The sequence below is a fragment of the Aquarana catesbeiana genome, linkage group LG12 (genome assembly GCF_042186555.1).
Source record: "Aquarana catesbeiana isolate 2022-GZ linkage group LG12, ASM4218655v1, whole genome shotgun sequence".
Classification (NCBI taxonomy): Eukaryota; Metazoa; Chordata; class Amphibia; order Anura; family Ranidae; genus Aquarana; species Aquarana catesbeiana.
This window is the reverse complement of record NC_133335.1, coordinates 165,262,880-165,314,804: the sequence shown is the minus strand read 5'-3', so window position 1 is coordinate 165,314,804 and position 51,925 is coordinate 165,262,880. Positions and strand designations below refer to the sequence as shown.

General features: G+C 42.8%; 1 protein-coding gene across 2 annotated transcripts; it reads right to left on the bottom strand.

Annotated features, from left to right (window-relative positions):
• Positions 1-4,876: 4,876 nt before the first annotated feature.
• UBALD2 (UBA like domain containing 2) lies at positions 4,877-51,526 on the bottom strand. Of its 2 annotated transcripts, none has more exons than XM_073606166.1 (3): positions 51,237-51,526; positions 42,401-42,463; positions 4,877-6,171 (listed from the first exon to the last, which is right to left on the bottom strand). In XM_073606166.1, the coding sequence occupies exons 1-3, from the start codon at positions 51,354-51,356 to the stop codon at positions 5,854-5,856; spliced, it is 501 nt and encodes a 166-aa protein (XP_073462267.1). In that variant the 5' UTR covers positions 51,357-51,526; the 3' UTR covers positions 4,877-5,853. The 2 variants fall into 2 exon arrangements, with proteins under 2 accessions (XP_073462267.1, XP_073462266.1); XM_073606165.1 differs by lacking the exon at positions 51,237-51,526 and adding an exon at positions 48,263-48,310.
• Between the last annotated feature and the right edge of the window lie 399 nt (positions 51,527-51,925).

The following is a 51,925-nucleotide window of genomic DNA, read 5'->3' as shown; positions in this document are numbered from 1 at the left end:
CTTGGGACCATTTGATATTTCAGTTTTTCTTTAATAAATCTGCAAAAATGTCAACAATTCTGTGGTTTTCTGTCAATATGGGGTGCTGTGTGTACATCAATGAGGGAAAAAAAATGAACTTAAATGATTTTCGAAAATGGCTGCAATATAACAAAGAGTGAAAAATTTAAGGGGGTCTGAATACTTTCCGTCCCCACTGTATATATTATTATTAGTGACAACTTTGTGTAATTTTTTTTTTGTCATTTTTCAATCACTTGTCACAAAAAAAATAAAATATTGAATGGGCTCAACATGCCTCTCAGTAATTTCCTTGGGGTGTCTACTTTCCAAAATGGGGTCATTTGGGGGGGGGGGGATTGTACTGCCCTGCCATTTTAGCAGCTCAAGAAATGAGATAGGCAGTCAAACTAACTGCGTAAATTCCAGAAAGTGTACCCTAGTTTGTAGACGCTATAACTTTTGCGCAAGCCAATAAACGCTTGACATTTTTTTTACCAAAGACATGTGACGGAATACATTTTGGCCTAAATGTATGACTAAAATGTCTTTTTTTTTTTTTTATTAAAAAAAAAAAATTAATAAAAAGTAGAAAATATTTTTTTTTTTCAAAATTTTCGGTCTTTTTGCGTTTATATCGCAAAAAATAAAAATCGCAGAGGCATTCAAATACCATCAAAAGAAAGCTCTATTTGCTGGGAAAAAAAATGATGCAAATTTCATTTGGGTACAACACTGCATGACCGTGCAATTACCAGTTAAAGCAGGTGCAGTGCCAAATTGTAAAAAGTCCTCTGGTCATTGAGCTGCAAAATCCTCCGGGGCTGAAGTGGTTAAGTAAGAGACTGGGGACATGACACGACACAAGAGATGGTCAGAGACTGGGGACATGACACGACACAAGAGATGGGCAGAGACTGGGGACATGACACGACACGACACAAGAGATGTTAAGAAAAATGCAGTTTCTAACCCTTTCTTGCACTAAAGGTGCCAATAATTCATATTAATGATATTAATTAAAAAGTCGAATATACAATTGTATATGAAAATATAAGTATTTTCTAAAAACTGTCATTTTCGATATCGGTTTCGGGCCTAGTGCATCCTTCATTTTCGGCACCAAAATTTCTATTTGGTGCACCCCTACTTTTAAAGCATCGCTTAGGAGAGATTTAAGTACTGTAATTTGGTGCAGTACCACAGGCATACGCAGTTTTAAAGCGTGACATGTTTAATATCCATTTACTCGATGTAACATCTTTTAGGTTTTACCCACCATTTCATTCTCTAGGGCCTTTTCTTAAATAAAAAAAACCCCACACACTCTAAAAGTATTGGGGCACCTGCCTTTAAAAACGCACATGAACTTTAATGGCAACCCATTAAAGTTCCTTTTGTGAGGTCAGGCTATGATGTGAACAAGAAGGCCTGGCTAGCAGTCTTCGCTCTAATTCATCCTAAAGATGTTCTATCAGGTTGAGGTCAGGACTCTGCAGGCTAGTTAAACTGGATGTAAACCCAATGTCATCCTTTCTAAACTACTGCCATAGGGGTTATCTATAAGGATATACATGCCTACTGCATGTATCTTTACCTGTCAAATGTCTCCCCTCTGTCTGTTATGAGAGCCGAAAAACTGCAGATTCTGTGGGCGGGTCTGTTGTCTGGAGCTCGGTGGGTGGAGTCGTGATGTCAGTAGACTCCCCGCCCACATCTACACTCCCCTTGTCAATATTCATTTTCTCCTGTGTATTTCTTACACTGAACTTCTGCTATGATCTCTAACATCCAGTGAAAAGACAGGAAAGTAACCACATGACTTCAGCATGCCAAATCATGGTGAGGTGTGGAACAGCCAATCCTTGCAGAGCCACTGAAGAAAGGTGTGGGGGAGGGAATAAAAAAATCATGCCTGTGTCTTAGGCTGTCACTCACAGCAAGGGGGAGTATTTGACAAAGTTTTTCTCAGTTTGTCAAGATTTCTCTCACTGAACAATAAAAGAGGATTGCTCAGAGATGGATTAACTCTGTGTGGCAAGACTGGGCTCAAATGATAGGAAATCTTATACTCTACAGCAGGGATATGTAATTAGCGGACCTCCAGCTGTTGCAGAACTACAAGTCCCATCATGCCTCTGGGTGTCATGCTTGTGGCTGTCAGAGTCTTGCTATGCCTCATGGGACTTGTAGTTCTGCAACAGCTGGAGGTCCGGTAATTGCATATCCCTGCTCTACAGTATGATTTAAAAAAAAAAAAATTCGGTTTACATCCACTTTAAGTTCCTCCACCCTAAACTCACTTATCCATGTCTTTATGGTCCAAATCATTTAGTGGAGGGGGGATTATGGGGTGGGGTGATTTTTCAGGTGTTTGGCTTAGCCTCTTAGTTCCAGTGAAGGGAACTCTTAAGGCGTCCGCATAACAAAACATATTGGACAATTTCATGCTCCCAACTCTGTGGAAACTGTTTGGGGATGGCCCTCTTCCTGCACCAGTTCACAAAGCAATGTCTATAAAGACATGGATGAGCAAGCTTGGGATGGAGGAACTTGACTGGCCTGCACAGAGTCCTGACCTCAATCCCATAGAACACCTTTGGGATGAAATAAAACAGACTGTGAGCCAGGCCTTCTTGTCCACATTATCGCTTGACCTCACAAACCTTGTGGACAGCCTTCCCAGAAGAGTTGAAGCTGTTATAGCTGCAAAGGGTGGGCCAACTCATTATTGAACCTGGCATGTCATTAAAGTTCATGTGTGTGCAAAGGAAGGCAGGCATCCCAATACTTTTGGTAATTGAGTGTGTATGTGTGGGTTTATTTGTTTAAAGAAAAGGCCCTAAAGAATAAAATGGTGAGTAAAACCTAAAAGGTGACGTTACAGCGAGTAAATCGATATTTGTGTATATAGGTAGGTGTGTATAGATAGATTAGATTGATAGATATATAGAGAGATAGAGATATATAGAGAGGTAGAGATAGAGATATATAGAGAGGTAGAGATAGAGATATATAGAGAGATAGAGATATATAGAGAGATAGAGATATATAGAGAGATAGAGATAGAGATATATATAGAGAGATAGAGAGATATAGAGAGATATAGATATAGATAGAGAGATAGAGATAGAGAATATATATATATATATATATATATATATATATATATATATATATATATATATATATATATGGGTGTGTGTGTGTGTGTTTGGGGGTTCCAAGTAACCCCCAAAATAAACCCTCGTTAAAGTCCTTGTAAAATCATTTAATCCACTCTGTAATGTCCAGTGTGTGTCTTTATGTAACATTGTAGAATATACCTTATTTACAGTGCCGCTGGGCACTCACGTGACCCACCGGAGCTCTTCTTCCCCGCTGTGAGCATTGCTGAGGGAGATGCTGAAATCCCCACCGACGTCAGCAGGGAGGACAAGAGGAGAGCTCCGGCGGATCACATGAGCAGCACTGTAAATAAGGTATTTTCTACAACAATGTTACACACACTGGGCATTATATAATCATTTTACAACTTGGATTACTTGATTTTACAAGGGCTTAATTTTGGGGTAGGGTTTATATTGCAGCACTCCTAGAAAATCAAGATAGGTCTTATTTTTGGGGAAACAGTATGAGTTTAAACAAGGTAGTAAGAGGGCAAAAAAAATATATATAAAAAAAAACAAAAAAAAAAAACAAAAAAAAAACTGAAGAGCCTACTGGCTCAGGTTAGTCTGCTCACAACAGATAAAGCTGCCGTCCAGTGGGTTACCAGGAAAAAACACCACGTGCACACATGGAAGGAGCGCCAGACACAAAAGTGTCCAAATTAATTTATTTTGTGTTAAGACATCCAGCGTGTTTCAGGGGTCAAAGAAACTCCTCCTTCATCAGGGCTGTGACAAAACCTAATAAAATGTAAGCTTCATTGTGACTGATAAATTCATGAGCCTAACAATCCTAAAATATCATGGATCATTATAGAACACCATGATGTTTTACAATTGTTAGGCTCACGATGTTGTCAGTTACAATTATATTTACATTATATTATGTTTTATTGTAGCGCTGATGGGGGAGTTTCTTTGACCCCCGAATCATCTTGGCTGTCTTAACACATTTTGGACTTTTTGGTCTGGCACTCCTTCCACATATGCAGGTCTGCCTTTCTGGTAACTTTCAGGAGTTTGGATACTGGCAAAGCTTTTGAAATCCCCCCCCCCCCTCCGGGCATACCTCTATAACCCTACCCCACTTTGACACCTCGGTTTTTTAGCAAGCAATGCAAAAGTAACAGGTGCAGAGGGACATGTGGCCTGTACAAAAAGTTACAGAATTTACAGGCAAGTCAAGATTCCTTTTATGTTAATCATACAGTACAGGATACAGGCTGGATATTCCTAGAACCTGGGAATACTCAAATCAATAAATTAGAAGGGAAGGCAACAAGGCTAGCAGAACCGTGCCAATTGACCCAACAAAACAGAAAAGGGTTTTTGATTAACTTCTACAATGGGTCCCTTAATGAACGATTAGGAAAAAGTGAAACTTTTTTTTTTTTTTTTTTTATTTAAAAAAGGAAAAAGCACAGCCATTATTCATGATACACGGTGCTTTAGAACCAGGTACATGCCTCTAACTGAATAGAAGGCAGTGAAAACAGAAAAGGCATTTTTAAACTAGAACAATGCTAAAACACTATTTTGACATGACTTTCCCCTATAAATGCTTTTATACAAAAAATGTTGGGGCTAGACTTCTGGTTATGTTCCTGCAGCTAAAAATAGTTAACCCTGTGCCTACTGCATTGTACCAAGATGTTACAGAGGCTGTAATCAGACATTTGAAATATACACCAAAAAAAAAAAGCCAGTTATATCACATGGTTTATTTTTATTGCTCAGGGCAAAGAACATAACTCTTATTCCCAACTGGGAGCAAATGTGGAAAATAGAAAACTCTCAAAAATCCATCAGGTGCCATCTTTAGGTGGCATAAAGGTCAATGCTCGCAATCGGAGTGACCTTTTACATGCTGACATGGCTTCATTTACTGCATTATGTGTCCTCTTAAAGAAATCACAAGCGCTTGGGTAACAGTTAACTTTAAAATCCCTGTTTAGAACTCCAACTACAAAAAGGAAACTGGAAGCCATTGTAGTGATCCATTCCTCCTGCACTAGATCTGTAAGAAGACCGTGGAAGAGGGTGGCTATTTCAGTTAGATGAAGCTTGTATTGCCTGGATGCCAGACACAGCTTTTGGTTCTGTGGATGTCAGATCACCCCTGCTGGTCTGTCCATGATTGCCTTTTTTTTTTTTTCTTTCCACTACATTTGTCAGAGCCAGGCTCTCTCCTCTCAAGCCAGTGTTTGAAAGATGGCCATTCCTTCTCTGTTTAGATGATCCAACTCAAGCAGTGTCACTTTCTTCACTTAACGTCCAGCGCAGGTGAACACAATGTGGCTCCAAGGACTGGTTCAACGTATAAACTGTTCTAATACAAACAGAGCGGATAAGAGGGACAACTGCTTAAACCTTTTTTTTCCCCCATCTGTTAAAGTGGTCTACTCAGGCCACAATTCTTCAATGTTTTCCAAGATGCCTCATCCAGCACCTCATATATATTCTTTTCTTTATACAGTATATTTATATATTAAAAGGAGATGGAAAAGGGAGCTCACTTTTTTCATTTCCCCTTCCACTTTCTCACCTTTGGAGAAAACAAAAACCAGAACCTTTTATTTATAAAATAAAACAGGAGGAAAAAAAACAGTTCAAAAACTCAAAAAAGGAAAAAGAGGCACTCATCACTGCCTCTTCTCCAGCTCCAGTGCACTCATAACCAGTCTTATCTTTGTGCATCCATGGCCCTCATGGCTTTCTGTGGGCCCCCTGAAGGCTGGGAGGTAGGGGGCCATGCAGGCTGTGCATGATGATGGTGGTGGTGGAGAAGTGTGGTGGGAGAGGCTGGGGGAAGCCAAACAGGCTGTTGATTTGGTGGAGAGGAGGCCCAGTGTGGGCTGAAGTTGCCTGGAGGGGAGCAGGCATTTGAGGTGGCTGGACTGCTGCTGTTCTGTAAGCTCTCAGAGGTACGTAGCTTTGAAAACATGGCTAAAGCATCAGGGAAGTTGGGCGGAGTGGCTGGTGTGTTACTTGGCGTACACATCTGCAGAGAAAAAAAAAAAAAAAATATATATATATCAAATTATTGTAAAAGAACAAGCAAGCCTGGAATTAGAATAACCAAACAAGTGTAAGTCTTAAGAAACAAATCATTTCAAGTTTTATTCATTGTTCATACATTTTAGAAGGGCGTTTTTTCATGCCGACCTGAGGTACAGAGAAAAAAAGGTCAGTGCGTGCCACAAAATTTGCTGCTTCTGTAAGGGAAGTGGCAAAGGGGAGAAGAAGTACAATTCGGACAAGATTTCTAACGCATTCAATCAAATCACAGATTTGTCCCTGCAACAGCTAAACAGAGGAGGGCTTGTTCACCCCAGATACTTTCCAGTGCATTTTTAAAATGCATTTACAGCAACTGCCACATATTCCAATGACCCTAGTACAAAAAAGTAAAACCTGCTGCATTTTTTTTCTTTTACAAAAGGTTTATTAATAGACAATCCAACATACAAGGACAGCCGTGGTATGGTTACAGCTTGTAAAAAACAAACATGAGGTAAAAAAAAAAAAAAAAACAGACAAATAATAGTAAAAAGTGAGAACATAAACAGTAACATTACACAGGTTGCAAACATAATGACCCAGGTAACTAAGAGTGTAAGGGAGAGTCCAAAAGTAGCCTTTCGAGGCATCATGAAAGTCATAGCATGCCTGCAAAAACAAATGACCAGTTATAGAATCTGGCATATCTGAACGAAGACATGCATGGAAGAGTCTCCCTATTTAGGATAAAACATAAAAAAAACCCCCAAAACACAAAAAAATAACCATCCTAATCAGGACAATACCCGGCAGCTTGATAACTTAATTTAATGCATAAAGCCTATAGAACGTAAAAGAAAGAACGAAAAAAAAAAAAAGGGAACAGATTAAACCTGAAAGTTGGAGGAAGTAAAGAAAGGAGAAAGAAGAGCCCACCTGCTGCATTTTTTCCATCTGGAACATGTCATAACGCATGTGGACACATGGAATGCACATAAGAAACCACCGCCCTACGATTTTTCAAGAGTCAAAAAGCGCATGCAAAAAAGGACTCCAGAATGCTGAAATTGTGGTGTAAACCAGCCAAAGAAACGTTTCCTACAGTGGCACCAGATTGGGTGACTCGCATATCTTTTGGAATCTTAAAACGTATCTAAACTCAAGGATAAAAGCTTTGCAATTAAGAAGTCCTTCAATGTGGTGGCCACATTTCTCTTTTTTCAAAATTTTCATCCTTTAACACCTTTACCCTTGGTGATCCTGCAAGTAACACTTCCTGTCCTACAGCAACAATGTTCACTCATAGTACTCTAATCTATGAAGGAGAAGTGTTGTTACCCTAAGACAGAACTGCAAACATGTCTTCTCCATAACAGAAGGGAGGGATTCTCAGGGATAGTTGGAACAAAGTAACGAATAAAAAAAAACAACACAGGGATTTATCAGCCAAAAAGATTCCTGGCAAGATCAACAGGTACTTTTTGTGCTCATTGAAAAGATATAAACTACTATGTAACATAAGAAAATGCTTATAAAATGGGATATTTCACAGAATAAGCGATATCATTATTAGTTTGCGATAAAGTGAAACTGCTTTTATCATGTAGAGCAAAGCATGAGGTTCACTTAAACTGAATGTTACCCCAACATTTCATATTTCTGATGTGTATGTTCTACCATGTATTTGTGTAGAAAAGTATCCAGTTCTCCTTGTTTCGCTTCGTTTGTGTAGACTACCTGGTGATTCTGCCAGTCCCCTATTTAAAAGTGATCATAGAAGAGCATCCTTCCCAGCATAGTCCGTTTTCTGCCTGTGCTAGGAGCATAGCCTGCCTGTCCTTCAATGGCCAAGACTTGTGCTGACACCCCCTGCACACAGGTCTTCACTGGGAAAAAATAAAAAATACCAGTGTACTTCTCTCTCTTGGCCTCCTGCTGACATGCCTGTCCACCTGCAATCTCCACCCCTAGCTCTACAAGCTTATACAGCGGTTATGTGATTTATATACAGTGCATCTGTAAAGTGTTCACAGTGCTTCACTTATTCCACATGTTGGTATGTTACAGCCCTATTCCAAAATGCATTAAATTCATTATTTTCCACAAAATTCTACAAAAATACCCCATAATGACAAGGTTAAAGAAGTTTGTTTGAAATCTTAACAAATTTATAAAAGGAACCCCCCCCACATGTACATAAGTATTCACAGCCTTTGTGCAATATTTTGTTGAAGCTCAAGCTCTTTCTCTCAAGCTCCATCAGGCTGAATCGGGAGCATTGGTGCACGGCCATTTTCAGATCTCTCCAGAGATGTTAAAGTCTGGGCCACTCAAGGACATTCCCAGAGTTGTCACATAGCCACTCTTTTGTTATCTTTGCTGTGTGCTTAGGGTTGTTGTCCTGTTGAAAGATTAACCTTCTCCCAAGTCTGAGGTCCAGAGCACTCTGGAGCAAGTTTTCATCAAGGATGTCTCTGTACATTGCTGCATTCATCTTTCCCACAATCCTGACTAGTCTCCTAGTTAGTTCCTGCCTTTGAAAAACCATCCCTACAGCATGCTGCTGCCACCGCCATGCTTCACTGTAGGGATGGTATTGGTCAGGTGATGAGCGGTGCCTGGTTTCCTCCAAATATGACGCTTGCCATTCAGGCCAAAGAGTTCAATCTGTTTCATCAAACCAGAGAATTTTGTTTCTAGTGGTTCGAGAGTCCTTCAGGTGTCTTTTGGCAAACTCCAGACGGCTGTCATGTGCCTTTTACTGAGGAGTAGCTTCATTCTGGCCACTCTATCATACTGGCCTGATTGGTGGAGTGCTGCCGAGATGGTTGTTCTTCTGGAAAGTTCTTCTCTCTCCACAGAGAAACGCTGAAGCTCTGTCAGTGTGACCATCAAGTTCTTGGTCTCCTCCCCGACTAAGGCCCTTCTCCCCAGATCACTCAGTTTGGCCAGGCGCCCACTCAAGGAAGAGTCCTGGTGGTTCCAAACTTCTTCCATTTACAGGTGATGGAGGCCCTGTGCTCATTGGAACCCTCAATGCTGCAGAAATGTTTCTGTACCCTTCCCCAGATCTGCGCCTCAAAACAATCCTGTCTCAGAGGTCTACAGACAATTCCTTGGACTTCATGGCTTGGTTTGTGCTCTGACATCACTGTTAACTGTGGGACCTTATATAAACAGGTGTGTGCCTTTCCAAATCATGTCCAATCAAATGAATTGGACTCCAATCAAGTTGTCAAAACATCTCAAGGATGATCAGTGGAAACAGGATGCACCTGAGCTCAAGTTTGAGTGTCATGGCAAAAGGCTGTGAATACTTATGTACATGTGATTTTTTCGTTTATTTTTAATAAATTTGCAAAGATTTCAAACAAACTTTTCACGTTACTATTATGGGGTATTGTTTGTAGAACTTTTTAGGAAAATAATGAATTTAATCCATTTTTGAATAAGGCTGTAACACAACAAAATGTGGAAAAAGTGAAGCACTGTGAATACTTTCCAGATGCATTGTATGTATACACATGTTTTGCCTTGCATTTCTATTTGAAACTGAATGGGTTGTTTTACAAGTGATATATATTGCATATATTCAAAGCTTGGAGCAAAGTAAAGCACTTCCAGGTATGGGGACCATGCAACCCTTTTCCTCTTCTTTCTACCATGTGGAGCTGAGGGCCATGCAGTACAGTGCAATTGCCAGGCATCAACATTGTCACACGATGGCATGAAAAGTCTTCAGCAGTGTGAAAGCACTGACTAGCCTGGCTTGGAGCTTGCAGAGGACTTTTTTTTTTCTTTTAAACTATGGATTTGACGTATGTGGAAAATTATAGATGGGCTAGAACAGGCTTTCTTAGTAGAAAGCTCAGCATGATTTGTGAGATCAGTGTCATGGAAACCTCGTATATTGAGTTTGTATTCCAAAATAAAGATTGGTGCGAATGGGAATTGTGTTGAGTTGCATTAGGTGGCCTGTTCAAAACTAATGGTCTAATGAAGCACATCAATGCCTGAAAATCCTGCTGCATTTTTTCTGCAGCACACCGCAACGCACATCAAACTGAGGTGTGTTTTAACATATGTGCATTTTGGAGCCGTGTTGGGTTGCCATTGAAAATAAATTGTACCACAAATGCACATAACGCCGGGTTACCACTTTAAAATAATTGCATATTACTGTAATGCAAGTGGTGTAAATTGCCCTGACTTTAAATGTTAAAAGTAAACATTACCCTATGGTTACGGTTCTCTTTTTGTCTCCATCTCTGGGAGTATGGATAAGCCATTTGCTCATGAACAAGCTTCTGATGCAAAGAACACATCAGCAGAATGTATTACAAAAAGACAACAGCTGCTCCGAATGTGCAAGCCTCATACCTGTGCACTGGAGAAGTCTGCTTATAGCTGCAGGGATGAGACTGATGCATCTGAAGCTGCTGTGATCATTTTAGAATCATCCACACAGAATTGGTGATGTGACTGGCACATCAGAAACTTTTCCTTGGTGAAATCACGATGCGTGTTGGGCTCCAGGGATCTAGACAGTACTGTGTGCTTAGCGAGGAAGTCCATCTTTGTATAATTTAGACCGTTGTAGGACATAATATTATATGGTTTGTATTTACAGCACGGCAGTAAACTAGCCACCTGAAACCCTGGATTATAGAGTCAGTTTCCTCTTATTTGTGTTTGAAAGTGCAAGCTCCAGGATTGTCAGCGCTTGAAAACTTAGTACAGGTCAGGTGTGCTCTGTGCACATTCACTAACTGTATGTTTGTTCCAGGTCAGGGAGTAACTAGGCAGCACAGCAGGCGTCTCTCATATTTTTGCTCTCCAGCAATTCCTAGGCAGCAGCTGTGAAAACTCAGCTGTAAAGACTGATTATCCAACTACCTTCTAAAGTCGAATTTCCAATATGAGTTTTCAAAGCTGTTATTAGGGTATAAATGGAGAGCTGTTACATGACAGAGGGAGCAATAAAGAACTTCCAAAAGCCTCTGTACAGAGGTAGTGTTAAGATGGGATTGCAGCTGAAACTTTCTGGGCAAACAGCCCATATTTTGGATGATTTCTGCTTTGGAAATCCACAGTATTGTCCAAAGACCCCCATAGGTGGACAGCTGTCAGGAAAGCCATGTTCTTTGCAAAATGACACACAAGTTGCCATGACTTATGAACTGAGGAGACCTTATTCCCTCTTGCCGAGCACTGGGCAGGTGTTTTTTTTTTTTACATTTAGCCCTGCTGCGGGCAAACAGCAGGGTACAATTTTCATGTCAGTTTTCAGTGCAATTGTCAACTATGCTAGAAATGCAGTCAATCCTCTTTTGTTCTGCGCTGATAATTCAGGGCATTATCAGTGCAGACCCACTAAGGATGCCCACTAGAAAACACCAGGGATGCCTTCCCATGACCACCAGGGATGTCAATCAGTGCCCATTAACTGCTTGCCGACAAGCTGTCATTATACTACGGCAGGTCGGAACGATCCCACGAACCGTCGTAGCTATACGTCGTCTCCTTTAAATGGGATTAAACACTGCGTAGGTGCTGATGCTCGTGGCCGACGGTCACGTTGACCACCAGCCACGAGCTATCGCAGGCACGAGAGGCAGAACAGGGACGTGTGTGTGTGTGTGTGTGTGTGTGTGTGTGTGTGTGTGTGTAAATACACAAATCCCTGTTCTGTGAGGAGAGACAGATCGTGAGTTCCTAATAGCTAGGAACCACGATCTGTCATCCCCTCTAGTCAGTCCCCTCCCCCTACACAGTTAGAACACACAGTCAGGGAACACAGTTAACCCCTTGATCGGCCACTAGTTTTAACCCCTTCCCTGCCAGTGACATTTATACAGTAATCCGTGCATTTTTATAGCGCTGATCACTGTATAATTGTCAATCGTGTCAAAAGTGTCTGCCATAATGTCGCAGTCACGATAAAAAAAAAAAAAAAGTGCCATAAATCTATCCCCTATTTTGTAGACGCTATAACTTTTGCGCAAACCAATCAATATACGCTTTTTCACTATTGCGATTTTTTTTTTTTTTTTTTTACCAAAAATATGTAGAAGAATACATATCGCCTAAACTGAGGAAAAAAATTGCTTTTTTTTTTAAAAATTGGGGAAATTATAGCAAGAAGTACAAAATATTGTGTTTTATTCAAAATTGTCGCTTTTTTTTTTTTTATAGCGCAAAAAAATAAAAGCCGCAGAAATGATCAAGTACCACTAGGGTTGTCCCGATACCGATACTAGTATCGGTATCGGCACAGATACCGAGCATTTGCCCAAGTACTTGTACTCGGGCAAATGCTCCCGATGCTTCCCCCGATACCTTGACTGTCAGCGGTGATCGGCGCGCGGGGGAGTTACAAGCTTCCCCCCCGCGGCTTTCAGCTGCTTTAGTGACATACAGCGGTGATCGGTGCTTGTAACTCCCCCACACGCGATCACCGCTGACTGTCACCTCATCCCCCTTAGTCCCCCTCCGTTCCTCTGTCCTGCTCCGTTGCTCTGTCCCCCTCCGTTCCTCTGACCCCCTCCGCTGTCCTCCTTCTTTGCTCTGTCCCCCTCCGTTCCTCTGTCCCCCTCCGCTGTCCTGCTCCGTTGCTTTGTCCCCCTCCATTCCTCTGACCCCCTCCGCTGTCCTCCTGTGCTCTGTCCCCCTCCGCTTTCCCCATCCGTTCCGGCTTTCCGCTGTCCCCCTCTCTCTTCCTCTGTCCCCTCCGTTCTGCTGTCTCTCCGCTGTGTGAATGGACAGAGTCAGCTGACTCTGTCTATTCACATAACTGAAACATTGTAATCACCTGTGATTACGATGTGTCAGTTTATGAATGGAGAGGAGCCGCTGTCTTCTCTCCATTCATTCTCAGTGCAGCTGAGGCTGCAGAGAAAGGGACTGGGGAATCTCTATCCTCGGTCTCTTTCTCTGTCTCAAGGGGGAGATATCAGAGGTCTGTTAAGACCCCTGATATCTCACCAAAGCCCCCCAACAGGGCTGATAAAAAAAAAAAAACACACACACACACACAAAAAAAAGTGGTATCGGGACAACCCTAAGTACCACCAAAAGAAAGCTCTATTTGTGGGAAAAAAAGGATGTCAATTTTGTTTGGGTACAGTGTCCCACGACCATGCAATTGTCAGTTAAAGTGACGCAGTGTCGAATCGCAAAAAATGCTAGTCATTGAGCAGCCAAATCTTCTGGGGCTGAAGTGGTTAATGATGCCAATTAATGCCCATCAGTAATGCCTGCCAGTGCCTCCTCATCAGTACTGCCTATCAGTGCCACCCATCAGTGTGGACTTTCGGTGCCCAGTGTCCCAAATCAGTGCCACCCAGAGTGCCAGTGCTGACCGATCAATAACCAAGAAAATGCCCTGTATTAAAGTACTGTATTTATTGGCGTGTAAATCACCCTGAAAACTGGGTGCAAATAGCGTGTGCGTGTAATACGCCAATACTTTAATTTTAGCTGGGGGGGGGGGGGGGGGGGCGCGCGGGACGAGCACCATCAGATTACATACAGCATACAGAGAAAATCTCTTTGTTACTTGGCGGCCTCTGTAAAAGGAAGTCCCGTCTCCTGGGTCGCCATTGGACCACTGTCCTGTCTATCATAGGAGATTCTCACTGTATGTAATCTGTTGGTGCTCGTCCCTCCCCCCTCCCTGTCCCCTCTAGGCTGCAGATGGGCATTGATCAGGCTGCACTGAAGCAATGGTGAGGCTGCTGCACTGAAGGCAATGGTGAGGCTGCTGCACTGAAGACAATGGTGAGGCTGCAGATGGGCATTGATCAGGCTGCATTGAAGGCAATAGTAAGGCTGCAGATGGGCATTGACCCTTATTTTGCTTCAAAGTTCCTTATTTAAAATTTAAGTTTTTTCCCTGTAAATTCCCTCTTAAAATGAATGTGTGTGTTATATGACTGTGCGTGTTATACACCGATAAATACGGTAATAAAAAAAAAAAAAGAAAAAAAAAAACTACAAAAAGTTGAACTTGACCTTTAAAGCAACATTAGTAAAAAACATTATGTATACAGCAGGTTGGTGTTAAACAACCTACCCTAAGTGTAAAATACTCTAGGTATATCACATTCCAGTAGAGAAAGCAAATCGCACTTTTTTGTGATTGATGCCACGTTATTATTTTAAAGCTTTATTTAATTGATGGATCATGCTAAAGTTCCACAAGCTGCAGGTGTAATCATTTTACATCTGCAGAGGTTTCCTGAAACTAACATTTGTTCCAGTGTTCCTTAGCTGTAAAAAGGTTGGGAAATGCCAATTTAAACATTTCCTTCTCTTTGAAAAGGTCCCCAACTTTTAGATAAAACCACAGAAAAATGCTTATTTGCAGTGATTTTCATTTCCATGCTCACCTCACATTGTGTCCTTGAACTTGCTATTAAATTTGCCTTCTTCGGGAAGAGTGAGTTTCCTAGCACAGTCCTCTCCTTTTCTGGGAGTGTCTAATTACAGTCTATACCACCCTAGCTCTTTAGCCACACCATGTGAGGACTGGTCCTTGGCATCAATGGGAGAACTAGTGCCACATCATTGGTATCAGTGACAGGAACTATGACCCATTGTTGCTGACAGTGGGGGAATAATGCTCCAAGGGCCAGATAAAAGCAAGCAAGGGGCCGCATCTGTTTCCTGGGCTGCAGTTCGCAGACCACTGCTATAGTAGGTCTCTTGAGTGACAGTTTTGGATCTGCTGACATTGCATTTAAGTACATCAGTTCACTCACTTTACCTGCCAGTTAGTGATTGAGGAACTCATTTTCATAATCATTTATGATGCAGGAAATATATTTTCAAACTCAATCATTGGAGTCTTCTTGTTGTCTTAAGCTAAACCTCAGTACTTACAGTGGACCAAGCCTGCTCGAACTCAGTGCCGTCAGCTTTCCTGCTGCACATGGACCACAGGGGTGTTTTTTTTTTTTTTTTTAAAATGAAGAAGGGGTGATGATTGTTCCTGGACCGAACTGCTCAGCTGTGGAATACTACAAGTCCAGGCTGCATGGTGATGCAGAGTCCTGTAAGCAAAATATTGGGCTCACAAGGAAAGGAGCAGAATGACATGAATGTTGTTTTGCCCAAAGAGGATCAGAAGCAATGGACAAATGAGGCACTGAAGCTTGGAGAGGTTAAGGAATTGTAAATTAAAAAAAAAAAAAAAAAAAAAAAAAAAAAAAAGGAAGGAAGAGAAGAATTACACGGTATTATACTAGTCGGATTCAAACTTCTTGGAAGCTTTAGGCCCCTTTCACACTGGGGCGGTGGAGGCGTCGGCGGTACAACAGCGCTATTTTTAGCGCTGCTGTACCGTCGTTCTTGCAGCGGTATTCGGCCGCTAGCGATGCGGTTTTAACCCCCGCTGGCGGCCGAAAAAGGGTTAAAATCCCTCGTGCAGCGCGGCTATAGCCGCGCCATTGCCGCAGTATAGCCGCGCTGTCCCACTGATTTCAATGGGCAGGAGCGGTGAATACACCGCTCCTTCACCGCTCCAAAAAAGCGGTTTGCAGGACTTTTTTCACCGTCCTGCCTGCGCACCGCTTCAGTGTGAAAGCCCTCGGGCTTTCACACTGAACAAACAGCGGAGGCTGTTTAGGGGGGTATGCGGTATTGCAGGCGGTATTTTTAGCGCAATACCGCCTGCAAACCGCCCCAGTGTGAAAGGGGTCTTAATCTGGTTCGTCATAATAGAAGCTAAAAGAAAGCAACACATCACGTGCAACATTTAACACACTTCTGAACAGGTCATAAAGTGCCTGTATTCTACTGCAGTTAGGGTGAATTGAGTGGACTTCTTAACATCAGCAGTGTTTATTGCAGTATTAGCATTTAATTGATGGGTTTTCACTTGTTGACAAACTTTTCTTTAAACCATTTCGCTGCTAGAGCCACCTTTGCATTTTTTGCACATGTTTAAAAAAATAATTTTAGCCCCAACGATGCAAAACCCCCAAACCTTACATTTCTGGAAGCAGACACCCTAGAGAATAAAACGGTGGTAGTTCCAATTTATGTCATGTCAGATATTACCGCAAAGGTCTAGGAAATGCAAAATTTCAGTAAAAACCACACTAAAGTGAATTTTTGGGCAAACAAACGCAATAAATTACCCACGTTTTTGATAAAATATAAAAAGGACAAGGTTGCACCAAGTAAATAGATACCCAACATGCCAAATCTTAAATTTGTGTGTGCCTGTGAAATGGCGACAATCTTCAGTACCCTATATTTGCTATAGGCATCAGTTTAATGTTACAAAGGAGGCGTTTGGTGCTAGAATTATTGCTCTCACTCCAGTGAGCATGGCAATCTATCGCAATTGGCATGTTCATGCTTAGTTGCTGACATGTGCGTTTATGTTCATACGTGCGTATATGTGGAGGTGGGGGAATTTATGTGCTTGGGTGCAACTTACATTTTTTGCAAAAAAAGAAAAGATTTTTAGTGACAGGTTCTCTTTAATGATATGCAGGGTCACATGACAGGCAGGAGTCTGCTTGTCAGTTTCACACACAATCCCGGTGGCTGCAGCCATTGGATTGTGTGCGATAACCCCCGCTGTCAGGTCCATATGACGATGAAGTTAAGGGAGGGGGGGGGGGGGGGTGAAGAAGAGAAAAAAAAAAAAAAAAAAAAAAAAACACCACACGTGCACAAATCTCTTACTTTTTGCTATAATAAATATCCCACATTTTTTTTTTTTTAAACAAATTTTTTTCATCAGTTTAGGGAAGAAAGAAGAAAGGAAGAAGAAGGAAGAAGAAGAAAGTAAGAAAGAAGATCGCAATAAGCGTATGTTGGTTTGCGCAAAAGTTATAGCGTCCACAAAATAGGGGATAGATTTATGGCATTTTTTTTTTTCACTATTAATGGCGGCGATCTGCGACTTTTAAATGGGACTGCGATATTGTGGCAGACAAATTGGACACTTTTGACATATTTTTGGGACCATTGACAATTATACAGCGATCAGTGCAATAAAAATGCACCATTACTGTATAAATGTCACTGGCAGGGAAGGGGTTAACACTAGGGGGCGATCAAGGGGTTAACTGCGTTCCCTATGTGTGTTCTAACTGTAGGGGGGAATGGGACGACGGAGGAGGAGGAAGAGGAAGGAGGAAGGAGGGAAGGTAGGAAGAAGAGAGATCTGTGTTCATACTTTTTTATGAAGCGGGCGATCTGTCACAAGCGATCGCGGGTGCCCGGTGGTCATCTCGCTTGCCCCTAGTGGCCAAAAGGCGAGTCGATGTAAAACTGCGGCGGATGGTCGGCAAGCAGTTAAGTGTAAATGTGAGATCTGAGGTCTATTTTGACCCCAGATCTTACATTAAAAAAGGAGGTCCTGTAATGCTTTTTTTCTACATTTAAAGCGCCTTTTCCCTCCGTGCTTGTGCGCAGAAGCGAACTGATGTTAACTTGTAAACACCAAGTGTAAAAAAAAAAAAAGTCTTGGTCCTTAAGTGGTTAAAAGTGTCACTAAACCCACAACAGTAAAATCTGTCTGTATGCGCAGTATAGCATTATTTAGTTATACTCACTGTGGAACTTTAGGGGGTTAATCCCCTGCATTGTGTAAAAAGGCGGTTTTATCCTGTATGCATAGATCCTCCCCCCTCCCGCAATGTCTACCTTGGAAAGAACAAGCAAGATAGCCAACCTCAACCTGCAAATGCTCAGTTGTGTCTTTTATGCTGGAGAGAACAGTTTCTTGTTCTCAGAGATAGCCAAGTCACATGATATCGACATCACATACGTGGGTATGTATACAGGCTGAAAATCTCCACCTTCCTGAACTCTCAGCACTGAAGAAACTGCAATTTATGATGCAATCGTGGTATACAGATAAAAAAAAAAAAAAAAAAAAAAGGTATATAGTGGCAATATTTTAATGTAAAAAGGAGATTTAAAAGCTGTGGGCACTGTGGGGGGCGGATGAACCATTGTCTCTTTAACCACTTGCTGCTCGCCCACTGTCAAATGACGGCTGGGCGGTGCGGCTCTCACTCTGGGTGGACGCCATATGACGACCTCCCAGAACGACCGCTCTCACGCACCCCTGGGTGCGCGCAAGAGTGGCGGCCACGCCGTGTTGCTAGGACACAGTGCAACCGCGATCTGTGCAAAGAGCCGCGGCTCTTTAACCATGTGATCGGTTGTGTCCGATCACAGCCGGTCACATGTAAAACAGAGATGCCGGTAATCGCCGCCTCCTCACAGGGGACAGCTAGGTATGTAATCAGGGCACTAATCATCAGTGCCCCGATTACAAAGAAGTGCCCACCAGTGCCAGCAATGATTGCCCACCACTACCAGAAATCAGTGGCCATTAGTGATACCAGTCAGTGCTGATCATCACTGCCATCCGTCAATGCCCACCAAAGACTCCTATCCGTGCCCATAAGTGCAGCATATTCGTGCCTCATCAGTGCCCATAAATGTCGCCTCATCAGTGAAATCCTAAGCAGTGTTGTCAGTCCTAAGTTTTTAAGCACATCTGCCACTCCTCATCTCTATAACTCCTCTTCCCTCACATACCAGACACCTGCCGTTTCTCACCCTCTGTAGCCAAGTCAGTACAGCAGTGGCAGTGGTGTCAGCCAACTACAAGAGATTAGGAGACATTTGCATTTTGGGCAGGATCATCAGGTATTCTTAATATAGGAAAATGTACATATACTGGAAGGCTGAGCAGCATGTGTTTTATTTCCCCCACCCACACTTTAAAGTGAAGCTTCCCTATATGGGTGCCCCATGTCCATAAATGTGCATCTGTTAATATATTCAGGGAATTTCATTGATTCAGAACAAAATGCAATTTCCACCACTGAAGGTCTATTAGGTTCAGATTTTCTAGCTATTCTGAGATTGATAACCTTTTCAGATGCCAAGAACGTTATAGGGCCCACTCAGAATGGCTGCCATCATGATGCACCATGACTCAATCTTAGGGGAACTTCCTGGACTAGAATAGGTTCAGCAGGGTTTGAAGTAGAGCTGCGCGATTAAACCTTAAATCACAATCTCGATTCAACCCCCCTCACGATCTTAATCCGTCATTTTCACAATTCATGTAACAAGTGCAAAGCTGTTCTCTGCTCACAGCAAGGCAAGGCAAGCGGCAAAGATTATTACAACATTGCTCAGTGCTGAGAGATATAAATTGTATCAATTGGTTCTTTTAGATCAAAGGGATGAACTTCGGTCTGCAAATGAGGTCAGTCTAACCACTTAAAGACTAAACCATTTTTCGGACACTTGTTGCTTACAAGTTAAAATCAGTATTTTTTGCTAGAAAATTATTTAGAACCCCCAAACATACACACAGATAGATATCAGAGACCCTAGAGATTAAAATGGCGGTTGTTGCAATATTTTATGTCACACTGTATTCTAAGCAATAAAATTGCGATTCTCATTTTAGCCAAAATCATGCAGCTCTAGTTTGAAGCAATCCTGGATTTTTTTTTTTTTTAATATATATAAAGCATATAGCCGGTATTGACAATGGAAAAATGCAGGGATACTTTATTTTAGATATCCTTTCAGAAAGGAAAAAAAATCCTTGATTGCTGTAATGCTCTTCAAGTTTTCCATTGTTAGAACAAAGATTGACAACTTCACACAGTATGGTAGGAAATAAATACTTCCCTACCAGAATACTAGCATAACTTTGTGTCTCTTTCCAGCTGAGCCTGAAAGTTTGATTTGTAAACAAACCCATGTGATTACTAGGACTGTCAGTGTGATCACATGATAATTTAATAGAGTGGCTCCCAATCATAAGTGTTAGTCCAGTCACTACTGCAAGCTTTGTGAGTACAGCACAAGTAAATGTAACCCACTACTGCCTGTTATAATTAGGTTTTTGTGTTTCCTACAAGTGAGAGGGGCTATCTTGGAAGACTTTCAACTACTGGGCAGACAAATAAGCGCTGACGTAACTGCCTGGAATGAGTTCCTCCATGATCTAATGCAGGGGTTCTCAACCGGAGGCTCATGGATGGGTTTCAGGGGATCTGCAAGGGTCAAATAAAAAAAAAAAAAAAAAAAAAAAATTATATATATATAAAACCTTTACCAGCTGGGCTGGGGTGAGGTGAGGTGGTCCCCCCCGTCGACACCCTCTCCTCCTTCCTTGCTCCCTTCTCTTTCTTTTACCCTTTCTACAATACAGAGTGCTCATTTGCATAATTCTTACAGGGGCAAAAGCTCCTACCCAGGACCCTTGTGATGACATTACCGATAGGGTCTGTTACCATTTTCCACTTATCTGTCTGTTCTTCATACAATGTTTACAAGGCTGACAAGCCTTTTTATTTTGCATTGTATTATCTGTTATTGCATGGTTTCAATATTCAGACATGTGAACCCATACATTTCCAATGTTCATACCTGAAGCGCCTTGTTGTATTTGCTAATACTCACTCAGTCACTATGGGATTTGTTTTCTGCATAAAAACCTGGTTGATGCTGCTGTTCACCATCTCCCCTATCAGTCCATATCCCCACTGCATTTGGGGATTTTGCAGAGCAATGTTGGCAGCTAGTGAAAATGCTCAGTTTTCAGTGTGTTTCAATGCTGAACATTTCCTCCTTGTTCACATCTGAAGAGCCAATGTGACTATGAAGTTACTTATGTGGGCTAGGGTGTTTCATTTTTCCAAAGATGTGATTTTCATATGACTTTGCTTAGGCCCCGAGTCTCAGTGATGTAAAAGATATATATACACCAAATTTCAAGAAGATTGGATAATATTTAGGGGTTGCACACATTGATCACTTTTATCAAAGCAAAGTCTGCAGGCTTCACTTGATAAGAAGTCCTATACAACAATGCTGGATGAAGAAAGTCCCGTTCAAGGCTTTCTAGAAGAACAATGAGTGAAAATGGTTAACTACATCCAAAATTTCCTAAAAGATGGAAGTCATCCAAGAGAAGACTACAAAGAGTTATTACAACTCACTCCTGTACCTAGGAGGTTGGTCTAAAAACGACTTCAGTTTCAGGATCCCAGGGGCACTGCATCAAGCAAGGTGGATGGCAAAGGCAATATATGCACTTAAAATTGTCCTCTTCAATAAACAGTTGAATATTCCTCAATGACAATTGGCAGGAATGAAACGGTTGCACATTGTCAGCCTCATATATATGTTTGCTTTTGGCATGAGGCAATTGTAAATCGATGGGCTCCAAAGAATGATTTGGATATGCTACAGCTTTTGAGCATTTACCCAGATGCAGACGTCAAAAAATGTGCTCTCACAACTGCTAAGAGACACCTTTGGTATCTGTCAGAAACAAACTTAGGATTGGCTTTTTTGGACGAACGTATTACTCAGGCTGTTAAGGAAAATATGTCTAAAAATTTAGAAACAAAACCTACAAAGAAAAAAGGAAGTGAAACGATTAGAGGGTAAAAACATGGTTTTTGAAAGAAAAGACCTGAGCCATTTTGTTACTAATAAAACAAAGACGTTCTTTGAATAGTTTGGGATCCACGATGTGACAGAATACTGCAGTGATTCTCTAAGAAGCCACGTGAACGCTCTTAGGGTCGGTTCACACTGGGACGACTTGGGATCCGACTTGTACGCCCTCAAGTCGCCCGAAGTCGCCCCAGAAAGAGATTCACATTTAAGTGAATGGGAGCGTCTTAATATACACTACTGAAGTCGCTCCGACTTCAGAGCGTACTCCCTGTACTACTTTGATCCGACTTTGATCCGACTTCAGCCTATTGACTATCATTGAAGTCGGATCAACGTCTCGCATGATCCGACTTCGGCATGCGACTTGTGCTCAGATGATCTTGAGGGGGAACTCCGCGCCAAATTTTAAACAAAAATCCGGCATGGGTTCCCCCTCCAGGAGCATACCAGGCCCTTGGGTCTGGTATGGACCTTGAGGGGAACCCCCTACGCCGAAAAAACGGCGTGGGGGGTCCCCCCCAATCCATACCAGACCCTTATCCGAGCGCGCAGCCCGGCCGGACAGGAATGGGGGTGGGGGATGAGCGAGCGCCCCCCCCCCCCCCCATCCTGAACCGTACCAGGCCGCATGCCCTCAACATGGGGGGGTTGGTGCCTTGGGGGAGGGGGGCGCGCTGCGGCCCCCCCACCCCAAAGCACCTTGTCCCCATGTTGATTAGGACAAGGGCCTCTTCCCGACAACCCTGGCCGTTGGTTGTCGGGGTCTGCGGGCGGAGGGCTTATCGGAATCCGGGAGCCCCCTTTAATAAGAGGGCCCCCAGATCCCGGCCCCCCACCCTATGTGAATGAGTATGGGGTACATCGAACCCCTACCCATTCACCTAGGGAAAGTGTCAATTTAAAAAAAAACACTACACAGATTTTTAAAGTAATTTATTAGACAGCTCCGGGGGTCTTCTTCCGACTTCGGGGGTCTCTCCGGTTCTTCTCCGCGCTCTCCGGATCTTCTGCCGGGCTCCTCCGCTATTTTCTGCTCTTTTGCCGCTCTTTTGCTATAGCGAAGGAGCCCGGTCTTCAATCTTCTGCCTTCTGCCCTCTTCTCCTGGTGTTGACACGACGCTCTCTGGGGCTGGAATGCGCTCTGAGCGCTCCGCTCTGACTTATATAGGTGGTGACCCCGCTCCCTTATGCCGTCACAGTCCCTGGGCATGCTGGGACTGTGACGTTTTAGGGGGCGTGGTCATCACCCAATGACCACGCCCCCTTATGCAGTCATAGTCCCAGCATGCCCAGGGACTGTGACGGCATAAGGGGGCGGGGTCACCGCCTATATAAGTCAGAGCAGAGCGCACAGAGAGCATTCTAGCCGGAGAGAGCGTCGTGTCAACATCAGAAGAAGAGAAGAGGGCAGAAGACGGAAGACCGGGCTCCTCCGCTTTAGCAAAAGAGCGGCAGAAGAGAGCGGAGGAGCCCGGAGGAAGATCCGGAGAGCGTGGAGAAGAACCGGAGAGACCCCCGAAGTCGGAAGAAGACCCCAGGAGCTGTCTAATAAAATACTTTAAAAATCTATGTAGTGTTTTTTTTTTAAATTGACACTTTTTCCCTAGATGAATGGGTAGGGGTACGATGTACCCCATACTCATTCACATAGGGTGGGGGGCCGGGATCTGGGAGCCCCCTTATTAAAGGGGGCTCCCGGATTCCGATAAGCCCTCCGCCCGCAGACCCCGACAACCAACGGCCAGGGTTGTCGGGAGGAGGCGCTTGTCCTCATCAACATGGGGACAAGGTGCTTTGGGGGGGGGGGGGGGGCCCGCAACGCTCCCCCTCCCCCAAGGCACCAACCCCCCATGTTGAGGGCATGCGGCCTGGTACGGTTCAGGAGGGGGGGGGGGGGCGCTCGCTCGTCCCCACTCCCATTCCTGTCCAGCCGGGCTGCGTGCTCGGATAAGGGTCTGGTATGGATTGGGGGGACCCCCCACGCCGTTTTTTCTGCGTAGGGGGTTCCCCTCAAGGTCCACACCAGACCCAAGGGCCTGGTATGCTCCCGGAGGGGGAACCCATGCCGGTTTTTTATTTAAAATTTGGCGCAGAGTTCCCCCTAAAGATTCATACCAAACACAGTGGCGGGGATCCAAGTCGGATCCCCGTTCATTGAAAGTCGGACACATGTCGCAGGGCAAAGTCGGATCCACAAGTCGCGTTGAAGTTGCGTTGAAGTCGCGTTGAAGTCGTGTTGCCCTTGTGTGAATCGAGCCTTAAGGTTGTCAATGATACAGCAGAAAGAGGAATTGCTCTGATAAAATAAATATAACGAATCGGTCAGGGACAAACAACAAAAACAATTCTTGTTGAGGGTAGTCGAGCATCACAGAAAAGTTGTCACCAAGCGAACAAAACAAGGGATTGCATCTTTCAAAGATTAATATAACATGTTTTGCCTATAATATTACATATTAATCTTAGTGTATAGTTTTAATAGTATTTTAAGTCTGATTTCTAGTTTTCCCAATAAAAGTAATTACCGTATTTATCGGCGTATAACATGCACGGTTTTCCCCTAAAAATCGGGGGGGGGGGGATGGGGGAAAAAAAAAAAAAAAAAATCGCAGGTGCGTGTTATACGCCAATCCCCGCTGACTGTGAGCAGAGGAGGGAGCGCCACCAACATTCATACATAGCCGAGTGTACTCGGCTAGGTTCGGCTAGCTCCGCTCACAGTCATGCCCAGTCCCGCCCTAAGATGGACATAACACAGGGACTGGGTGTGACTGAGCGGAGCTAGCCGAACCTAGCCGAGTACACTCGGCTATGTATGAATGTCTACGGCGCTCCGCTCCGCCCACAGGACTACGAGAGGAGCCAAAAGCAGCCGAGAGACACAGGACCAGCTCTGTGTCTCTCGGCGGCGCCATATTTAAAAACTGCAGTGACACTACAAGGCTGCAGATGACACTACAAGGCTGCATTCATGGGCATTTAAATGTAAGTTTTTTTCCTTAAAATTCCCTCCTAAACTTGGGGTGCGTGTTATACGCCGATAAATACGGTAACATTGAAAAATTGTATTTTTTGCCTACTTTTACAAAACAGAGCAAAGTGTGCAACCTCTAAATATTATCCAATCTTCTTGAAATTTAGCATATATATCTTTTACATCACTCAGACTCGGGGCATAAGCAAAGTCTGCAAAAATTGTAGTTTATTTTTTTCCACTAGAAAATGAAACATCCTAATGTGGGCATATACACACTGGTAAATGACAGCCCCCCTCCCTCCTCCATGCCCACTAACCAACTAAACACAATAGGGGAGGGAGATTACATATTAATGGAGGAATCGCCTCCCTGTTATTCTAGGACACAGGCTGGAGAGGCGTGACACAGCCAGTGACAGTCAGAAATCCACCCACACCATGTTATGCACAGCGGATTGCGGCTCCCGGTATCCAGCCACTTTGAGTGGCTGGGGGTTCATGTGATTGCATGATTACAATGTCAACAAAGCAGTTATGAATGAATTTCATAACAGCTGCAATTCCTATAGCGATTGTCCCACAGCTATCACATGGTACCTGGGCCAAACACATATCATATGATAGCTGTGGAAATGTACAAAAATGCCCCGGGACTTTATAGGCAATGGTCACACCAGACAAAGTAGGAAATGTAGTAAAATACAAATTTATTAATACATAAAATTGTGTACATGATAATACCATGATAAAACACATATAGGCGATACAATACAGAGCTGATATCTAAGGTGATCTCAGAAGTGGATGCAAAACCACAGAGAATTAGATATGGGATCCCAGCTGTATCATAGCTGTGCGTCAATCACAGCAAACAATAGTAATCACAGCTGTTATGAATGTAAACCATTCATGACAGTTTACAACATTGCCGTTACTGTAACAGCAAAGTGCAAAAAAAAAAATAAAAAAAAAAATAACTCATCGCGCAAAATTGCCTAAAACAAGTGGATTCATTAAGTATTAGTAGCCCACTCCCAAAATAATCGTCTTGTACAATGCAGTAAAACCGAATAGCAGATAAGAAAAACACGAGGCTCCCCTCCCCACCGCTGTTACCGGCTAACTGGGACACCGGAAGTGACGTCACAGATTGCTCCAGACGTGTTGCGTCACAGATCACATAACTTCAAGTCACCACGTAAAATTGCATAAAACAAGAGGATTTATTAAGTATTAGTAGCCCACTCACAATTGTAGAAGACGATTATTTTGTGAGTTGGCTACTAATACTTAATAAATCCACTTGTTTTATGCAATTTTGCGCGATGAAAGTTATTTTTCTGCTCTGAGTCACTCCAGAGAACGGCCGGTGTTATTCACTAAGGAATGTTCTTAAGAGACCCAATCCAGCAGCATATCCTTGTCAGGAACATCTAAGATTTGATATCTTGAAGGCACGACTAGACCCAGGGGGGTGCGCGGGCAATTCACCTGTTGGTGGAGGCGATGTCACTTATCGCTGAAAAGTTTTGGGGTTTTTTTGAGAAGCACTACAAGAAGCTATAAAAAACGACAACATTTCCAAGCCCTTAAAAAGGACCTTTTTATTAGATTTTGTTTTACTTCACTTTATTTATATCACTGTTGATATGTCACGTGCATGTACATTGGAATTGTTTATATGATTTATTTAGGAATAAGCGCACCATTCTTCAATCATATAGTCATTGTAGTGCAAGATCCCTTTAAAATTATGCAGCTATTCTGGTTGGTTCAAACACATTTTATCTAGCACACATAGCAGCATTTAGTAATTCACATAATGTCATGGAAGACCTAGTGCTTACCACCCAAAACCACTATACTAAAACATGGTCATATTGGGACATGTTTGTATATTCAGGAGGAGGGGGAAGTACCTCCTGGAGAGCTGCCTTCCATCACCCCGGGTTCATAGAAAGTAGCTTGCTAGCTATGAAGGCACCCAAGCTGAGTCACAGCTCCCTGTGTCCATCCAAACACTGAGCCCCAGTTCGGCCCACCCCCTCTCTCTCCCGATTGACTAGATCCCACTAGATAAGGACCAGTGGAAGGAGGCCCTACATTTGACCATTTGCTCCTTGAATGTGACTCAACGACTGACACAGCTATACACCCTCCTGAGAGTCTACTACACACCTCATAGGCTGCATATTATGGGACTGCTACCCACACCAACATGCACTAGATGCAAGCGGGATCATGGGGACCTGATACATATGCTGTGGCGGTACCCCAAACTACACGTGTACTAGAAGTGGGTGATTGATACCCTGGACACAGTGCTCCGGGTGTCAGTCCCGCTAGACCCCCAAGCACTGTCTGTTGAACCTTTTAGATGAGCTTGACTGGTAACACCACACCAGAGAAGCCCTTACGAGGACCCTCTTTCTGGCGCGTAAACTGATAATGCTACATTGGAAGTCTGAATCCCCTCTCACGGTCAAAGAATGGATTACTGCAGTGGGAAATACAATAAGAATGGAAAAAAGTTATTTACCAGCAGAGGGTGCACCAGAAAATTTGAAAAGCTATGGGGCCCATGGTTGGAGACACCAGGGCTCGCCCCGGAGGATCTGATCGACAGACTTCTGGGATTGAATGTGGGATAATGTAGACTAGGGCTGCAACTAACGATTATTTTCATAATCGATTAGTTGGCCGGTTGTTTTGATTAATAACCTTAAAAAAGTGTGGTGTATAATTTAGTTAATATGTAAAGTTTTTAAAAAAGGCAATTTATTCTTAAATATCTCATGCAGTGGTAAATATAAAGAGCCAACTATAGGGTTAGGGAGCAAAATATCCGCTCTGAGAATAACAAGACAGAAGAGATATACTGAATATACTATTAGAGGAGATCTACTGTATAAACTATTAGAAGAGAGATATACTATTAGGGGGTGAATCTGGTAAATGTCAGACTCCGAGATCAATTTGTTTTATTAAAAAAAAACAAAACAAAACAAAAAACCCCACAATGTCTTCTTACAAAAAAAATAAAATAAAATGTAATTTTAAGCATGTTTGTTCAATTTTCTAATCATTAGTGGGGTCAAATCGACATTCATTTTCAACCACAGGGACTGGAAAATTTGGAAATAGAAAACTTTATACTCGAGTATAAGCCAAATTTTTCAGCACATTTTTTTTGTGCTGAAAGTGCCCCCCTTGGTTTATACTCGAGTCAAGCACTTTTCTGCAGCAGAGAATGACATTTTCTGAACCAAAGTTGGGGCCTCGTATCTCAGGGCCACTTGGTGCTAGGAACCCCAAATTTGGATATGTTGTAGTGCTAGTTCCACTGGGTTTGTACACAAACTTTGGGGTTCCTAGCATCAAGTGGCCCCAAGATACGGGGCTCCGAAGTCGGTTCGAAAAATGTCATTCTCTGCTGCAGAAAAGTGCTTGACATTTGCTTGACATTTTCTGAACCGACTTTGGGGCCCCATATCTCAGAGCCACTTAGTGCTAGGAACTCCAAATTTGGATATGTTCCACTGGGTTTGCACACCAAAGTTGTGGTTACTAGCACTAAGTGGCCCCAAAGTCAGTCAACTGTGTCCATCTGCAGCAATGTCATTTTCGGGAACCTTTGGGTCCAGAGACCCCAAGTTTTGGCTGCAGCTAGGGGGCATCTAGGAACCCTTAACTGCCAAGTTTGAAGTTCGGGGGACCTATGGCTGCAAATGGGCACAGTGAGGCTGCAAATGGGCACAGTGAGGCTACAAATGGGCATTGTTGACCCTCTTTTCCACTTACAGTAGCTGCGCATTTCTCACCCTAGGCTTATACTCGAGTCAATATGTTTTCACAGTTTTTTTGTGGTAAAATTAGGTGCCACGGCTTTTATTCGGATCAGCTTATACTCAAGTATATACGGTATGTGGTTTTCGTTCAGAAATTACATCCATTTTAAAAACAAGTGAAAATTGCAAACATTCTTTCATTCAGCAAATGTAAGATTTTTTTGTCTGAATCTGAAAATTGATCCGTGTGGTCAGCATAAGGCTCGGTACAAACCTATGCAGTTTGTATTGATCTGTTTCTGCAGTGCGTTTTGATTTTTGCGCACGTGATTTTGCTGCAATTTGTGTTTTTGCATTTTTTTTTTGCCCAATTTGTTGTTGGGCAGATAAAAAAAAAAAAAAAACACAAATTGCAGCAAAAACGCATTACATGCTTGTCTGCAGCTTCTCCATTGAAGTATATTGAACCAAAAAAAAAAAAAAAAAACACAAGGAAGAAGTCCCTGACCCATAGGAAACCATGTAAATGAACTTTAGTACATTTCTGCAAAAATCACAGATGTAAACCAGGTCTAAGACGTTTAGTAACATAATGGGGTTAAACAAAAAAAAAAAAAACCACCAAAACTTTATAGTATAAAAAAAAAAAAAAATGATAATTACTACTGTAAGGGGTTCATTTTGTTACTGTAGAACTGTGAAAGTAATAGTATTTACAGTAGCGATTATTTGCTCTTTTTGTACTATAAAGGGCTCATTTTAGTTTTTTTAACCCCATTATGTTACTGGCTGATTAATCGATTATGAAAATAGTAATCGATTCATTTCATAATCGATTAGTTGTTTCAGCTCTAATGTAGACACCTTGATGAATAGCAGATGGAATATGGGTAAGAGGAAAAGTCACTTACACTCCTGTTGCACGGTGAGGTGGGCTACGGATTTAAGCTGTGTTCTATGATGATGGTGGCTGCGATGAATATGTAATGTTCCCAATGGATATTGGACTGTATATATGGTGGATAAGGACTACTGTTAATCTTTGGACTGTATGTACTCAATCTAAAATAAAAATTAGTAGTTTTTTTTTTTTTTAAATCCAAAAAAGACTGATTGACAGCAGTTGGAACCAATGGCGCCACTGCTGTATTTCAGCCAAATGGAGAGAGATGGGGCTCAGTTAAGTATTAGGGGGGCTGCTCTACACAGAAGGTTTTTTATATTCTAATGCATTAAGATTAAATAAAACCTGACTTTACAACCACTTTAAGAAAACAAACCTGCAGAACAGATCTTGTTTGTATCCCGGGGACTGCCTGTACTGTAAACTACTGACAAGATTAGAAAAGTTCTTATTAAATCAATTTCTTGTCTGAGGTTATTTTTACTCCAATGATAGTTTGGGAAAGAATGGATTAATGACTTGTTTTCAGAGACTATGTAGGTGCAAAGGTCATGCAAAACACTGCCTGTAAACACAAGAAAAGCCAATCAAAGGTCACTGATCAGATACAGGAGGAAGCATGATCACAGCTACCCACTTGTACTACACACCCAGGCTGCTCTGTTCTAAGCAAGAAGTGTTGTGTGTGTTTTTTCTTGTAAACCAAAGTGCTTTCAGTTTGTAATATTTGCTGTGGGTCCCTCCCTGCTAAAGGAAATGAACTAAACACCAAATACCAATTCCCCATACAGTGTGACATAGCTTCCTGTTTCTAAGTAAAAGAAAGCACGTGCAGCAGAGCAATGTTTTCCAAACCACTCCAATGTCATGTTTTCCACTACACCTGGTGAACTATGGAAGAATCAGCTTCACTACTAATCTAACCAATACAGTCTTAAATAATACTAATAAAAAAAAAAAATAATAGTAATAATGTTCTGTTGTATATTTGTAATTGTATGTACACAGGGGACAGACCTATTTACATGCAGTACTACACATATGATTGTGCTTTTCTGTTCCTATTCACAATGCAACGCTCAACCAGTGTAAAAACAATTCACTCCCTGTGCGGCAGATCTTTTATTAATTGTTGTTGAAGCAAGGAGGTACAGTGATATTCCTGACACACCGAGCTCCTTGTAGTAGTGACTAACCTACAAATCTTCATATTTAAAAGCTGGGCACATAAATCCAGCGACAAGTTCATTTTATAAATTTTTTTCCCCCTTTGCCAGTCTAGCCTGTGCCATTCATCACATTACTTTTCCTGTGGCCCAGCTGCCCATTTTCTGTTGAGGAGACCAATCAATAATTTGGCTTTCTGTGCGCAAGGCAAACAATATCTCTTGATGCCCCCCCCCCCCTTCCCCCTGTCCCTTCCTTGTAGGTCTAAATCAGGAAGTGCTAATGTAGAGCTGAACAAATAATCGTTAAAAAAAAAAATATTTGCGATCTCGATTCAACCCCCCCCCCCCCCCAATCTTAATCTGGCGATTCAGTGCAGAGCCGTTCTCTACTCACAGCTGACAGCTCAAAGTTCATCACAACATTGCTCATGGCTGAGATAAAAAAAACAATTTATCATTTAGTTCTTTTAGATCAAAGGGATGAATTTCGGTCTGTAATGAGGGCAGTTTAACCACAAAAGAGGAAGTAAACACTGCCTCTTTTTTTTTGGTCACCTGCAAAGTAAAGGCATAATGTGCTAGTATGCATCAGATTATGTGAAACTTACCTGCAAACGAAGCCTTCATCCTCCCCACTGGAGGCCGCATCCATCTTCGCCCATCTTTCTTCAAGGTCTGCGGACTCTGGCTGTGTGACTTGCCAGAGCCACATGACGTCACTTCCTCGCATCAACGCGGGAGCCGCCGGTATTGGCACAGGGCCCTTAAGAAAGGACACGGGCGGCCGCTCCATCAAACCCAAACCGCATGCGCCAATGACGTCATCAGCGTGGTATACAGTAAATATCTCCTAAACAGTGCAAGTTTAGGAGATATTTACAGTACCTATAGTTAAGCCTTATTATAGGCTTACCTATAGATACAAACATTAGAGGGAAGTTTACTTCCTCTTTAAAGACCAAACCTTTATCAGACGTTTGGTGGATCGCAGAGAGCAGTGTGAACTGCCTGCCTGCAAGTCAGATGCGATACAAGAACCTGCACAGGAGTCGCGCTGGTTTTCACATCACACCAGTCTGAACCGGGACGGATTCATTTATGGTAGGCAAAAATACGCAGTGGGCAAGGCAATTAAAAAATAAATACAGCATTAATGATTCATAAAGTACAGTATGACAGCATGAGTCACATTGTGAAACTGCTCTTAAACAAAAAAGCTCTGCAGGCAATTTAAAAAAATAAAAAAAAACTTTGCCTGCAGGGGAAACGAGCAACAAACCCCACACAAGGTTTTCAAAGTTTTTGGAACGATGCTTACAAAAACAGACCTAAAAATTAGAAATAGTCCATAATCCTGTAGTGCTAATGTACAAGGAACAGTCACCTCAATACCCTTATAGGTTTAAATAAAGGAAGCACTATTATAGCCAGTGCGGTCACTTCCGGCGCTTCTAATCAGGTAGAGCTAATGTAGGAAGAATAGTCATCTCAACACCCCTTGTACTTCTAATAAAGCATCACAAATGTAGAACGGTCACATCAATGCCCCATGTTTTTCAGGAGCGCAAATTTAGGAGGAGGTCCAGCCACCTCAAAACCCTTCTTCTAATCAGGTAGCTATATGTTGGTGTACAGTCACCTCAACACCCCTTGTAGTTCTTCCCATCAGACAGTGCAACATAGAAGGAATGGTAACCTTAATGTCCCTTGTAGTTCTAATCCAAAATTGATTGAAGTTCAGCAGGGGAAGGCCGAATTACGATCCATGTGTGGCTTACCTGTTCACTTTGTGTGGGATTGGGCAATCTCTCCCCACCCCCCACAAGCCATCATTTGGTCTACCAGCTGATCGAAAAAGCAAAAACAAGAAGAAAAAAAAAAAAACACAACACACACACCACACGCACACACCAAACACAAATAATCACACCATGCACAAGGAAAGGGAGTGACCTAGAGGAAGCTCCTGCAGAGGCAAAGTTTCACAATGGATTGCTGCACAGATCTGGAAGAAACACAAAAAGCACTCCGAGATTCAAGCAAGAATACACATGACTCTTGTATTTAGATAATATTTGCTCATCCCGGAGTTCAACTTTAAGGTGCATCTAAGAAGAAAAAAGTAAAATATTGTAAAGGCAAGGCTTATAGCACTGCTCTAAGTAGAACTATAGGAAAACTTCGTTTTTGTCTTTTTTCTTAACAGCATGCTGAAAAGTTTTTTTGTGGTATGAACACATAGTGCTGCTTGGAGGATTTTAGTTATTTAATCTGCATGAATTTTTGCTTTAAGACTGGAGTATATACTGCGGCAGCAAGTGTCACTATTATTGGTGTAGCACCCTGTAGCTTAGGCAGGGAGCGTCTCACAAATTTACTTGCCATGAGTAGTTATCCTGGTTGATTGTTAGAGATCTATTGATTTTTTCCCTAAGTTTGGCCTTGTTGCATTTTTCTCTTCTACCACTAGGTGGCCGGGTACTTGATGGTACTGGATATGAGAAGGGCAATCCAAGGTCAGGTTATGGGTATATGGGGTATCCCAGCCAATGGGCAGGGGTTTTCTTGAATCCCTTGGCCTGCTGGGAGCACCTATAAATTTGGGTAGAGTCAGGTGATCTGTGTTCTGTGTCTGGGTGGACGTTTGTCGTACGCCCCGGGCTGCTAGGCCAGAGATTGGGCCTATCCCGGGGCATCTGGTTGCCAGGCTTTGCGAGGGCCTATCCAGAATTAAGAGGGCAGTGCAGGGTTGGGGCTGCGGCTTGCAGTCCAACCAAAAGTGATGGTTCTGTTGGCCGGAGAACCGGTCAGAGGTAGAAGGGAAGCTGTCGCCACAAAAATGGACCAACCACTTTTACCAGGGACCACAGTGAGTAACTGAAGAGAGTACCGGAACCATATTCTCACCGAACGGGCACAGTGGAGAAATCGGAAAACTTCAGGCAGTGATCAGGGACCCAACCAGCGGAGGAGACCCTTGCAGAGCAGCCTTGCGAGTCAAGCCAGGGACCTCGTCGGTTAGCAGGGGTGAAGCTTGAGAAGTATCTGGAGTGCCAAGCTAGGGACCCAGCAAAGAAGCAGGGGTGACGCTTGAGGGAGACACCACCGCCAATCTTAGAGAGCTCAAGGGATTCAGAGTCAGTGAATCAGTGGGTCTAGTGAGAGACCCGGAGCTCAGTGTTGAAGAACTACAAGGAGGCAGTTGTAGTGGAGCTGAAAGGACTGTTACGTTTGAGTTAGGAACTGTTAAAGACTGTTACCATAGGACAGGGATATGCAATTAGTGGACCTCCAGCTGTTGCAGAACTACAAGTCCCATGAGGCATAGCAAGACTCTGACAGCCACAAGCACACCCAGAGGCAGAGGCATGATGGGACTTGTAGTTTTGCAACAGCTGGAGGTCCACTAATTGCATATCCCTGCCATAGGAGGAGACAGTATTCCTGCATGTGCAGAAGTGGCGCCTTGCTGGGGCCTTTCCCTGCACGGCTGTCCTCCTATTAAAGTCTCAGAATCTGCCAATTTAATCTATAACTACTTAAGGGTGTCCTGGCCCTAACCCTCTTTCACCCAAAATTACAAAAAGGACTGTCAAAAGAAATAAAACCTCTTTTACATCCAAGAAGTGGCTGGCGCCCAATGACTTTTACCATCTTTGCACCCACTATGCCTCACAACCCACTACATATGGAAGGATGTCAGCTATCCTTGGTTTGGAGGTCCTCATTAGACTGGACAAGACCGGGGACCTTGTTACATTGGTTATAGTCAATGTTCTTTGTTTAGAGAGTATTATTATTGGTCATAGCGCAGATGTGAGTACTTATTTAATAAGAATTTTTTGCCATCTGTGTCCCACCGAGGAGATTTACCTTCACTTCCTGTCCCACAGCAAAAACAGGAAGTGAGAGGAAATCCCTGCAAATTAAGGTAGTCCCTTGCACCCTCATCACCAGAACTAGTGTCCCCATTAGATTTACCCTCTTTTACTTTCCTGGGGACAACCCAAAACTTAGAATTTTATTTTCACAACACTATGCATATTTAACAGACCTAAAAAGTTAATGGTTAGCATGTACATATTCTTTTTTAAAAGGAGAAGTAGGGCCAAAACTCTTCTCCCACTTCTCTTGGGAATCACAGGAGTACACTTTGTTCTGCTCTCCTGTGTCCTGTATTCAGCTGCACTCAGCTGATCTAGACTCTGTGGAATTCAGACTTTATTGTTGGGATCCACCCAAATGCCTGGATCGGCAGCTGGCTCAGCCTCTCAGTGGGCCCCTACCACAGTGCCACACTACAGTGAGTGCTGGAGGGGCAAAGCAGAGAGACTGTGCCTGAAAGTCACCAGCTTTCTACTCACTAAAGCCTGAGTACTGGGCGATTTTTTTTTTTTTTTTTTTGCAAATTTTGTATGGAGTTTTAAGAGTATATACAGTAAAACCTTGGATTGCAAGCATAATTTTTTCTGGAAACATGCTTGTAATCCAAAGCACTTTTATACCAAAGCAAATTTACCCATAAGAAATAATGGAAACTCAAAGAATTCGTTCCACAACCATTTATTCACAAGTCCTTCATTTTATAGTCCATATCAAAAGATTATAGCAAAAAGAGTATAAAAGAGAAGAGAGGCACCTCTAAGTGTAGCAATATGGTTAACCACTAGCCGACCTGCACAAGCAGATATACTGCAGCAGGTCGGTTCTCCTGCAGGAATCGCCGTACCTGTACGAAGGCTCTCGCAGTTGCAGGCAGGTCAGGCAGACTCTGTCCGCCGGCGACCCATGATCACCTATTACAGAGGCAGGACAAGGAAATTGCCTTTGTAATCAATGTAATGTCACTGGTCCCCAAAAAGTGTCATTTGGGGTCAGATTTGTCCGCTGCAATCTTGGGGGAAAAAACAAAAAAAACAAACAAAAACCCTGCAGATCGCTGCCATTACTAGTAAAAACAATAAAAGGTCTCTAAATCTATCCCATAGTTTGGTTTGTGCAAAAGTTATCGCGTCTACAATCAATATAGGCCTATTGCGTTTTTTTGGGGTTTTTTTTTACCAAAAATATGAAGAATATACAATATCGGCCTAAACTGATGAATACATTTTTTTTTATATCCCAGATGCCTGCATACTTAGATTTGCCCGTTTTAATCAACAACCATGTGACTTGCTAAATGTTGTACCTTCATTAAATGTAACCATATTGCTACACTTAGAGGAGCCTCTGTTCCGTTTTATACTCAGTTATGACATGACACTACGTGTATATCAAGTCAAAATATATTAAAAAATTTTGCTAGTCTTGTATTATTGTAGTACAATTTGGTCTCGGAAGACCAAAACGGGCTTTATGCCTGGCAAAAGGTACGGATATCAGTTTATGGAGAGTAAAATTGGAGTAAAAACTGGAGTAATTAATTGGAGAAAAAAAAAAAAAACAAAAAAAACCCCTTATATACAATTGGGCCCGGAGGTTACCACAGGGGGAATTTTGGTCTTTTTGGATGTAGAAAAGGCCTTTGACTCCATAGACTGGAATTACATGCAGGAGGTTCTATGGCGGTTTGGTCCCACCTTTCGTAAATGAATAACGGTATTATATAGTGCTCCAGTTGCTGCGGTCAAGCTCAACAGGATAGTGTCTGCATTTTTTTTTTTTTTTTAAGATAGCCAGGGGCACTTGTGAGTGCTGTCCACTGTCTCCGGGATTATTTGTGATCACACAGATGGCTGTTACAGCCTGATGATGATGCGGCATCACTGGAGGCCGCTGTCGTAGGATCCTAAGAGGCAATGTAACACTTAGTGTTCCATGGGTGTAGGACCCCTTAATCCCTTCACCGCGTCTATGAGATCTGTTGTCAGGGCATGGGAGGCGACTAGGAAAGCTGAATCTCAAGATGGTGCTGTGGCCTCTTTTATGCCATTGTGCACAATCCTTAGCTGACAGTTTTTTTCTACCCTGAGCCAATTACTTGGACGAGGTATGGGATAAAGACGGTGGGTTCTGTAGTTGGAAATGGGACGCTATTGACATATGATGTACTCAAATGCCAATATCAGCTTCCTAATTCACACTCGTTTCACCATCTCCAGTTTAGGCACACTTTTTTGGATCTTCCAGTCTATGTGTGAGGGTTAGTGATATGGAATCGGGAATTCGGGATCAGGACCTTACTAAAACCCTATCCACTATTTATAAACAACCGTTCATAGACCCCAACAAGGTGTTGTCTTCTTGTCGCGCTGCATGGCAGTCAGACTTCACGCAGATGGACAGTTACAACTAAGACAACGTATGGGGTTCCACTTTTTCTAGGTTGGTGTCGGCAAGGGATCATTTGATTCAATTTAAATTCCGCCAAAGAATCTATTATACCCCTGCTAAACGTGCTAAGATTTTTCCCGCACACTCCTCAAACTGTTGGCGGTGCAATGCACCTGGGGCGGATTTTATTCACATTTTCTGGTATTGAGTTATGCACTGTATCCAGTCGGTTACGACGATTAACATTAGGCCCTCTATAGAAAAATCGGTTTACTAGGTCTGGTTGACCCAATAGCACCCAAAAAGGTGATCCGTACATTACTTACCCTACTCATGTTTTATGCATGTAAAATAATCATTCTGTGATGGAAAAAAAACCTGTGGCCCCTACCATCATGGCCTGGAAGGCGTTAGTTGCGCCTTCACAGCCTGGTTCCCTACTGCGGATGCGCGCTGAGCAATCCCACAGGTCCCTGCCGCCTTCTGAGACCCGTGTGTCTCCCAGAAGACGGCAGAGGGGACGGAGGAGGTGCCGGATATGGCACAGATATCCGCAGGCACCTGCGGATATCTATGCCCGGAAGTGGGAGCAAATACCTGGATTATACAGGTATCTGCTCTCCCCCCCCCCCCCCCCTGAAAAGGTGCAAATATGACCCCGGAGGGGGGTGGGGTGGGGGTGGTTTAGGAGGATTCCGAAAAGCAGAAATTACATTTTTGGGTGGAACTCCGCTTTAAAATACACTGCTAATAGTATTAGCAAAATTTCCATTCGGTGCACCTCTAGCAGACATGATACAGAAGATGATCAGAGTCTGCAGACATGATACAAGAGATCAATGTAGCCTACCTGTGCCCGTCAGATGCAGCCTACCTGTGCCTGTCAGCCTCACCAGTGCCAGTCATACGCAGCCTAACCAGTGCCCAGCAGCCCAACCAGTGCCCATCATATGCAGCCTACCTGTGCCCAGCAGCCTCACCATTGCCCTTCATATGCAGCCCGCCAGTGCTCAGCAACCTCACCAGTGCCCTTTATATGCAGCCTGCCAGTGCTTAGCAGCCTCACGAGTGTCCGTCATATGCAGCCTACCTGTGCCCAGCGACCCAACCAGTGCCAATCATATGCAGCCCACCAGTGCCCGTCATATGCAGCCTAACTAGTGCCAATCATATGCAGCCTGCCTGAGCCCAGCAGCCTAACCAGTGCCAATCATATGCAACCTGCCAGTGCCCAGATCAGCGGCAATCTCCGTGTGTCACTGAGCTGGATATGAATTGCCCAGGTCGCAGTAACAATGTCCCACCTTCTATGATCACGTCACACTAATTCAATGTCCCGGCATTGGATCAGTGTGCCGTCTGTCACAGGTGGCGGGACATTTTTACTACGGCCCGGGCTATTCAGCTCTGTGATGGAGATCGCGGCAAGGAAAGGAGGGAGGGGAGGAGGAGGGAGTGGAGGACTGGGCGGCATTGATGACATTCCCGCAATGGGCGGCACCTGGGGCGGATCACACCCCCTTTCGGGAGCGGCTGTTTTTTTCTTTCGGCCGAATGAAAAAACAGTTTTCGGCCGATAATTTTCGGCGGCTGAAATTTCGGTGCACCTCTACTAAAAACCAAACTTGGTACCCAGAATAGAGGAAAATTAATGTAGAACTAGCCGCTTGTATCAGTCACCGAATTCCAGCTGCCCCATACCTTCTGAAACTTCCTAGGACAGCCCTGATGTAGACAGGTAGCTTTGTAGAATGAGAGCCTTGTTCACCAATCCTCGTCAATTGCTCAGAGTAGAAGCCACTGGACTTTTCCATTGGAGGAGGATTGCTTTTTGGGCATAAAAGACATATGCTTAACATCGTCCTGTGTGCCACTGTGTTCGCTAGACCTTCCATCAAACCCAACAGACATACCTGGATGGTTAATGGAACTGGAAAAGTTGTGACACTAGTGATATATTGTGTAATCTCTTGCCAAAACTGCCAAATGACAGGGCAAAGCCAAAATATATGGAAATAGTCTGCCAGAGAGAAGGATCATCAACACGCAGTCGCGGGGGACCCATATATGTTTGATAGTCTAGCTGGCGTCGTATAGTAGATGCAGTGGAGAAATTTATACTGTATTAATCTATCCCTAGCTGAGAGTAAGTGCTAGAACGGGTAGCTACACGTCTTCCCACTCCTCGCCCTATAATGATAAGCAGTTTTTGATGGCTTAGTTCTCAGTATAGAGGCAGCGGACGACAGACGCAGCATCAGATCGATGCTACATACACCTAGGTCAGCATTAATGTATTTTTGTTTTTTTTTTTAAATCCCAAACTTCTCTTTTAAGGCTACATTCACATGACCGTTTCATGCGTTTATGAAAAGTAGTGCTTTATCCCAAGTCGACAATCTTCAGCTAAATACACATTACTTTTAGCTGCAGCATGTTTAGCGGCTGAAAAATGACACTTACCTTTTTCTTCTTGAAATGTTGGTATCTCACACATCCTCATGTTGGTATTCATGCTTTGCAGATGCGGTTCACAATATTTAGTTAGCTATCAAAAGGTGGACACCAACATTGTGGCAAAGTTGTAAAATTTATGGGGATAGGTTCGGATTTCCTCATATCAGGATAAAATTTCCCCCCCATTTAGATGCTGGGATGTACGGTTCATTCCCTCTCTCTACCGTACCATGCGTTTCCTGCACTGCCTCTGAGATCTGCATGCGGGTGCCAATTAACTGCCAACCACCACCACAAATCGCAGATTGCAACACAGTGCATTTGTGGGCACCAAATCGCATGATACCGCAGTACCATACAGTTTGGAGTGTTGCGTTTTTAGAAGTAGTAGCCGTGCATGTGGACTGACCCTTCATCTTCTCAAGCAGGCACACAATGGCAAGCACCAGCTTTGCTCTGCACTCCATTTCAATTACACAGCTCTCTCTCCTTGCTCAGAAAACTACCAACAAAGTGGAAAAGGATATGCCTGGGGTATAACATTCCCCAAAGAATGGGATATCGAGGAAAAAAAACAACAACAAAAAAAACTCCCTGAAAACACAGATGCACCTAAATGCAACCTAATACGTTTGTGTGAAAATGTAGCCTTAAAAGCAAGCAGAAAATGTGTGAGCGTCATTTTAACCAGGGCTTGACAAATTTGCTTTGAATCTAGGAGCCAGCTAAAAAAGTTAGGAACTATTTTTTTTTTTTTTTTTTAAAGGGGTTGTAAAGTCAGAAGTTTTTTATATCTTAATGCATTAAGATAAAAAGCCTTCCGCGTGCAGCAGCCCCAATCAGCCCCTCTAATACTTACTTGAGCCCCATCTCTGTCCAGCGATGTCCATGATTGTCTCGGCCATCTGGGACTCTTTTTCAGATTGGCTGAGACACAGCAGCGGCGCCATTGGCTAACTGACTGACAGCAGCTGGAGCCAATCAGGAGAGAGAGGGGGTGAGGCTGAACCGCAGCTCCGTGTCTGTGGACACACAGAGCTTCAGCTCAAGTCGGGTGCCCCCATAGCATGCTGCTTGTTGTGGGGGCAAGCAACAGGAGGGTGGGGCCAGGAGCACCGAAAAGGGACCCCAGAAGTGGAGGGGAGTGCAAATCCACTGCACAGAGCAGGTAAGTACAACAGGTTTGTTATTCTTTAAAAAAAAAAAAAAACTAATTCATGCAACTACATCTAAGGACTGTTATAGAATATATATATACTTTTCGTTTAGCATTTTATTATTTTTTTTACAACGGTTCTCTTATTAGGTGGCAGAAGTCAATTCTATTGTGATATTGTAAGTGACCTATGGAATACTACATTTATCACACTGGCCTTGGCTTACTGCGAGTTATGCCTTGTTATGATGTATTTTAATGCAAATACTCAAGGCCACTTTTGAATTATTATGCTAGGGGATTTACTTTTACTCAAAGGAAACAGAGAATACCATCATCTCCCCCTTATAACTTTCTCCAAAAGTTTTTCCTTGCTATTGCATAACATATCTTAACAGGAGAGTGGGAAAGTGGGCAGCTCTGCAATGTGCTGGACATCATTGTCTAGGAGTGAGGCAGAGCTGCTTTTTATTCTGCAGAATGTGCAAATTATTCATAACAATTTACAGAAGTAAGCACAGCTGGAGGCTCCGCATGCTAAAAACAGGCAGCGCAGTGGTCCTATTCTAGAAGTGCAGTGGTGAACTTGTACTTAGGCTGTCCTAGCTGCCCAAAGCCTCACCTGTATATTTTGGAATAATATAAAATATTTAACCCAAATATTCACTTGCGCTCCAGAAGAAGGATTTACCCCTTCATGACCAGGCCATTTTTTGCTCTAGCACTGTACCCAAACAAGATTTATATCTTTTTTTTTTTTTTTTTTTTCACGCAGATAGCGCTTTCTTTTGGTGGTATTTGATGACCACTGGGTTTTTTTTTAATCACAAAAAATAAAATAAAAACAAAAAACGCACACAAAACAAGAAAAAGACAAAAAAAAAAAAAAAAAAAAAAAAAAAATTCTATATTTTTTTTACTTTCGGCTATAAAACACTCAATAGAAAAAAAAATGCCAAAATGTATTTGGCTACATGCCTTTGGTTTAAAAAAAAAAAAAAAAAAAAATCCCAATACGTGTATATTAGTTTGCGTGAAAGTTATAGTGACTACAAATCAAGGTAAATATACACTGGATTTTTTATACTAGGAATGGAGGTGATCAGTGACCTTTAATGCGACTGTGATAGTGCAACAGGCAATCTGACAATCTTCAGGCCTAAAATGTGCATTTTAACATGTGTGAAAAAAAAAAATAAAGTAAAAAGTCTGTACTGCAGGCACGTGCTGCATTATTTTTGCATTGACATACATTTTAAGTGGTAAGATTTTTTTGTTTTTTTTGTTCAGAGCACGTTCCTTTCATTTTAAAACAGAAGAAAATTGGGCCCCTGCAAGCTTATAGCTATAATATACACAACAGATTAGTACATTATGGCAGACTTACCTATCAAAGTGATCCCACCAGCATTGTTAAGTACCTGGCAATTCCACCTCCTCCAGGGATTCAGCTGTTCCAATGGCCAGGCCCAAATGACATGGAAGTTACTTGTCCCGACAGAATCGCACCAAAAATTGTACACCGAGCTGTGTGGCTCAGTGTACACAAACAGAAAAAAAAAGTGCTGATATATGCAGTCTCTTCTGTCATTAAAAAGCCCACCTATTACTATTTTATAAAAAGCTGACTTTACATCTGCTTTCAGTTAGCTAGTGACAGAGTCTCTTTAAAGGGATTCAGGCAATCTGTTACGGGTAGTGGTATTTTATACAACTATTAAGTCTTCTAAAATCATGTTCTTAAAGTGTATATAATAAATACACATGTAAAAGGAAATGATCCTACACATACATCATCGCCCTTAAGCTTAAGACAAACACTATCCTGGAGACCATTTTGCTGGGGTGGTTACACACACAGCTCAGCTGTGTTTACATGTGTTGCACAGTACTGGAATCACACAGTGGTCTGTAATACACATTCCTGCCACTAGGGACAACTCACCCAGGAGACCTCCACACACTTGATATTAACCCCTCCAACATTTCCAATAATGATGGCAAGTAGTAAATAATGGAATAGATAAAAAGACAGACTCACCATGTGTGGATGATGTTGAGCACTGGGGATATTAGATTCTTGGAAAAATGTGCTGAGAGCAGTCTAAATACAGAGGGGAAAAAAAAAAGTGGTTTAGCCTTCGATTTTCAAGCTTCTCACAAATACAACTTAAAAAATATCAACCTGATACAAACTAGCGTTTGCTGTTTTGGAGGTCAGGAATTCACCTCACCAGACATGATATCTGCAGAGGGTTTGCTCCCAGTAGGTTAACTTCAAATGTTCTAGTTTTCTACAACAACCCAAAAACACCCTGATGAATATGGGCCGATTGGCCAGTCAGTGTCAAATCCCATTTTTGGGTGACCAGAGCCACAGGTGCAGCCTACCAGCAGTCTGTCCAAATCAATGAAAGGGAGAAATATGCAGCGGCTGTACACTGTTCCAAGTGGTAATTGCATTTAGGGCCGTATAGGTTCTGGGATGTATGCCCCAAATGCGGAACCTCTGGACTCAGAGTGGCGTCCAGCCATCGTATTTCAGTCCTTTATTGAGGCCGACTGCAGTGATCTGCACCTGTGCCTTCCAGGCTCCTAAAAACACGTGTTTTTTTATGCTGTATGGGCCAAACCATCCGCATGCAAAAGCCCTAAGAGGTGCAAGTGAATCTAAATCCTAATTTTTAAACATTTGTTTTGGACAGAGTAGGGAAGGGTCAAACCGCCAGTCCAGTTTTTATTGCAGGTTGTGTACCTGCAAGGAGATCCACCCTACATGTCCTACAAACCATTTTCACTGGGGCTGAAAGCAAGAGATAAGTCACATTTCTAAGTTACCAATGGAACAGGAATAGGAGGTGAAATCTTCAAATGGGGACACTTGTAACAGTGAGAACTGTCTATGGGAGGATTTCCTTTTCCTTCCTGTTATGTCAAGACAGGAAATTAAAAATGGGATACAGACAGCAAAAATAAATTAAACAAAAAACACACACTCTATACAGGACAGGGGTTAAAATTGTGTATCAACCCCCCCCCCCCCCCCCCCCCCAAAAAAAACCTAACTTTGAACAAAAACAGAAAACTAATGCAGCTACCACAGCTAAAAATTGCCAAGCTCCAGTTTAAAGTGATTGTAAAGTCTTGTTTTTTCCCTATAAAAACAACATACATGTTATACTTACCTGCTCCGTTGCAGTGGATTTGCACAGAGCAGCCCGGATCCTCCTCTTCTCAGGTCCCTCTTCTGTGCTCCTGGCCCCTCCCTCCTGTTCAGTGCCCCCACAACAAGCAGCTTGCTATGGGGGCAACCGAGCTGAGTCACAGCTCCCTGTGTCCATTTAGAATCAGAGCATGGACCTGGCTCCGCCCGCTCTCTCCCCTGATTGGCAGTAGCAGGAGCCAGTGGCACCGCTGCTTGCCAATTAGGAAGGAGAATATCTGAAGGCTGAGACACTCCGGAACATCGCTGGACAGAGTAGGTTTTTATCTTAATCCATAGAATGCACTAAGATGAAAAACCTTCTGCCTTTACAACCACTTTCATACATTTTTGTTTTTGGGTTTATTTACAGCTTTAACCACTTCCTATTCTATCCAAAACTTTAAAAAATGGTTTGGAATTGGATAGCTTCTGACCAAACTGTCTGAGTGTATATAACTTAGAGGAGTATTAGATTGCAAGTTCCTTTCACACAGGACTGGTGTGAAGGTTTCTCTAGTAACTGGTCACAATTTGGGGAATGGACAGAGGGACACACACCTTCAGCCATGCATGTAAATAGGCCATACATAGATCGAAATTTCGATGCATGTATGAGCGGGCTGGTTGCACGTTAATCAATCTACCGATCAACTTCTGTACAACCAGCCTATTGGGTTTTTCCTGATCAATTGGTGCCGCTGGCTATAGCTGGCAGCACTGTTTATTGTATTCTGACAGCGGGAAAGCCTTTGAACGTATCGAATGTGTGAATGGTGAAATCGGGTCATGTTTTTTTTCATTCAACTCAATAGCTGAATAAAAAAAATAAATAAAACAATAATGAATTTTATAGCTCGCTTAAGACATATCATGAATGAAAGGGAAAGAAAGTGCACAACGGCCAGTCTTGAAAAGGCCATTTACAAAACGTAGGTTTGGTTTTTTTAAAAAGCAGTAGACATCACATCTGTGTTTGTAACAAAGCCAGTAAGACACTACAGACTTACAATATAGCTGCCAATACTAAAGCATTTAGCAGCTATAACATGTATAGGGTTGTAGTAGTTAAATTACAAATGACAAATATACAGATTGTATTCTAAATAAAAGATTTAAAAAAAAAAAAAAAAAAAAAAAAAAACTTGATTTCCTACAGTGTAAATGTATGACGTTTATTTACAAAATTTGCAGTTAGCAGATATGCGATCCTGCTTTTCAGGTATCTGAGTGGATTACCTACATTTTGGGCCTGTTCACGCTTGTGCGATTTCCTGTAGTGCAATCATTCCCCCACCACAGGTACATGGCAGGACACTAGGAAAATGTATCAGATGCCAACTGGAGTAGTTTGCCCTACTGCAGTGTTTGCTAATCTGTGCATTTATGTTAAAACAAGCTATGGAGGTAAAGTAAAAAACACCTTTAACAATCTATCTATATTTTTTTTTTTTTTAAAGGAAAGGAAAAAAGTTCAAGTTTGATCAGCATCAATTACTCTATGCACAGATAAATGTAAAGACAGGAAAATGAAACACGCCAAAAGCTGCTTTTAGTGCCCAGAAGAGGATAGAAAATAAAAAACGACCAAGGTATGTATTTAAATCAACCTGGGATTACAGTGACTTGTTCACAGGAGCTCTTTGTCCTAATCAAGCATGTCTGCAGTTTAACAGCTTTGTGCAGACGTGATTGCTTAATAATCATAAAAGGGGGGGGGGAACAAAAAAACATAGCTTGTGCTTAGGAATGTACAATTTGTTTACAATCACATAACACAAACATGAAGACCGCAAATTCCTTACTCTTCAAAATAGAGATATCAACAACTGAAAGAAAAAGGTTTGGGTTTTTTTTATTTTAAACAAATCATTTTATAATTAGTCTAATTTTTGTAAAAAATAACAGCCATACAGGCAGCTGCCCGGCAGCTAACAATGCGTCTCCATTTTACACTAGAGTGAAATATATGCTGAACATATAGATGCAAAAGGACAAATATTCACGTCACTATCGCCTTCCATATAATGTATTCCGGAAAACAAAAGACCAATATCCTTGAAAAAAAGGGGGTTAATTATAGTTACCTGATATCAAAGGAAAGAAAAACAAACTAAATAATACACATGATGGGAAAGAAGCAAGAAGAAGCGTGAAGACCAGTAAAGCTGGTCTGTGTATATGTATGTGTGCCAGTGTGTGCAGCAGAACAAGGCGGGGACAAAACTGACAACAATAACAATGAAGATTAACCCTTTCACATGCTCAGAGCCACACTGCGGGATTTCACAAGAAAACCCAAAACACAGGAAACCACGTTCTAATTCAAAATCTAGATATACACCAAGAGAAAAATGCAGCAAAGTTTTTTTTGTACATTATGGCAATAATTGAATCCCAAGCACAAACATGGAAATTTACAAAAAAGAGCAAATCGACCGTCTTGAAATGGTTCTTAATAAATAGCACACAACAACTCATTCCTACCAATTACCTTTTTTGCAAAAAACATACAGGGTTCCCGTTTATTATGGGTGTTCCAGTTTAATACATAGGTTTAGATTTATGTGTCCTGTGTAAATTTTAAAGTCACTTGCATTAAGGAAATTGGGATCCAAGGTAAAATAGACAAAATTAGGAAAAAAACTAAACTGAAGAATTGTGCATAACACAAAATATTAAAATTTAGAGTATTTTTTTTTTTTTATTACTTTCTGACCAGATCTCCTTTGAAGATTCGACGTGGATTTAATATTGGTGGAGACTGGATCATAGAATGTTTAGTGCTGCAACCCGATCGTACACCGATTTGAAATATTTCCCCGTTTTCTTAATGCATCAACATTTAAGCAAACGACTCCCAACATGGGTGACAACAAATGTTTTCATGATCCTTTGTCAAATTAACAGCCAGATGATTATTAAACTATTTTAGCATCCCTCATTCTAGGACGGTCTGATTGGGGGGTATTTACAGCAACCCTCTGCCACAAGACACAGATGTCCAGTGTGGTTATATTCTAGTCCTTGAGCTCATACAAGTATATGAGAGATACAATTACTGAGTTTATAAATAGATGAGTGGGCTCCAAACCCCCCACTGCTCCTATAGGATCTCGCTAAAGTGTCAGTAGACAGACATCAAACCAAGCTATTTAGAACCCCCATAAACAATTCTACTACTAACCTGAATATGAGATGAGACCTGATAATGGACATTATCTGCATTTATTACATAGGCTGTGTCAACAAAGACTGAGGACATAATGCATACAAGCTCAATACATGGGCATGTCCTTAAATTCGTGTGCACTTTGATACATGTGTGCAACAATACATGATGTGCATAGAAACGTTAGGAGTCCATGTATTGTCACAACTGATTTATCACGATCACGTATGTTAAAGCATGCTGTGCTACTGCATTGTCTAGGCCGGTTTCTACATAAACACTGGCAGTGAAATTAATATTATTATACAGGATTTATATAGCACCAACAGTTTACGCAGCGCTTTAAAATATAAATAGGAGACAATACAGTTACAATACAATAAAATACAAGAGGATTAAGAGGGCCTTGCTCAGAAGCGCTTACAAAATGATAAAAAGGTATATGTATTGCTCAAAAAATGAGATCTCTTGTGTGGGTGTCTGCCATCAGTACCAACTCATTTAAGTCTATTGTATAGGTTATGTGCAGGCCACGTGAAGTGTGCAGTGCACTGTATACTATGCATCATAATGCACACAAATCCCCGACAAGAAGATGCACAGAGCCAACATGGAAGATGATCGTGGAATATGGTAATCGTTTATGGCATTATAAAACTTTAAAAAATAAAATGCGAATCAATTGTCACTCTGGATTTGTAGTTTTTGCAGCATGCCCGGGCCTTCACATAGACAGATGACAGCCTTCCTGCAAAGGCTACGACTTATCCCTCTAAGATTACAGGCTTGTACTAATGTTTTCTAATCTAGATTTATACCACATAAACAGATGACAAAAGTCTCCATTTCACATGCAGTTCTGAATGACCAGTTCTTGGACTAAACCAGCAACAAGACCTTCTCATTGGTAACCTTTTTTCCTTCAATAGGATTGGGGCTCTGGGTAAAAAGATGTGTATTAAACATGAGGTCAGTGATTACATATTATTAGGGGGGCAACTTGCACCCTTTAGACACACATTTGTCTTCTCATCCTACCTCGAAATTTATAGATAAAGAGAACTGGAGAGAGAATAATTTTATAATTTTGAGCAACTTTTAGTTATCGAAACTCATTAGTAGGAGTTCTAATTTTTACATGCAGTAATTTATGGAAGCCAATAATAAATACTTCACTGGTCTGGCTTCTGATTGGTTGTTATGGCTTCCACTGCCTTAACCTACCATCAGCACATCTGCCACTGGACCTCATTACTGCTGCTATTGGTACAGGTATGGGGCATATATGTACCCTTCCACAATGCAGTGCCCAATCACCAGGCCAAAGTGATATTACCTGGGGGAAGGAGAACCTATAGTTTGTGTCTAACAGAATGCAGGAATTGACTTTCAGGAGAAATTCCCTTCTCCCCAACAATTTTTTGTAGGGAATGCAGTAGGCAGGAGAGGTGACAAAGCTAAAGTGGACCTAAAGCTGAAGACTGACCTTAGGCCTTGAGGATGCCAGCATCCCCCTTCCCCATACTTACCTTTGGAGCAGGGAACAGAGTATCAGCAGCCATCACCCACAAACAAAGAAATGATCTTCTACCAGAACAGCCAATCAGAGCTCCTCCCCACATACAGATCCATGCAATTCTAAAGCAGGTTGTACACATTACAATTTACCCGTATGATCTTCTTTCAATGTAACATGCAGGCACACCTAAGCAATCCCCTATAGATGTACCAAATGTAACACGAGGACCTACCTAATAATTTCCTTCCAGGAAGGTCCTTGCACTACATAGCTGTTTATTAAATGAGAAGTACAGACACAGCTCATTTGGCTGTAGATCACAAGAGCGCAGTGCGTTCTGCATTCCTGTGACCCGTTTTCAGCAAACAGCGGGCTGATTCGCGCTGTCTGCTCACATCACAGAGCAGGTGCAGGCTCAGGAAAGATTGCGACCATATGTCAGGAGCCGCCCACATGCCTGGACCTGCGCCTGGCTCAGCCTTTCCCCTCCGGTGAGCACAGGAGGAGTCACCAGCTCTCTGCTCAGGGAGCTCTGAGAACCCAGCGATCTGCATTGTTTGATCGCTCGGTTCTTGGCCTTCGAGCCAGCAGGGGATCGGTGCTGCATCCACCTAGGTAAGCATGATTCTAAAATAATAAACTTTCCCATACTTCTCTTTAAGGCTGGGTTCACACAATTGTGAATTGGATGAGGTTTTCTCCGCATCCAAATCGCATGTCAAGAGATTGTGACAGACTCACACATCTCTGAAACGGTTCAGGTGCAAATTGCGCAGGAGTCCTGTGCATCTTCTGGTCCTTTTCAGGGCCAAATTCAGCCAAAAATTCGGGCTGAAATCGGACCTGAAATGGTAAACGGGGACACACCAGACCCCTGCTGTGAGCTGCTCTGTCCTGCGATGTGAACCCAGCCTTAAAGAATATTGAAAATTAAAGAATGTATTGTGTACAGTCACAATACAAGAAAAAGAACCGCTGCTCCAGGTGTATTAAGAGAAGGCTGATTGGAGTATCTTGCAGAGTGCTAGCCTGAGCCTCCTCCGTGGGAAACTTGGAAAAAAGAAAGAAATGGCTGCACATCCAGAACTTCCAATTGCCTTTTGTTTCACAAAGATAACACCAAAATACCAAACTGTGGTCACGTAGACATGTTTCACACATACATCTTGTGCTTAATCATTACCATGGTAATGATTAAGCACAAGATGTATGTGTGAAACGCGTCTACGGGACCATAGTTTGGTGTCTTTGGTGTTTTCTTTGTGAAACAAAAGGCAATTGGAAGTTCTGGATGTGCAGCCATTTCTTTCTTCTTCCCCCTTTTGTGTACAGTCAGCTTAAAAAGGACAACTATACTTTTTGTCTATTGTGTGCCCCAACCCAAATGTCAGACCTGCTCTCCATAGGAATAAATAGGACATTTCTACACATGTGCTGGAGAAAATGGCCAAAGAGAGTGGCTGTGGGGCTCCCCATGGTCGGCACAGCTTGGATCATGCAGGAATTCAGACAGGTGGGTATATAACATAGGTTGGGGATCATCCTTAAGGATAACTATGCAAAGTACAAGTATAAATGTCCTTTAACAGAGGGAACCGAAAGGAGGGGGTGGCCACCGAGACTCCAAAACAGAGCTAAGTATTAAGGTGAAAGGGAATTCCCACCCCCCCCTCGGCCACAAGGGGACCAGAGGACCTCTAAATCTTTAACTATAGATCCAATCTATAGAGAATCAGAGGGTGCATTTTGTTTAATTCCAGATCTGCGCAGAAGCTTCCAATAATAAAAAGTCCGGTCACCGCTGCTCTTGTGCAGAAAGACTGATCTGCTGAGTTCAGCTGTGCCCCCCCTCTATATGTAGCACAGTGATTAGATCACTGCTGCTTTTACAAGGTAATATCTGGGTTTGTAAAGACTTTTGGTGCACACAGAGCAGATTTATATCTTATGCAGCTATCTGTGAATATATTTTACAAAATAGTTTGTGTGCTAAAGTGCAGCTTTAAGGTCTCACTCACACCAGCCTGTGTGCTAAAGTGCACATGGCGGGTATGTCATGCGTAGGGGTCTTGTGGAGCATTTACAACACATCGCACTGTTTACTTTTTTTTTTTTTAACAATCGAAGTGTCACTTCAGTCAAGCCGCAGTGCGCAAAAATGCAGGCATGACGCAGTTTTTTTTGTTTTTTTTTAATGGGGTGTACGGCACTGCGCTGGAAACAGAGTAACTATTATTTACTCTTGCATTAAGCCTCAAATCAATGCAAGGGTACGCATCTATTTTAGTCATGTGACTTCAACATCAATGGAAATGAGGAACTGAAATTTTTTTTTTTTTTTTTTAAAAGACAAAAAGATCCTCATACTGGTGGGTTATCTTAATGAATGGAACCTATGGGGTGAATGAACCCGAATATGTACACCGCCAATCAGCAGAAGAATCTTCAAAATCCGACACTTCCAGGAGTGTCAGATCTCTGCCCCCCCCCCACTCTGTGGTTTGATCCTCCGTCCTCCCCTACATCACCTCACAGGACACCTCTATAGTGCAGGGGGTGGCGGGAGGGACCACGGCCCTCAGTGGGGGGACATCCAGAAGTGTGCCAATGTCAGAATATTCTTTGGGTAGAGCAGGGATGGGGGGTAGTGGCACAAGTGAGGATTTTTTTTTTTTTTTTTAATAGGTACATTTTTTTGACAAGTTTATGGCAGCAGAGGGTGTCCACGTCATGGGGAGAGTATGGATTTGTTTTACATGACAGGTGCCCTTTAGGAATAATACCTCATTGAATAATGTGTATAAGGAATGAATACAAATGTAATTTGCTTGTAGTTTGTATGAAATCCTCCATTTAGTGGTCACATGACCGCCTCCATGTCTATAAATAAAGGAGCAGGGCTCGGCGTGTGCAGGCTGGAAGCGTGCTGTGTGTACACAGTGAAGGGTGTGTGTGTAAACACGGTGTGCTCCGCTCTCTCTCACCTCGAACTGCCAGTGTGCCCCCTGCAGGAGCTGCTTGGCCTGGTCCGCCGCACAGCCCGCCGCCAGCACGAACTGATTAATCATCACCTGGTGCCGCAGTTCCTCCATGTTCACCGACATCCCGGACACCGCTCCGCACTCCCACCCGGCCGCCTCGTTATGTCCTCCACCACAAGACCCGGCGCGTCACCCACCGGAGGGCGGGATTGGACGAACACCGCAGCCCTTCATTGGCCCGCCGCGACGTCTGTCTATCCAGCTGCGCCCCGTGATTCGCACGGGCATTGGTCCGCCGGTCTTGTTTTGGCAGTCCTCGCTCTACCATTGGCGAGGGCTTCCTCTCCTCTGTTGGGCCCGCCCACCTTGATGTTTTGGACCGGGTTGATAGGACGGCGGCTTGTGTTGACGGGCGCAGCGGGGCGTTGATTGGACAGAGGAAGCCGAAAGGGCCGGGAGGCCGTCGATTGGCTCTCGCCGGAGAGTTTGAACACAAGGCTCTGAGGTAGGGCCTCGTGTGATTGGTCGCTGGGTGCCCGTATGTGACAACAGGGAAATGTGGCCAAGTTCATTGAGGACTTTGTAAGGGTGAGAGGTGAAGTAGGTGCCGCGTGTGTGCCCGGGCCGGAGCTGTACACCGGGGGAGAGCAGACAGGCCCAGCACTCCGCATACATGACCGCCAGAGGAGCCC

Coding starts and splice junctions, on each gene's coding strand:
- UBALD2 (XM_073606166.1), bottom strand. CDS start 51,356: ATGTCGGTGAACATGGAGGAACTGCGGCACCAGGTGATGATTAATCAG. Junction 42,464..51,236: donor GGGCACACTGGCAGTTCGAG/GTGAGAGAGAGC, acceptor CTCTGTATTTAG/ACTGCTCTCAGCACATTTTT. Junction 6,172..42,400: donor CTCAACATCATCCACACATG/GTGAGTCTGTCT, acceptor TTTTCTCTGCAG/ATGTGTACGCCAAGTAACAC.